This window comes from Lactuca virosa, chromosome 3 (assembly GCF_052849685.1).
Source record: "Lactuca virosa cultivar CGN04683 chromosome 3, Lactuca_virosa_CGN04683_v6, whole genome shotgun sequence".
Taxonomy (NCBI): domain Eukaryota; kingdom Viridiplantae; phylum Streptophyta; class Magnoliopsida; order Asterales; family Asteraceae; genus Lactuca; species Lactuca virosa.
In genome coordinates, this window is record NC_136428.1 from 116,598,024 (window position 1) to 116,670,112 (window position 72,089).

At 39.4% G+C, this 72,089-nt stretch overlaps 2 long non-coding RNA genes across 2 annotated transcripts; both read right to left on the bottom strand.

Annotated features, from left to right (window-relative positions):
- Positions 1-25,251: 25,251 nt before the first annotated feature.
- LOC145162561 (uncharacterized) lies at positions 25,252-26,247 on the bottom strand. The gene is made up of 5 exons (XR_013739177.1): positions 26,138-26,247; positions 25,993-26,057; positions 25,751-25,871; positions 25,503-25,577; positions 25,252-25,355 (listed from the first exon to the last, which is right to left on the bottom strand). It is a non-coding gene; the product is annotated as an uncharacterized LOC145162561 (long non-coding RNA).
- A 310-nt stretch (positions 26,248-26,557) lies between these two features.
- LOC145162562 (uncharacterized) lies at positions 26,558-27,469 on the bottom strand. The gene is made up of 3 exons (XR_013739178.1): positions 26,938-27,469; positions 26,731-26,812; positions 26,558-26,633 (listed from the first exon to the last, which is right to left on the bottom strand). It is a non-coding gene; the product is annotated as an uncharacterized LOC145162562 (long non-coding RNA).
- Positions 27,470-72,089: the final 44,620 nt, after the last annotated feature.

A 72,089-nucleotide genomic window follows, 5' to 3' on the forward strand; every position in this document is an offset into this window, starting at 1 on the left:
AAGCCATATGATTCGAAGTTTATCCATTTCTTTTACCTTCGGGATAAAAGCGATACCTGTGGGCCCCTCAATGATTTAAAGATGATACATGTGAGTGCTTGGCCAAGCCAGGACTGATTTGATTTGTTCAATCAGTCAGTCATCATGAATCGGAAATCGGGAAACAACAAATGGACAGAGAGAATGATTGATAATCCATGTCTCAGTCCATATGATATCTACCATATAAAAGAATCCCATGGCTCAAGAAATCGTGCACTAATGTGTGAGTGTGAGGGCTAGACGATTTCAAGGAGTGTTCAAGTTTCTCTCAAGTTATTCCAAGTGTATTTGGTGTTGTGTGAACCATTTGAGGTGTCACACTTGGGGCACTAGGCACTCAAGCTTCATGAAGACATTCTACATCAAAGAGGTATGTATTCTATCTTGTTATATTTATTATTTTGTATGCTAGATTAGGATAATACCTTGGATGTTCATAATTGTATGTATAATAGAGAAAACATAGATCCAAGGTATTTAGGGTTGCATGTACACTTAGGAGTGTTAGAATGCTCATAACCCAACAAATAGGACTAAGGATCTAGGAATGATGCCTTATGTGCCTGCTTTATGTGCTTCAGCTTATGAGAATTGCATGCTAGTATTGAGTAGATAGTAATAGGATAGCCTGTTTAGGTTATGCCTGGTAGTATGAGCTCAGCATTGTATGCTAGTAAAGTTTCCTGTTCTGAGGATATGATTGCTTGAGATCGATCCCTTTGGTCTGAATGCTGCTTGCTTTGTGCTTCGTGGGACTTTGAGTGATGGGAGTTAGCTGTTAGGTGAATACATTAAGTCACATGTGATAAGGATTGGATAATCTTAGAGGATTGGATTTGACCCTATTGCGCAGCTCTTGTTTGAGTCTAACCGTTGTAGGGACGAGTCTTTTACTCGAAAGATTATCTGAGCCTCGTTACATGTGATGGTATTCAGGTAATGGCTAATTGGCATTACAAGGAGGCCTTCAGCAGCTGAGGACCGGTTTGGGTGGCGTCAGAGATTTTCCCTATGGTAAGCCTAGGATGAGAGTAGTAGAGATCAGTAACAGTAGTAGTGACTTTGTGGAGTCGAGGCGGTTCTTGAGGAAAGTACAGATAGATGTGGAAGGTAGTATGGGCCCGTACTACTGAAAGCAGAGGATCCGTACTTGAATCGAGAAAGGCTGAGGCAAGACCAAGGAGCTCGTGATGGAGGTGATCCCTCTAGATGTAACAGTATCACTGACGGTTGTCATTATGTATTGTAGAATGGTGGTACTACGTCCGAGGCCAGCAGTTGGCAGTTCAGGGGAGGGATCGGTTTCGGGCTCAGGTTCCGAACCAGTGGATGAGAGGCTACACGAGTTTATCGCGTCCGAGATCACTAGAGGCATCCTTGATGCGACCCCGGTCATCTTTGGGTCGATCAAGGAAGGGATTTTCGAGCTGGTGGAGGATCGCCTCCGGGCGTTCAGGAGCGACATGGCGACCAGCCAGTCGGGATCACGGACACTGTCCTTTAAGGACTTCAGGGGCAGTGGTGCGCCGGATTTCCATGGGGCGAAGGACCCCATTGTGGCCAGACGGTGGATTGCAGACATTGAGTCTGCGCAGTTGACCAGCTTCTGCTCTGAGGGGTAGAAGGTGAGATATGCAGCAGGATGCTTGAGAAATAGGGCCAGGGATTGGTGGGAGTCGGTTGGTGACTCTCTGGGAGCCCCGGCGGTTGAGGCTATGACATGGCCGGACTTTGTGACTCGGTTCAGAGCGGAGTTTGCACCTGCAGTGGAGCTCCAGCAGTTGGCGAGGGAGTTCTTAGATATGAGACAGACTACGGAGACTGTGGCGGAGATCACCGCCAAGTTCCGGGAGAAGGCGTTACTAGTGCCCCAGTATGTGGGAGATGAGGACATGAGGAGGACCCGCTACCACGACATGCTACGAGCTGACATTCGGGAGCATGTTAGTTTTTCAGCTTGCCCTACCCTGGATTCCATGATTGCCAGGGCCAGGGAGAGGGAGATTGATCTGGAGCATATCCGGAAGAGGAAGGTCGAGGAGGGACAGGTGGCTGGGGCTTCGGGGAAGAAGCCCAAGGGATCAGACGCTGGGCCAAAAGGCCAGCAGGGCCGAGGCCGCTGCAGGAAATGTGGCAAGTCACATGAGGGAGTATGCCGGTTGGGATCGTCGGGCTGCTACAAGTGCGGCAAGACGGGGCATTTCAGCAGGGATTGTACCGCCCCTGCACCCACTATTCAGACATCTGAGTTGCTGTGTTTCCACTGCAACCAGAGGGGCCACAAGAAAGCCAATTTCCCCCAGTTGACAGCAGCAGCGCCAGTGAAGGCGCCAGCTCCAGCGACCCTGCGGATTACCGATGGCCGGGAGGGCAAGGCAGAGGCTCCAGTGGTGAGGATCCGGGCTTTCCAGTTGACTACCGAGGAGGCACGCGCCGCACCCGATGTGGTGACGGGTATGATTCTTTCCCTCTGATTTATTTATATGATGTTTATGATATTGATATGTGCTCTGTTTAGGATCGTTCCATGTGAACGGTATCCCAGTTCAGGTATTGTTTGATTCGGGTGCTACCCGATCGTTTGTTTCTCTTGCGCTCAGCAAGAGGTTTCCCGAGTCTTCAGGCGTGTTGGATTGCCCTTTAGAGGTAGAGATTGCCGATGATCGATCGGTGCGAGCATCAGCGGTATTCCGAGATTGTGTGTTGAGATTATTCGAGGAGCGCTACCTCGTAGACTTGGTTCTCATACCTTTGCGGGGGACCAAGGTTATTATCGACATGGATTGGCTAAGCCCCAATGGGGCGGTGATCGACTGCGCGCAGCAGTTGGTGCGGATCAGGACCCCAAGTGGGGGAGAGCTGGTGATTCAGGGCGAGAGGCCACAGCGATGACCGGTTTTATGTTCGGCAGCAAGGGCTAGACGTTACCTTCAGCAGGGTTGCGCATGATATGTCGCCTATGTCATGGATACCCGGGAGGCGGGAAAGGCGACGGTGAGTGACGTTCCGGTGGTGCGAGACTACACAGATGTGTTCCCAGAGGAGCTTCCTGGGATACCTCCAGAGCGACAGGTGGAGTTCAGGATCGACCTAGTCCCTGGTGCGGCTCCGATAACCAAGGCACCGTATCGGTTGGCTCCTCCTGAGATGCAGGAGTTGTCTACACAGCTGCAGGAGCTGTTAGACAAGGCATTTTGGCATAATATGTTTAATTTCTTATAATTTCATTCTTCTAGAATTTATTGTTTATATCACAAGATTTATTGGTTCAGGAAATTTGTTTCTCACATGTATTTTTTTTATTTCATTCTTAAAGAATCTATCACATTTTTGTAGAATATGCTTAATTTCTTATATAATTTTTTCACACTCTTCTCGATTGTGGATATAATATAGTTTCAAAAGTTTTTTTTTTCATGTAGAAGATTGGAACGCTGGATAAAGTTCTTCAAATGAATGCATAACAATGGAATGAAATTGAAACTGATTCTTGAAGAATAAAAAGTTAAACCGAAAGGAATTCTTGAAGCATGAAACATAGAATTAAAGTTGGTTTTCGAAGAACGAAACACAGAAGATCAAATTGTTTATTTGGATTTGAAATGTTAATTTTCAAAAATGTTAATTTGTAACTTTGTATTGTTAAAATTTAATTTGAAATTTCCAGAATTTTAGGTATGTACTTAATATTTGCATTTCCTTAATTTGTTACCAAACGAGATGTCATTGGTTGTTTTAATATATATATATATATATATATATATATATATATATATATATATATATATATATATAAGAAATAATTTTTTTCCAATTAATTACTATAATGCCATTGTTATCCTAACCACTCATTTTTTTAATCCAATGGACCAAAACTAGTCATACATTCATACAATAGTTGTAATTCACATTTAATCCTAGCCCTATATATATATATATATATATATATATATATATATATATATATATATACACTAGGCGAATCCCCGCGCGTTGCGCGAGAATAGAATTATATAGTTAAAATAATAACTTTTACCAAATTATTATTTAATATTTCTACTTTGAAATAAATTGTTAGTAGTAAAGCAAACATATAGTTAACATATTAGTTTTATTAAACATTATAGTTTAATTTTTAAGTCATTGTGATATATACAATTATTTGATAATTTTATAAACCGTTTAAAATTATGTAAATTATATATCAAATGAATGATAATATAACGGGTAACAAAACATATGAACAAAAATATAAACTGCAACTTTTAGTAACATAAAAATAGAAAAACATCTATTATAACATTTGTATTAATATATATATATATATATATATATATATATATATATATATATATATATATATATATATATATATATATATACACAACGAATAATAAAAAATATGAAAAATAAACACTATAACTTTTAATAACATAAAAACACTAAAACATCTATTATAACATTTATATTAACTCTTCATATTTAAATCACAAATCTCTTCAAATACATTAATGTTTTTAATGAGCAAAACTTTACAACCTTATAAAAGAGAGGAAAATAAAAAGTTATTAGTGATTACTAATTAATAATCATAAGTTAAAAACTCTTGAGTTGTAACTAATAAATATACATAAATTAGAAAACTCTTGAGTTGTAGTGTGAGTTTCAAATGAATGCGGTACTTGGAAATTTATTATTATTATTATTATTATTATTATTATTATTATTATTATTATTATTATATTCGTCTAAATAATTGGTTTTGATTCATCAGTTTAATCCCTTCAATTATTAAACATAAAAATAGTTAATTATAAATTTAACATACATAGGTGCATATACATGTTAAACAAATCACATATATATTTTCATAAATGTCATATGTAATTCTTGTCGTAGTAATATGGATAAATTACTTTCATATGAAGAACATATCATGATAAGTCTATCATAATTACATATCAAATGTTCAAAATTATGTTATCTTTTAAATATTGTCTTTTAAATATGTTGTGTAGGATAACCCAACAAAAAAATAATAGAAAATAAACATAATTAAAATAGAAAAACTACAATCAAATAAATAAGAGCATTGGGTAGTTGAATGTATAAATAAAGAGGTTACATAAACATACATTTAAATCAAAAGAAAAAACTAACATTCGTCAACTTTGTTCAAACAAAAAAACATATATCCATTTTATGAATCTTCTTTCTTCATTTAACATCATTCAACCATAAAAACTTGATGACAATTCTTCACTAACCTGCAATTAAAATATTTTTCTTGAAAAAGAAGAATCGGAAAGATATTCCAAGCAAAACATTGATGTTTGGTGAGTCACATTCAAGATTGAGTAATACACACAAATCACATATAAAGATTAAATGAGAAACTGAATATAAAGAAAGAATAGAAAAGTTTCATTTGTTTTGGTTGAAAGAAAAAATCATATTACAATTACCATCGATGCGACATAACTCATTTCTTCAAATCATCGTATTTGGATCGTGAATGCTTCAACTATATGAAACATTTTGAATCACAATATCTTCAAATCCTTCTTACATGTAAGATTTTATATAACACAAAAGACACAAAAGATTGGCCTTTTTATAGTAAACTTTTCAATAAATGCTAATTAAACATAATATAAGTTTTAAAACTTTTGAGTGTTAAATCATAATTAAGAAAACTTTTGAGTTGCATTAGTTAAAAAAGGGGGTTTCAAATGAATGTGGTTTGAGGAAGTTAAAAAAGGAGGTTTCAAATACATGAGATTCAAGAAAAAATGCTAGCTTTATAAGTATGTATGATATATATATATATATATATATATATATATATATATATATATATATATATATATATATATATATATATATATATATATATATATATATATATATAGAGGTAGGTTCCGTTGAGATTAAAAATAAAATAAAGATCTTGAGATTCAACCTCAGCCACGTATTTCACATCTGTCGCTCTAACCCTCCGGCGTACCGGCACGGTAAGCCTGGTATAATCATAAATGATTATACAGTGCCGCCCGTTCCTTTCTCCTCCGCCACCATCCCCACCGTCATAACCGCCACCGCCACCACGACTACCACCACCTCTGACACTAGTCGACCCCTTCACATTCACCTCCGTTACTTATACCACCACCACCTATTCTGCCACCAACTGTCATAATCATTTACGAATACTCAATCTGTGAACAAACATATATGTATAATCATTTATGATTAGGCATATACGTATAAATATATATAATCCTATATGATTATACTTCTGTGCCATATAACAATTTATGATTAGGCATACGCTGTTGCTGTCGGTACGCTGGAACATTAGAGCGGCAAATGAGAAATATGTGGCTGATGTTTAATCTCAAGATCTCTATTTTTTTTTTAATCTCAAGTGAACCCTCCCCTATATATATATATATATATATATATATATATATATATATATATATATATATATATATATATATATATATATATATATATATATATATATATATATATATAGGTTTAGGTTCTATGGAAAACAAAAAACCTAAAAAAAACCCTAAAAATCATAAAAATGCATAAAAAAATACTTAGAGATCACAAAACTTTTTTTTGAATTTTTTCATAAAAAATCGCAGTTTTTTATTAAAATTCGCTGAAAAAAAAATAAAAAATCAGTTTTTTTTTTCAAATTTTTTTTCAGCGAATTTCTTTAAAAACCTGCGATTTTTTCATAAAAAATGACAAAAAAAAGTTTTGTGATCTCTAGGTATTTTTTTTATGCATTTTTATGATTTTTAGGGTTTTTTTAGGGTTTTTTTGTTTTCCAAGTAACCCTTCCCTATATATATATATATATATATATATATATATATATATATATATATATATATATATATATATATATATATTCGGAATATTTTCATAAGCTTGTGGAACTATTCTAAATAACTTCTCCAAAACCAGCTTATTGACAAATCAAAAGATTTCAAAAAATAAGTTAATTCTTATAAAACTAAACAATATGAAATATATTTGTATCGATACTAAAAAAATGACTTAGGTAGATAATTAAATACCCACCCTTGAATCCTTGACGATTAGGATTTAGGTCGTCAAGAGTGACGCTAATGAATAGGGAGACGGAGGGTCAAGGGAATGATGCCGGAACCTGGAAGGAGGTTCGCCGGAGAAAACCACTTGAGGAAAAACATATCACCTCCTTCTACGTATCGAATATACAATACGGCACCACTACAACCATGTTAAGCAAGGCGTTTCGGAAATTTGGGAAGATAGTCGACATCTATATTCCTGGGAGAAAAGACAAAGCGGGTTCATATTTCGCGTTCGTTAAATATGAAGGGATCAAAGATGTACAGGTGATGCTAAACTCACTGAACCAAATAAGATGTGGGCACTGTATCATGAAGATAAACATCGCCAAGTATGAGAAGAAGCGGAACCATAAGATTCATGGGCAAGCATTTCATCACGTTCGGCCACCACAGATCAATAAGGATGTTGGTGGATGGAAAAAGACAAGTGAGGGCAAATCCTTTGCAGATGTTGTTACCGGTAAAACGAATACGTCCAAGACTCCATTGGTAAATCTCAAACGTGTTCCTGTAATGGAAAGTGACTGGCTACTCTTGGGCGAGGTCTCGAACTTTCAACACCTCAGTAACCTCCCCAAGCTTCTCAATGTCGATGGGGAAGTACCATGTCATGTGTTCTATGCTGGTGGCCTGAAAGTGTTATTGAGATTCTCTTCACAGGATGCGGCTACTAGATATTTAAAGAATGAAAATACATGGAATAGATGGTTCAGATGGCTCAAATCTGAGATTATCGATAATTTGCCATTTGAAAGAATGGCTTGGGTTAAGGTAATTGGTCTTCCCATTCATCTGAGGTCTGAAGAGAATGTCAGCTTGGTTGTTGGTAGACTTGGCAGGATTGTTGAAGTTGACGGTTGTCAAAATTGGCATAACATCGATCTTACGTCCTCACATGCTAGGATCCTAACAGGTGATAAACTACTAATAAACAAGGAGATCAACTGTTCCTTTAATGGTAAGAATTACACAGTGGGTGTGGTCGAATGTGAAGATATTTGGCAACCGTTTTCCAAATATTATGAATCTGACTCCGAAACCAGTACTAAGACTGTAGAAAATGATGATGAGATCGAGAAAAGTGATTCAGACGATGATGGCATATCAGAAACATGGGAAAATGTTAATCATATGGACGTGGAAGAAGGAGAAATTGTGATGGATGCTAAGGTGATTGACAATCCAGATGCAGTTGGTGGCGTTGTTGCATCTCCGTCACCGGCAATCTCCGATGGTGTGGCGTACATCGAAAATCAAAATTTTGCTTTAAATACGGAATCTGATAAGTCACCTAGGGATAATAATATCATTAATACGGAGAACTCAAAGGAGTTATCCAATACCGACAATATCAACGTAACGGATGGAAATTTGGATGATCAGATAACAAGGAATCATGGTAGGCGGCCCACCTCACCTGTTGGGCATGCTACAAATTCAATAGCCCAATCCCCATCTGGCCCATTTACTCCTAATCCGGTTCAAGGCGTCGATTTTCCCTCCTGTAATTTTGGGGGTTCCCTCTCCAAAAAGAGAAAGTTGGACAAAATTGAGAGAAACGATCATTCTTGCTCTCTCCCTGTTCGAAGATTACTGCCTGATTTTCTTGATCTCCCTCTCCCCCCGCCTAGATCGCAGCCCATACCTCCAATCATTCACGCTCCCTCCTTCGACCTAAATGTTTCAGTCAATAACATTACCCCATCAGAAACTAATGAGTGCTCCTCCTCTAACGAGATCATCAGCCTCATCCACATTGCAAATGAAGTGGGATTTCAGATTTCAGAGGATTGTGTTGGTATGTTTGATGAAAACACTTCCAAAGCAGTCATGGGTGATGGTGTCTCAAACGGTGATCAATGAATGCTCTAAGCTTAAATATCAGGGGTGTGGGTGAATCCCACAAGGTTGATTGGATTAGAAGGCTTAAACAAGTACATATGATTGACTTCATTGGTATACAAGAGTCTAGAGTCACGGATTATAATCGAATTGATTTCGTTGGATGTTGGGGGTCGTCCGACTTTGACTTTGCAGCTGTAAACCCTACTGGCAGATCGGGTGGTCTTTTCTGTATCTGGGATCCTACTATTTTCTCTAAAATTAACATTATGTCATCAAGAAACTACCTTGCAATCTCTGGGTACTGGAAGGGTGTTCCAGGAATAACCACATTTGTAAATGTTTATGGTCCCCAATCTACCACTGATAAGAGGGCATTATGGTCTGAACTCATTACATTAAAAAACGGACTCTCGGGTACCTGGGTCTTTCTTGGTGACTTCAATGCAGTGAGATTCGAGCATGAAAGGTTCAACTCTGTGTTCTGTAAAGCAACTGCTGTAGACTTCAATCGCTTCATTACTGAAGCTGACTTACACGAATTCAATATGGGTGGATCGAAATTCACATATTTGCGGGATGATGGCTTTAAACTCAGTAAAATTGACCGATTTCTGGTATGCTCGAATTTTATTAGTATTCAACCACTCTCATCTGTTACTGCTCTTGTTAGGGATCACTCTGATCACTCTCCACTTATCTTGAAACCTTCCAATTCCAATTTTGGCCCTATTCCATTCCGATTCTTCAATTCTTGGTTACTAAAGGATGACTTCAATGTGATGTTCAAAAATACATGGGAATCCTTTCGTGGATTTGGCGCTCCTGATAGATTCCTCGCTGCTAAACTAAAATTTGTAAAGAATGCCATTCGAGACTGGACCAAGGTGAAATCAAACACAGAGCATTCAATATTAGTACAACTCAAAACGAAGGTGGAAAAATTGGAATCGATTTCAGAATCTAGGATACTCACGGAAGTTGAACGAATATCTTGGAGGGACGATAAGAAAAAAATAATGGAGCTTGAACGACTCAAGAAGTTAGATATGCAGCAAATGGCCAAAATAAAATGGGCCACAGATGGCGATGAAAATTCCCGTTTCTTTCATGGCACCCTCAAACAAAAGAGCAGGAAAAACAGAATTCACGGTCTTAACATCAATGGAGAGTGGATCTCAGATCCCATGGCAATAAAATCGGAAGTTTATAATTTTTTTGCGGACAAATTTCATGAACATTGGACTCACAGACCCAAGTTCATCAATCACAACTTCAAGCAACTCTCCAATGATCAATCCTCGTTTCTTGAGTCAGAATTCTCAGACCAAGAAATTAAGAATGTTGTTTGGTGTTGTGGAGGGGAAAAGGCGCCCGGACCTGATGGGTATACCTTCAAGATTTTAAAAGCAAACTGGGATGTGATCAGTGGAGATATAATTCGATTTGTAAAATACTTTGAATCCACTGGTTCTATTGCCCCAGGCTGCAATTCCTCTAGTATCACTCTCATCCCAAAAGTGAATGACCCGCTATCTCTAGGGGATTACCGCCCTATTAGCCTTATAGGGTGCATGTATAAGGTGGTGGCCAAGCTACTGGCAAATAGATTGAAGCAGGTGATTGATTCAGTGGTTGATAAAGTGCAATCTGCATACATCCAAAACAAATTCATACTCGATGGCCCCCTGATAATAAATGAATTATTATCTTGGGAAAAACAACAAAAAAAGAAAATCTTTCTTTTCAAAATCGATTTTGAAAAAGCGTTCGATTCAATAAATTGGGGCTACTTGGATTCAGTTATGGATCAAATGAATTTCAGCTGCAAATGGAGGAGGTGGATCATGTGTTGCTTATCTTCTTCCAAGGCATCTGTTTTGGTTAACGGGGCTCCAACGGCTGAATTTCCAATTTCCAAAGGGGTCCGTCAAGGAGATCCATTATCTCCATTTCTCTTCATATTGGCCATGGAAGGGCTAAATATTGCCATTAGAAGCGCCTCTGAAAAAGCACTATTCCATGGGGTCAAATTACCTAGAGATGGCCCCTCGGTCTCACATTTATTCTATGCTGATGACACGATATTTTTTGGGGAATGGAACATTGATAGCATCAAAAACTTATCCAGAATTCTAAAAAGCTTTCATATATCATCAGAGTTAAAAGTAAACTTTTTTTAAATCTCGTATTTTTGGTGTGGGGGTCTCAAAGACAGAACTGTCAAAAACAGCCCAGGTGCTTGGTTGTCTACAAGGTGATTTTCCATTCACATACTTGGGAGTCCCAGTTGGGGCTAACATGGCGTTAAAGAAGAACTAGAAACCAATTCTGGATAAATTTTCCTCCAAATTATCGAGCTGGAAAGCCAAATCCTTATCGTTTGGAGGTCGTCTCACCCTCATAAAATCAGTTCTTGACTGCCTCCCCACATACTACATGTCCCTCTTCAAGGCTCCTCAAGGAATCATTGATCATCTTGACAAAATCAGGCGTAGATTCTTATGGGGAGGTGGAGAACTCAAAAAGAAAATACATTGGGTTGATTGGAAAACAGTCATTGCACCAAAATCAGAAGGAGGTCTCGGTGTTGGCTCCATACTTGCTCAAAATATTGCCCTATTGATCAAATGGTGGTGGAGGTTCATGAACGACAATGGCAGTTTCTGGAAAGAAGTCGTCATGAGCATATATAACTTATACAACAAACCGGCAATATATATTGCAAGGAAAACAACAAATGGGGTTTGGTGCAATATTTCGAAGGCGGTGAAATCCATTGAAAAGCTACATATCGACTGTAAGGATATTTTTGCTCTCATTCCTGGTTTGCAAAGTAACATTCTGTTTTGGAAAGACATTTGGTGCAGTAATATTCCATTTCATCTCAAATTTCCTCACCTGTTCGCGCTAGAAACGGTTAAAAACTGTCGATTGGAGGATAGATTTTCTGGTAACGGGTTTTCATGGATGTGGAGACACGAACCAACAGGTGGTATTGAACTGAAGGAACTGCTGGAATTATATTTGGATATTGGTAATATGACCATTGAGAAAAATTCCAAATATGGCTTCAGATTCATCCTCAACCCCACGGGTGAATATATTGTGAAAATAATGAGAAAACTATTGGAATCAAAATTGATTCCGTTCAAAGGGCCGACAATTTGGTGGTCCAAGCTAATTCCTTTGAAAGTAAGTGGATTCATATGGAGAGCTGTGTTGGGAAGGATTCCGGTGGCAGATACTTTGGCAACTAGGGGAATTATCATCCCCAATAATCTTTGTCCTCTGTGTAATAAGGAGACAGAAACAGTGGATCATATACTTGTTACATGTGAGTATTCTAGGGAGGTACAATATTGGATACTTAAATGGTGTGGAATTGAAGTGAGTAGGTTCAAAAATGTGAAGGAATTCACAGATTACGCGGCTACTTGGGGAAATTGTCCTAGGAAGAAGTTAATACTGAACATGGTGTTTCACTGCCTCATCTGGAATTTATGGCTAACCAGGAATAATAAGTTATTCAAAGGAATTGGTGTGCATCCGGCGAAAATTACAGACAATATTATCTCTCTCTCGTATGTTTGGTGCAAGCACAGAGGTGGACTTGGTTGTGGGAATTGGATTGAATGGAGTGTATCGCCTTTCACTCATCTCTCAACTTAATTATGTCTTTTTTTTTCTTCCCCTAGCTTTGTTTTTCTTTCTCTTGCGCTATTTGTTCGTTTTGTTGACTTTTGGCTTGTTGTAGCTTCTTGCTATTTGCCTCCTTTAATGATATTTGCCTTTTCTAAAAAAAAAGTAGATAATTAAATGTCATTTATGTTTATATTTAATCACTTTATTCTTGTACATGACTAATTCAAAAAATATAATTATTACTGGTTTAAAGGTTTCTCCGACGATCAATAAACTTACGAGGATAATGAAGTTTTGTGATTGTACATTGAGTTATTTTTTTAACACGTTTGATAAATAAACTTAGATTGATATCAAAGTCAACAAACTATTTTTTTAAACATCTTTTATTATACTACTTTTTACACTTGTTCACCAATACTCTCTTACATGTTTGTTCATGTTTTTAAGTGATTTTTTGTTTTAACCAATTAATTTTTTTATATAAATTTGTTTTTTACAAATCCGTTTTCTAACCTTTTTACTTATTCATTGTCATGACTCATGCATGTTGTAATTTTTTTTACATATTTGTTTTTTTAAGTTATAAAAAACTTAGTTGTCAAAAAATTGTCTCAAACATAATTTTATTGAATACAAATTTACAATTAGATTGTTAGAAATGTAATTTTATTGAAAATATAAGAAAAATTATAAAGAAATTGTCAAAAACGTAATTTTATATATATATATATATATATATAAAAAAAAAAGCACAACCTTCAATTCTCTGAGAGAAAAAAGATTGTTAAACTTAACTCGTGAATCTAGATAGATCTCCGATGGCTCGGTTATCGTTTTTCTGAATTGCAAAGAATAGGGAATAATAGACCAATATTTATTTTACATATTTCAGTATTAAGTTCTTAAACACTAGAATGTTGAGAAAGAGGAAATGATTCAAATTTAAGAGAAAAAAAAATCAAATTGGAAGTCAAGGAATGAGGCTAGCCCCCGCAAATGCTTCGCTCCTAGGTTACTATGGTTCAAAACTTTTCTTTAATAATCAGGTAAGCTTGCAAGTCTATTGATTTATTTTTTACAAATTTTTAAAAACGAAAAAGTAAAAAAAAAAAAAAGAAAAAAGAAAAAAGAGTTATACAATCTGAATTGCATGAAAATGAATAAGTAAAAATAAAAAATAGAAAACGGATTTTTGAAAACATAATTTTTCTAAATCTATTTCTAATTTTTTACTTAATCGTTTTAATACATAGGTAAACAAGTGTAAAAAAAATAAATAAAAATGTAAAAAAAAATTATATAAAAAAATAGGTTGTTGATTAAATTTGTTCTTAATTTAAGGTTATGAGTCAAATGTTTTAAAAAATGATTAATGCGCACAATTGCAAAACTTCATTACTCTCACAAGTTTATTATTCATCAGAAACTAGAAAAACTTTTAATCACCGGTAATAACAGTATTTTTGAACACTTTAAATAAATTTATTGGTCAAACATTTAAAATAACAACTAAATATAAAAAAAATGACAATTAGTCAGTGGCGGACGCAGAACGTTTTAGTAGGGTTGACATTAAAAAAAAATTCCCGAAAAAATCTAAATTAGTAGTGGCGTTCGTATTTTAAGCCGGTGCACCTAATAGAAAAAACATAAAAAAACATAATTTTTTTTACACTACGTGCCGGAATCGGAGGAGTGGACCGGGACCCCCGGGCTCCACTAAGGTCCGCCACTGCAATTAGTTATCCGATAAGTCACTTTTTCCATTCATATTTTTATTATTAATCAAATATATATGTTTTTGCAAAGTACGCTGTTTTTTTTAATATTTTGAAAAAAAAAGAATTATAGATTACAAACAAAAATAAACTAAGATCGTATTATATGCTAACAAATACTACAAGTGTATATGGTTCTAAATTTGTGTATACAAAGCAAGTTTTTATTGAAATCACTGCCAATTTTTATTTTAAACCCAACATGCTTAGATTTGTAGCTATTATAAGGCTATCGGCAATGGTCACACGTGGTTTGTGAATAAAGGTGATAACACATAGATATTTCACCATTCCACACCTAAACTACCGGGGCTGGGGGCGGTGTTCACCTGTGGTTAGGTAGTGAATGTGCAAAAAGAAAAGAAAGACAAAGAGAGAAAATGTGAGGGAACCAATCAAATACAGCGTCTTCGTCCGTATCCATGGTCACACCACACCCAAACCGTCGGGGCTGGGGGCGGTGTTCACGCGTCCTTAGCCCCTCCGGCTTAGCCCTTCACACGGGGAGAGCTATCCACTTCGGATAGCCTGACGAGTCACGTGCTAGTCACTTGGTACAACTGATGTATCTTTTCTTTCAATATTTGTAATTTGTAACTTGTTTTTGTGCTAGCTTCTTGCTAATTTAATGCATTCGCCGTTAAAAAAAACAAAAAAAAAAAAAAAAACCTTGCCGTTTCCAAAATCTAAGACTATGTTTATTAGATGATATGTCCGACCGATCATTTGTATTTTCAGCATAATTAAATTAAAAAAAGTAAAATACATCGATCATTAATGACAACCGGTTGAAGAAATGAGTCCTCAGCCAACCTATATTCACGATCTTGATTGTCCACAAGTTTCACTTTTTTTTTTCCCCACATTTATATCAATTTATTGGATAATATATTTTTTGAAAAATTATAAATAATACATCAAAATTCATAATTTTTAATTCTCTACAAATTAAATATTCGATTTATTTTTGTATATATTGAAACTTTCAAATAAAATATATTTTTGATTGTTGATTATAAATGATCAAAAAAATGTTAACGTTGATAAGTTGGTAGTGTATATGGATAATTAAAATAATATATTTTATTATAAGGTTGGATTGTGAAGGATTGTTGATAAACATAGTCTAATAGCATGACACCGGTTGAAAGTTTTTTTGCGACAATATTTTACTTTTTAGCAATTTATGATACTAGATTAATTTCATGTTACTAATTTATACAAGCGCCACGTATTGTGACCACATTATAAGCCATTAGATATTATTTCTTTTGGTCTTAACTAACCGGAAATGTTGTTGCAGATTTGAAAGAAACCGACTGTATTGCATAAAATAAAAAATATATAAAAAATATTGTTCCACAAATATATACATTTAATACGATTAATAAAATGGTGTAAAAGTCATGATGTACTTTGGAAAACGATGCTCATGCATGATGTACTTAGTCAAATTTCGCCAAAAATTAGGTTTAAGGAGATGAAATTTATGTCATTATCTAATATCTATATCAATGGCCATAAACCTTAATTGAAAAAAAAAAATTGCCACCACAATCGGAAAATATGGCCATGAAGTCAAATATCTCATATTCTTATTTAATATGTCCAATAAAGTATCATGTTACGTCATTATATAAAAATTTAAGTATCTTAAATATAACTTTCCAACTCTTAATTGGAACACATATTATAACTACGAATAATTAACAATCCTTTTCCATTAAAAGGCTAAAATACAGAAAAAGTTATCTACGCTTTCAACAAAAAAGACATTACCATTTTTACCCCCATCCTTTTTCTTGATTGCCATTTTTGCCCCTATACGAACGCCGTCTCCTCACAGCATCCAGCTCATCGACAAATAATACATTATGTCTAGAAAGAAGAAGAAGCTTGCAGATTCATGCATGGTACCTAACTTCACAATAAAAACAACCGAAACACTAGAATATGGATCATAAAAATCACAACCGTTGACCCTCTTGGCAGATCCGCCGACGATGATTTATTAGGGTTACGAGGCGGATCCTTGTAGTAATAAGGGAACCATGGAACTATAGGGTCTGGAGGTGGTGGTGCGCCACCGTAAAAGGTAGGAGTTGGAGGGTTATAAGGGTAAACAGTCGAGGGTGGCGTGTAAATAGCTGCTGGAGGAGGGTAATTCCCTGTTTGAGGAACCGGCGGGGTGTTGGTGTTGCCGCCAGTACCGGTTGGTGGTGGGTAGCATGGGTAGGGGCACTGAGCCACCGTGGCAGGTGGAGAGTTTAGGGTTAGGTGGAGGAGGAGGAGGAGGAGGGCGGAGAGAAGTTGTCTTGAGGCCATTTTTTTTGTTGAATAAATTGATGACTTTGATGAAATGAAAGAGTGGAAAGAAAGGGTTTAGATGTCATTTTCTTTACGGTGGTTGGATTAAATTTTGTTTGTTTTTTGGTGATGAAGAGGACAGACATATCGATCAATCATGTATTGAGTGAGTCATGCTAATATTGGCAACGAACTCAGGTTGTAACTCGTTACTCAGTCAAACTCAGGGTGCTCATATATATTTTCTATGTAATTTATATGTAAGTTGTAAGTGAAAAAAACGTACTTTAACTAGTTTTTAATCTGGACGCTTAATTATAGATTGTTGATTTTGGAGATAGAATTTTAAGTAGAAATTAATTTAAAAATACTTTTTTTTATGTACAATTTGACCTTTAAGGCTTTAAGCCTACCCCAAACTTAGCATAATTTCATGAGATATATAATAATTATCAGGTCAGGAATTAATTATCCTGAAAGGCCTAACCAGAAAAAAAAAATGGCCTTATTTTAAGTTTTTATTTTTAAATAAAATTATATAATAAAAAAATTAGATCCTGTGCAGCTGTCTATTTTGCACCGCACATGATAATTATACATTTAATATCTAAAATTATAACTAAGATTATAGTTATTAATTTTTTATATTAAAACGTATAATAATAGGATATTCTTTTTACATATATATTCTACCAAAAATCTGGTGATTCTCTTTTAATATAAGTTTTGCGAAATTATGTTGAGCATGAGGCATGATGGAAATGAAACCTACACGTAGCTTCTCACAAGATTAGTGTAACCCAATTATTGTCCCCTCAATTAAATAAAAATAAAAAGTAAGTAATGTAAAAAAGAACATTAATATTAATGGAGATGATGATAAAATAGACAAATCAAGTATGTTAGATAATATATTGAAATAGATTTTTTATACGACTAAGGCTAAGTTCACAATATGACAATAAACACATTTTGTTTGATTTTATTAATTTTAATAGGTAGTTTTCAATGTAATTACAAATCTGTGTTAGTGCAATACTACAATAATAAGTTATAATATAAGGCTTTAGAATGTAGCACACATTAAAACTTGTTGAGTGGAATTCTCATTCATTGGTAAATGCGGAAATGTACAAACAAAGGCCAAGTGCCGGCTATAGGGCTAAGTAACATGGCTAATATTATGGGCTAACAATACAACATTACATCTAGTCTAACACTCCCTCTCCCCTGCAATTTTATTGCGAGGGAACTTTCGAACATTTAAATAGAACTTGAAGTCGTGAAACAATGTAGATGGTAAACCCTTCGTAAAAATATCGACATACTTAGAGGAGGACGAAACATGAAGAATTCAGACTGATAATGATGCAACTTGATCTTGAATGAAGTGAATGTCTAATTTGAAAATATTGGTCTTTTGAAATGTTTGGTTTTATAAGAACGTTGCTTAAGTGAAGGGTTCGATATGGGTTTTTAAAGGAATGTAAGTGTGTCCGGTCATAGCTAAATGAATTTTGGACTTGTCACCAACATACATAAAACGAGGTTCATGATTATTTAAGATGGTTTTTAGGACACTTTCATCTGTGTGGACATGGTCTGTAGCCTCGATATCCATGGTCCATCCACCATTTCCACGATCATTAAATGAGTGTGTGTTGAACACATAAGGAAAGGAGATAGGCTATCAAATTGTGTACACCATACCGAAATGAGTTGTCCAGTTGGCAAGTTAGTGACCCCAACAACAAGGTGGTATTGTGGGCCATCTAGCATAAAATTATGTTGTAGGCATGGGTCAAGAAGTATAACGTTGGTGGGCCTGCACCGGGCTTGTTGCGACATCACCTAATAAAAATAGGGAATCATGGGAGGGACTCTAGGAGGTGGAAGACGACAGAGTGTGAGGTGGAAATAGGATAAACACCTAGTGTAATAGGGTGGTGATTGGTTAGTCTGGAAGTGATATTTTGGCTACTGTCAACGATCATTCTACTTTCCTGACCATAATGGAAGCCTCTTCCTTAAGAGTTGTTAATGTAGGCATGTAGAATGATTGGCGAGGATGTGTGATTGGTATGTCCAACGATGAAGTGCAAAGATTTTGAGCCATTCGTTGCTTTTTTAGAAGTAACATGGAACGTGTTTCAAGGAACGATGGGAGGGGAGATAAGTGAAAATGATGCTTTCAACATATTCAAATTGGAAGACAAGTCGTTAATAATATAGATGAAAAGGTAATGTCTAGAATCGATGCACTAATATTCTCAAGAAGGTCCACCATAAATTTATCTTGGTGAAATCCTTGATAATCGAGAAGTCTCCTATAGTAACATTATGTAGTTAGTTGTCTAGTTTCATAGACTTCACATCTTCTTGATGCAGAATATGTTTTCAAGATCGATCAAAACATTACGAACCGACAAGTACTTTTTAGCACCATTTGAAGAAGAGACCGAGAGATGGTGCCGAATATCCAATGCTTGACAATTGAGTCAAACTCTTAGGAGGCGTCGTCAATATGGTTGACGACATCAACCCTTATACAATGTGTGGAGAAGAGTTCTCTTCATGCATCATAGTTAATGCCGTCTAGATCAAGGATAAGATGAATGTGATATTTGATGTTTGTGATCCCAAAGACTTTGTTAGGTTGTGGTTGATTTTCAATCATGGATATCGTGAAGAGCAAGGAAGCAAAGGAGTCGATGATGTGCTTGGAAGGAAGGAAATCGACTGAGAATAGAAAAGAGGATTTTTAGGAAAGAAAGAATGAAAAGAGAATTAGATAATTTGTGATGCTATGTTAAGTGAATTTTCATTCATTGGTGAATACCACATTGTTGGAATGTGATAGTTTTACAAACACGCAACGAAAGCAAATTAAAAAAACTATACCATCACATAACATCAAGGATCTTATTCTATGAAGTAATAGCAACATAAAAATGACAACAAGAAGTCTAGTGATGTACCTATGTTGATCGATTCTTGTAGCTTTCTCATGGATGATTCGAGAATCGAAATGTAACATCCTAAATACCGATTAATTTTTTTGATTTTTAAACCATCAAATTCATACATCATTTGTTTCAAAACCAAACATAATAAAAGTGTATCTCAAATATCAGAGTATATGTAACGCCCCGATTCTCAAAGTATTAATTTATGGTTTTAATTTTCATGATTTCAAGGTCTACTCGACGAGTTGGTTGCCCTGACTCGTCGAGTAGGAGCGGGTTGGTCCACATGTTTAACTGACCTACTCGCCGAGTGCAAAAAGGGACTCGACGAGTAGGAGCTGGAGGATGAAACCCTAATTTTCGGGGTTTTGCACCCTATTTAAAGGATCATAAGCCTCCTTCAGCCCCCTTACAGCCTCTTGAGAGTTCAGGAAACCCTAATCCGTGTGTGTGCTTCATCCTTGTGTGTTTCAATCTTTGGGAGGTGGATCTTTGTAAGAAGAACTTGGAGAGCAAGTGGCTAGGAGCAAAGAACGTGTGGGGATCTGATATCTACCTCAGTTGGCATCTCTTGGAAGGTATCAAGCCGTTACCTTGATCTCATTTCCTTTTAGATCTCATTTGATTAAAGATTAGGGCTTTTTTAGCATAATAAGAAGCTATTCTTGGGTCTGAGCTAAGATATGAGGTTGTAACTTCAGATCTGAACTCTCTTTGGGCTCTAAGTCCATAAAGCTATCAACTTTGGCAAGTATGAACCCCTCCTTAAGTGTAAAACTCCATTTCAAGCTTGGATTTGTCATTTAGAGTCTTTAGAGCCTTGCATGCACGTAAAGTTTGCAACTTTACGTGATGAACATGCCTTGGGGAATTGGATCTGCAATATGGAACCTTATCATGGCTTAAAAAGCATCTGGATGGACGAAGGACTGAAGGGACTCGACAAGTTGTATGGTCAACTCGGTGAGTCCGAAGAAGATTGTCGTGGACTCGGCGAGTTAGTAGGGTGACTCGGCGAGTCAGTTAGGGTTTTCCCGGATTTTGGCACGCATGAACTCGGCGAGTTGCAGAGAAACTCGACGGGTTGGACAAGAAGTTTACGGCCGCAAACATTAGGAACTCGATGAGTCACTCATGTGACTCGACGAGTTGGCGAGTTATGCAAGGAACTCGACGAGTGGCTGGTTGTACTCGACGAGTTGAGGTCGACATGGACTGTTGACCTTGACCTTTGACTTAGACATTGACCAAGGGTAGACTATTTGACTTCTGGGAGCATTTTAGGAAAATTGGAAATTATGAGTATGGTTCTATGGTGATTATAGGTGGTGGAGTCTGTGACAGTGATCCGAGAGTGGAGCTTATCACTTCAGCGTGTCAGTTGCGATGTGAGTTATCCTCACTATACTCAAGGGTCTAAGGCACCAAGGCCGGCCCTTTATTTTGTTATTGGGATTATTACTGTTGTGATATGTTAGTTCGGTATCCTGGTAGATAGGATGGTTATATGCTAGTATGATCTGTTAGATCGGTATCCTGGTAGATCGGATGTGGTTATGCTTAGTGACCTATAGTTGGTCTGATTGTCTGCATGCTAGTAGTTATGCCAGTTAGGTGGATCTGTATGACAACCTGTAGTATTATGTGATTATATGTATGTGCATTAGTTGTGTTATATTTCGACATATTTTGTGGGATGGGTTGAGGTGAAACTGCTCCATGCGGTAACCGACAAACCCGGGAGCATCCCAGATACGAGCTGAGGGAGACTCGTACTGTTGGCTCGATGGCAATCCAGATGTAAGCTGTGGGCCCGGAAGGCAATCCAGACTCACACTGTGGGCCAGGGGTAATCCAGTCTGTAAATTTGTGGACCCAGTACATGCTGTTAATTGTATATGTGTTATGTGAAGTGTATTGGTATGTTGGCATTCCAACTCAATGGTTGAGGGCCTGGGGTATTCCATCCCGATGGATGATTGGACCCATAGTATGATGTATGTTATTGTATGTGTATTATGGTGTGTATAGGTATCTTGGGGGTAACTCACTAAGCCTTCGAGCTTACAGTTTCAGTTTATTGTTTCAGGTTCAGCGGATGACCGCGGAAAGGCGAAGGCGTGACCGTACACTTCCTCGATTGATGATTATGATTTCTGGGAAATCCGATGTTTAAACTATTTTGGAAACAAATTGTAATAATAGAATGCTTTTAAATGATTTAAAAAGTTTTAAATTGGCTCGGATTTTATGGATGTTACAGTATAACAAAAGTCATCAATGCGGAAAGTTATAGGGGGAACGTTGTGCAGTCAAGTCGGGCCCTTCCTTTCGAACTGGAAGTACCTGAAAATGTTAAACCACGAAACTATAAGCACAAAGCTTAGTGAGTTCCACAAAATACCACATACCAAACATAACATCGGGCTCTGCCCACATAACGGGCCCCACCCATCATACATGTGGGCCCCACCCAACTACTGCTAGCATCTTACACAATATAGTGAGAAGACTTACATCAATCTGCAGACAAACAAATCTCACCTTGGAGCTGTCGATACTGGGACTCCCCACACTAATCAATACATAATAAGACTCTAATTAGAAACTAGGTAAGAATTTACACTCAAGGGCCTTAGCTCATAATCACTCTATGTCTATGGGTTAAAAGATAATTTTACCCTTCCAAGACTAGACCCTACTCCACTTGAGCAATAATCCAGTTTGTCCAAAAATTCAGGCTATGCTAAGCGTAGCCCAGATGACGCCCCGCGTAATCACGTTATTTGCCAACTTCACATTAATCTCTTAATACTCAAGGACTAAACATCTAATTTTCAGATTTGGACATAATGAACGTCCTAAGTGATAAAGTCTCTGACTTTACACCTTTACATCGCTTAAAAGAGCATAAGACCAAACCTTAAGTCCAAAACACACTCTAATGCTCAATAACTCATGCATGGATGGATGAGAGTGACCAAGCTCCCCATTTTATGACTCAATAAGCTCAAAAACGACTGAAAATGATACTCCTAAGGTCTGGAGTAGCTCATACTCATTAAGACCAAGGGTAAGGGACAAAAGCATAAAAAACCATGAACTAAATAGATCTAACAAAAGGAACATCAAGATGCAAGTTGTATACTTTTTGGAGAAGGTTGATGAAGTGTAAAGTTTGGATCTACGAGCTTGGAGCCCACAAATGCTTCTCCAATGGATTTTTTTCTTCAAGAATGCACGCTAAAAACACACTAATGCTTCAAAACTCTCAGAAGTTGGCTAGGGGTTTGAGGTCACTAATTAAGAGGGTGGAGGCTGAGCATGGGGAGGCCCTCAAAGAGTTAGAGACTTTAAATAGGGCTCACAACCCCATAATTTTATGGGTTTATTAGGTTACAACAAAATGCTCAATGCAAAAAAAACACTTAACAATTAAGAAGAGGACACATGCAACCTAAAAAGATCTATGTCTTTCACTTTGAAGGCAACATACTTTAAATAACAAAACTAACATAAACCCTAGCAATTTTGAAATTAAGAAATCAAGGTTTAGAGTTTACATACCTTTGATTTGTTGTAGCAAACAAATCACTTCAATCATTCCTTTGAAAAGCTTGGAAAGCTAGCACCAAAATGATGATGGCTCTAATGGCTCACACCCAAACCCTAGAACTAGAAGACACTTGAGGAGAGAGGAGGAAAGTATATTTTCGCTCACCACCTTTAAGGGAAGTGTATGCCCAAATTTAAGGACCCGATGGGTCATATTTATAGTTAAGGATCACAAGGATTAACCCTGATTTGAATAATAAAACCCTAAAAACCCGCACAAAACCGTTCACCCTATAGAACCCTCTATAATTGTCTTTCCTTGCTCAACTATGAACAATCACAATTCACCCCTTTCACCTTTAGTTAATTCTAATTAATCCCAAATTAATTCCAGATTAATCCTGATTAATAATTAATCAATTCTAATTGATTTCACATTAATTTATTAATCATATAAATTAACAAATCAATTATTTAACAATTTATCTCATATTAATTTATTAATCGCATAATAAATTAACAAACCAACTATCTATTTTCAATTGATATATTAATCATATAATATATTAACACATTATTTCCCCATAATTTTCAATTAGTTTATTAATCATATAATAATCTAATAAATCATCGTCTCTCTCCAAATGTCATTCTAATCAAGTTCTAGTTATGAGGACAAACCCAAAAGGACTTTGCTTGTAATTACAAGTGTATATCAATTTAGTTATGAGCTTAGACACCTTAATCCAACACAATTAGGGTTTAAGTCTTGTGTTCCTATGCCCAATGTAGCCATCTCCACACCCAACGTAGGGTATTAAGTCCCTCGATGGAATCTTTCACTTAGACCCAACGTATGAGGCCATCCTATGCCCAGCGTAGTGAACCAAAAATGAACACTTGCCAAAAATAAATATTAAGAGCATACCTGAGGACACATATGTTACACGAAATAAGAGTTCCTCTCTAGTGAAGCACCCCAAGAAAATGACCAATCAATAGATTTCAAGCCATTTTCTTTATTATGGTCAAAAACGAAACTTAGAGAGGGTATTTATGAAAGTCGAGAGCAAGAGGGAAGAGGAGAGGGATAGGGTTGGTTGTGTGTGAAATTCAGCTAGGGTTTAAGGCTTTTAAAACCTTATCTTTTGATTAGTATAATTATCCCTTAAAGTATGGGACAATTAATATTAATTCAAATTAATGACAATTTACACTTTGACCCCTTAATTTTTTTAATTTCTAATATACTTATCATAATATGATAAGTTCAGAAAATAATCCACCTAAATTCCTCTTGTCATCTTAATAACCTAAAAAAATTTTGCTATGAATAAAAACTAGGGGAGGGATCCATGCTTTGCATGGGTTAGAGATTTTTTTTGCAAGTTAATTTGTATTTATCAAAACCCTTAATTGGTCCAATAGAGCATGAACATCAGGATCAACAATTTGACACTTCATATTAACTTCAATACATAATACACACTACTACAAAAACATCCTTTAATCACACGCATTGCGTGTCATAAAAGCCACAGATAACACGCAAATGCGTGTCAAGGAAGGCCCTGTCATAAAGGAAGACGACACACATTTGCATTTCGTAAGCTTACGACGCGCATTTACGACACGCTCTTCCGACACACAGTGTGTGTCAAGGAAGGCCCTGCCATAAAGAAGACGACACGCATTTGCGTGTGGTAACCTTATGACGCACATTTACGATTTGCATTGCGTATCATTAAAACCCCTGTCATAAAGAAAGACAACATACATTTTTGCGTGTCATAATTTTAAATGTTTTAAAAAGTATATATTTTGATAGATTTAGTAATTTTTAAATTAAATAACACATTATAAGTCTCATAATACAAAATAAAATACAATAAATAAGAAAGATAATTCATTGCACTAATATGTCAAATACAAATAATCATTCCAATAGTAAGTAAATGTAATACATTGCTAAAATTACATAATATTTATTATAGAAAAACAAGACATGTACAACCGGTTGGATCCCTTTAAATGCTTGATTTGCCATCAATTCCTCCTAATTATCCGCCCCACTACCCCTGCAGTTCAATCAAGACACCTAATCAATCAAAAACTTCAACAATTAATTTCTTTCCTTGTTAAAGTTAGTTATTTTACAACTATATTTTTAGAAATACAAAGAAAAAAAAGTTAAAGGAGAATAAGGAAATACTGAATGGTAGAACCTTAGTTTCAAAATGATCCAAGTGGGTAACGTTAGCAAGAATAGAAAACAAAATTGAGCAGTCCAAACACAAACCCTGTTCTCATTCAGATTACGTAACTTAAATTAATATATATATATATATATATATATATATATATATATATATATATATATATATATATATATATATATATATAAGTTAAGATGATAAGGGCATTTATGTCTTTTTACACAAACAAGAGATCAAGAACAAGTTAATGGTCCTACCTTCTTGGGTTAGACAAAAACTTGCAATTTTTGTCACACTGACATCGGTCCCAAAATAGTTCTTCATGGGATTAAATGTTGATGCGAACACCAAAATGTCTCCTTCAGCTTGCTCTATAGCCTGTTCTTCACTTAGTCCCACAACAGAAAGAGGTGGAATGTTGACATGGCAAAATATAATTATATAAATTATTTTTATATTATATTTATGAAAAAAAAAGTTAAGTTCAAGATTGTTATACCAGAAAACGGTGTAAGGTATGTTGCTGTAGTCTGGCTTGCTAGGTTGGTTACAAAATACGGTTTTCTGTGTTCCATGAAAAAAATGGAAAATTACGTATTTTCCCTTTAATAATAATTAGTTATAAGGGTTTGAAAAATACATACAACAAATAAAGTCCCTTCCATCAGGGCAACAGGAGTGAGATTCATTCGATTTGTGACATCACCTATGGCCCAAATGCTAGAGACATTGGTGCGAGAAAACTCATCAACCTGTATTAAATATGGGAGATTTAAAATACTGAAAAAACGGAATTGGAATTGGTGATTCCATTCCATGATGGGGGCATTATAGTCTTTTAATGAATAAAGAAAAATGAATTAAATTCCTTCAACTGAACCCTAGGAGTGGTGAAAGTTATCAACATGGAATATGATGATATTGAATTCCATCCATTTGGCAACCAAACATACCATGGAATGGAATCTTGAATTCCAATTCCATCGGAATCCATGAATCCAGTTCCTCATATTCCAATTCTGTAGGGTATTAAGTAAAAGGCCTAAAGTGTTTTATAAGAATAGACCTTCACTGCTCTTGTTTTGTCAACTTCAACCCATACACTTTGCAAATTTAACCTTTTGGTATTAGGTACCCTTCCTGCAACAAAAAAAAGAAAAATGTATAAAACTTTAAATTTGAAATTAAATAAACAAGCAATTATTTCCCACTGTATAAAACAGATATACAAAATTACCAGTGGCAAAAAGACCAACATCTGCCATTAATTCTTCACCATGATCTGTAATAACTTTTATTCCATCTTCCGTTTTCTCCAACTGAAAAGTATGCATCCATTTTTTTAAATGAAATTAAAGAAAAATAAGGCAAATTGCACTGTACTTTCAGTCTTGTTTGATTTGTTTTTTAGTTGAAATTTATGGTGGATGAAACTTTTCCTTACCTGTAAAATATGATTACAAGTCGGCTGAACAACATCTGTAGAATCAAGTCTTAAGAGAATTAGAAACCCTCGTTGGAGTCAAATGCTGCCGACTCTCTTTATGGCATCCCCAATGAAAGATTTTTCAAAAACTTAACTGAAAATCCTCTTTGCAGTTTGCATTGGGGTTAGCATGACATCGAATAAAAAAACCCATCCTTTGGGAAAATTGTTTTTTCATAACAAAAAAAAAAAGAATTCTTTACTGGTTTTTCATTTTTACCACCTGCCTTGTTTAATTTTGAGTTTGAAGCTTGATTACACTTTAACCACTTCACAGACACTAATTAAGGCTACTTTAATTCTCATTAGCTGGATTGAAATGGTGTAATATTTATTGCTTTTTATCATATTAGATAATCACATAAATGATGGAAAAGCTTTGGAAATTTGTTTCTGTGATGGTTCTTGATTATATATGCAGTTTTGGTATAGATCTGGGGGAGGGGAATTTAGGTTAGTTTCTCCTATTTTTTGCTTATAAGTACTATGACGCATTTATTATTTTATAATAATTCATTCAGATAAACCATTTAGTTTTTTTTTCAATAAAAAACAAACATTGAACGGAAAATTTGGTATGTGGCTACATAAGTATAAAGTACTACCTTCAGATTATAGATTCTTTTATTATGATAGATAGATAAGTATTTGTTATTTGTTTAGCAAGTAATTAATGGTATGTTGATAGATTGTAAACTGATTACTCAATTGTAATACAAAACAATATTAAGGTGATCGGTCACTCGAGTAGTTTATAACATAGTGACAAGTATTGAAGAAGATTAAATTCTGTTAGGCTTAGAGTTTACCTGTAAAATATGATCTGTAGATTAATTCTTTCAGGCTTGTTTGATTTGTTTTTTAGTTGAAATTTATGGTGGATGAAACTTTTCCTTACCGGTAAAATATGATCTGTAGGGGTTTCTGTACCGTTGCCTTTTGAAAAGAAACCAGAAGATCATAGTGTAAATACCTGATCATGCCATCATTGACAGTTCCACGAACCAATCCTGCATATTTTGTGACTTTAGGACAATCTTGGGAAGCCACTACCTACATTGGGAGTAGAAGGTTTTAAGTGTTGTTTCGTTTTGTTTTTAATTAAAAAACATTATTTTTCTATTCAGCATCGCTTTAGACAGAGGGTAAAATGGCCTTTTTTTTTCTTTGTTCAATTTTCATACAGAACTTACTCGAGACAAACATCATTTATTTACTCCATGATGAAAAAGAGAAACATGGCCTTAACATATTGGGTGTTTCTTTTTTCACTTAATACCAAAAGAAGAACTTAATAGAGGAAGCCCGAGAAAGAAGTCTTTCCCCATTAAGTCCTTAACCTGTTACAAGTTTGCCCTCTTTTCGTTTTTCCTTATGTTTCCCCACATACGTCTCAATTTTTTTCTTTTTTTAAAAATCTATCCAGACGACAATTGATGGAAAAAAACAGAGTGTAATATGTGGTGCTGAAGACTCAAGAGAGAAGGTTTATGAATTGTACAACAGGTATTAAGGGACTCCATTCTTCTCCATTTTTTTTGGGTGGGTGACATCTATTCCATATATAATTATCGATGTGTCACTCACTAATGGTATTTTGCAACTAATATCATCCAAAAGAACTGTGTTTCTACCACGCATCTGCATCACAATTTACTATTAGTTAGATAGATACTTCTACAAAAATGGTTATTGAATACACATTAAGGTGCTGTTTGTTTCTTTTCTACTTAAAACCATACTGGATGTTCATTCACTTCATTGATTCTTTCAAATCTCCCTTGCACATCAAAGAATCAATGAACATCAATGATGATACTTCCTCCAGATGGAGCCTAATCATAACTTGGATCAAAGTTGATTTCCCACCACATGTTCTACCAACAACACCGATATTTTGCCCCCCTTGGATCTAAGTAATCCCCTTGAGCACGAGAGGCATGTTTGGGAGATATCTAACCTGTCCACAAGTAAACATTCAAGTTCAAGTTAACAAATATGAATTGGAAATGTTGAATCATGATGATAAAATATGTTGGTTACCTACAAGCAAGTCTCTGAGCTCCAAATTGCCATAAGTGGGCCAATTTGGAGGAGGTGGGCCATCTTTCTTCATCCATTCTGCTTCTGATGGTATGTTAGTGAACTGATTTATCCTTCCAACTGAAACCATCCCATTTTCAATGAAGCAACTCATATATAAAGACCAAAATAGTAGACCATGGAGCGACAATCCATATGAGAGTAACAATCCAACGCCCTCTATGTTCAACTCATATAGGTGAGAATGTACATGGTTGAATGACGTTACTAGGTAAGATGCAATGAAAACAGTGGACACACAAAGAAATAAGCTTCCCACAAACTCCATACAGACCCTGACCATCGATTTGACCAATTGTGGAAATTCATTCTTAGAGAAAAACCCTAGAGAACTAAAATACACGGGAGAAGAGAAAAGAGATAACAATGAAAACTTACAATGATAAAAAATAGTTTTTTTGGATTATCGACATGTTTGTGAATGTCCTGCGAAGGATGGGGGTTCTTAGTTCTCAAGGAATATCCAAATCACACACATAAACACAAATCGTCGCAGTCGTCGGCGAGGAAAGGTGCGACTGAGATTGTCGGCTGAAGAGTTAAGGTGGGCGGAGGTCGCCGATCACGTTGCAGAGCAGTCGTCGTGAGGACTTGAGAGTCTTGATAGCTATAAGATTATGAGTGGCAGCAAATTCTTGAAAAAATCCCTAGCTCTGGTCACGATTTTGTTACAGGCTTAAGAACGAGCAATTTTGTTATAGGCTAAGAACGCGCGTTTGAAAAATTATAAAGCTACATCTCCACACGACACCCGTTTTAAAATAGGTGCCTTCCGTGTTTTTAATTTTTTTGTTGGACACTAATTTTAGGGCACGCACAAATACGTGTCCTCTATCCTTCAAAATTTGGAAAACTGACATTATTTTTAGGAAACGCAAAAAATGCGTATCATAAATCAGTGCGTGTCATTGTTTACGTGTCATTAAATGGTTGTTTTCTAGTAGTGACATCAGATTCCTTCAATATTCCTAAGGGAGGGTGGAAGGATTCCAATTCAGTTCCATTCTTTATTTTTCAAAATACCAAAATACCCTCATATTCCAAATTCTCTAATAGTTGTTTCAACACCTTATTTTCCATGTCCAGAATAAGACTTTGTTGATATAGAAATTCCATCTGAACAGATAGCTCAGAACATTGTATATTCTTGTAGGCAACCTATAAATTACCGAAAGTAAAAAAGGGTTGGTGTGTTGATACATTAGGTTAGGTTCTTTTGGCTTAATCCATTAAGTAAAAAAGAAACAACCATCAACCATGTATAGTTGCCTAAATGTAATGCTTAACCAATGGAGCCTATTAAGTGTATTAATGTGGGACAGGGGTATTATTGTAGTTTTATACCTGAGAAGCTACAAAAGCACACTCCATAATGCCAACATCGCCTCATAAGCCACGAAGAAAACTATATGGAAGTTTAACCGTTACATATGCATGTAAAATTAATAAATTCTCTATCTGGATAAAGTGTTGTATAAACAAAATCTATTTTTTTCTAGACCAAAAAAACCATTTGAATGACAGTAAATGAACGTTTACCCTTACATTCCAAATAACAAATTTTCCAAAATACATCAATTTAATCCTTATACGGATTACCATTGATGAGTGTTATTGGATGAAGTTTCAGTCCGTTGCATATACAATTCCTCCTGTTGCTATCTGAAATATGTGTTTTTTTGTAAAGGAAACCAAATTACCCAACTTGGTTTTTTCATATAAATTATTAAATATGTAACATAAAACTAAAATCAACTTCCCCAAAATTATATAAAAAATAGTCCAATGTTGAGTATGAGATTCAAATTCTTATATATATATATATATATATATATATATATATATATATATATATATATATATATATAATTTGTGTGATTTATTTAGCAAGTCCATGACATTAAGGTCTAAAAATGAATGGAATAGCAACATACTTTCAGTTATTCGTGTATTAGCATTCTACTTTCATTTCTCTATATTCCAGCTTTATACTTTCAAACTTTTTGCAATACTCATGTCAATTGTTGTACCCTAAGTTCTAATAATTCACTTTTAAAAAAGTTAAATTCAGATTATAAAAAACTTTTGAAATTACTTTATTAAAAGAAGACAAATGGTTTTACCATAGTTCCTGCAGCCCGTGAAAACATGTCGCCTAAGGTATAGTTGATCTAGTTCCTTGAAAGCTTCACACTCTTAGATGGAACATGAGAAATACAAAATATCTTTTATCTTCATCTTTTATGTCCCATAACAAAGGCAAGATGAATGTTTTGTCATGGCCCTGATTTTTCAAGGCCATAGTCATGTTTAATATTTACTTTAGACACAATGTTTTTCTAGAAACTCCACATCAATCGTCAATCATCTTCAAGAAACATGAAAATTTTCAACATCCATTTGAGAATAAATGATAAACTCAACATCAATCATATTAAAGAAAACAGGAAAGAAGAGTATCATATCTAGCATAATCATACAATTTAAAAACACAGTAAGCCATGAAGTTTTTTTTTTTTTTTCAGATTCACCTTGTTTTTAGGAAAATAGACATTGTTGATGGTCGTTTACTCGGTTTTCCCACTGAAGGTGCTTGCAATCAATCGAAAGTTGCCATGATCAAATGGTTGAAACCGAAGAAAGAGAAATGTTTTGTGCCAATACATGTGTCGCCATATGATTTAGAAGAAAAGAAAGAACGATTAAACAAACAAACTTTGTAACGTCCCAAAAATAAGACACACAAATTTCATTTTTAATGTAAATAAAAAGTTAGTTCAAAACATTGTCTTATAACCCAAATAGACCAAAGTATGTCTCTACATCATATCATATCAGAGTAAATCTCAAAATGCGAAAAAAGGTGGTGTGTGCTTAGCAATCATTCCGGGCTCTACCCTTTCGATCCTAAAGTACCTGAAACATAAACTAAAAACCGTAAGCCAAAGCTTAGTGAGTTCCTCAAAATACCACATACCATACATAAATAAACACATACTGGGCCCCCACCCCACATTGGGCCTCGCTCAACCTCGAGTCCCACCCGGTCTCGAGCCTCACCCGACATCGACCCCCACTCGGATTACAGATCTTTCAATCATTAGGCCCCTCCAGACAGCAGGACCCGCCCAGTATACATAATAAACATATAAACATATAATCATGCTAACACATGCGATAATCACAAAAACAATAGCATACAATACAGTCATCAGTCCTCGCCCGACATCGAGCCTCGCTCGGTATACATACCAGCACATAACACATGCAAGAGTCAAGAATACATCTAGCATCCGATCATAATAATCATGGACCGAAATTAGTGCCTTCAACCCGCTAAACACAGTGAGGAAACTCACCTCAAACTGCCGAATCTCACAGATAAATCTCTGACTGTTGGCCCGCTAAAATCCCCGCGCTATAATCACAAAATAACATCCAATTAATAATTGGATCCCGACTCACACTAAGAGTCCAAACAAGGGTAAAAGACCTTTTTACCCTTTCCCTAACTTAACCCAAGGACAATGCCTAAACCAACTATCCAAGAGGCCCAAAATCCAAATAAATCACCCAAAACCCAAATATGGCCCAATTTTCCAAATTGGGCCCAAATCCCTTCATGGGCCTTTAACCACAGGAGTCCAATGAAATGGCATCAGCCTAAAAAATAGATCTGTGATGGCCCAACAAGGCCCAAGACTACTAAGGTCCAACATGGGTCCAATACCAAGAAGCCCTCTATTCCGAAGCCCAGTGCTGAGTACGCAGGGCGTACTCGCTTTGGGGATTCTACGCGCAGCGTACCAGCTTGTACGCCCAGCGTACTCTCCAACTTGGCCAACTTCCATCATTAAGCTCTTATTCGGTTAAGACTTCCACCCAATACTCAGACCTGATTTCCTTAAGGTGGTTTATTGTAACGTCCGCAGATTCGGGCTAGTCAATTTAGAGACAATAAGCGTCAAAAATGACTTTTTGATAGAAGATTATTTAGAATAAATAATCTTAACTAACTTATAGTATATGTCACAAGGGTTCCGTACATATAAATTGTTGGATTAGATGTCTAAGCCCATAACTATTATTGGTATGTATTCGACCCGAGAGTAGCATGGTCCATTTGGGTTGCATGGCATCTGCACAATTGGATAGACAAATGAGAAAAGGTTATTTATGATTTATATTAATATATTATAAGTTCTAATATATTAATATTAAATCGTATTATTTAATTAGTATTGATCAAGAATTAATTTGGAATTAATTTTGTGATCAAAAGAGACTAGTTAAATATATGGGGATTGATTATGTAAATCATTCATTCTTATATATGTGGGCTTGTGATCCATTTTCCTTCATGTTAGGCTTAACCCATGGATACTCCATGGAGGTTAAAACCAATGGATCATGAAGGAAATGGAAAGTCATGGGTTTACATGGTGTAACCCTAATGAGCCACACTATATAAAGGACCCCATGGTTCATGAAATGGTGGCTAGTGCATACACAAAAGAGGGCAGCCGAATTTCATAAAGGGTGAACCAAATAAACTTCTCTTAAGTTATTCTAATTGTTGGTGGTCTTGTGTGAACCATTTTGTGACATCCCCAAAATCACGGCCAGAAAAGACCGGTTTCATTTATGCTTTTAAATAAAATCAGAGTAATCCTTTGATTAAAAGAGTTGCGGAATTTGTTATCAAAACAAAATATGATAAGAATTTATCAAAGCATTTCATAAAGAAATGTATTTTTCATTATATAACAAAACCTCGGGATTTCATGTTCCGATACAGATCAAAAGCATAAACAATACAAAATAGACCTTACAACAGTTGCATATAACTACTGGTCTATAATCCAAAAATATCTTGACAATGTTATCCAACTTATGCTCTCGTGCCACTACCTGTAATACAAAGAAAAACTGAGTGGGTCAGGCTTGGGAGCCTGGTGAGCATATAGGGTTTTCAACCCACAATAAATAATTATATTTAATTTCACCAACCAACAATAACCCGATTACCCATTCACGTTATCCTCACTTTACGTCCCTATGACAACAACTATTACAAGGGACCTAATCTAGGATTTTCATCGGGACAGACATTACTGCAAAGGGGTTTTCTTGACAATAGATGTCCTAAAGGCAACCATGAGGGGGATAGAGTACACCGGTGAACACATCGTTCACAACACCTACAGGTTATGAGCCTGCTAGCGTTCCACTGGACTGTCTAGAAAGAATCCGTGGTCGTCATCCATACTCCACTAGATGACTAGATCAACAACAACATCGAGGCCTCTCATCATTTTATTTCATCACACACCAACTGTCTACCCATGTTTTACCCAACATATTAGTAGATAAAATATATACATTTATATACAGCTTAAAACCTGTACAAAACATCCATTCAACAACTTGTTCACATAAACAAATAATATATAAGCACATAACACGTATTTTATAAAGAATAATTCATATCTATGTGTTAGAAGAAAACGAATATACACTCACTTGATCAGAAGATAATCGGACAGCACTACGGCTCTAAATGTAGTATTCTTCGGTGAAACCGGGATGCTTTCTTGAAAACCGGGCTTCTTGCGGACAGAGCTTCGGCTCGGAAACTCTTTTCTTCTCGGGATCTTCGGGGCTTCGGGACTCGCTTCGGGTCTCGGTATGATACCGGGGCTTCGGGGGTATAAAATAGGGCTTAGAGAGAGTATCGGGAGTGGGAGAATAAGGGAGGAGCAACCAAAATCGGCTGACCCTTGATTTCTATTTATAGGGTGAAATTTCTACACTCACGTCGTGAGTTTCTAATGCTCACGTCGTGACCTCAGTAGGTCACTGCATGCGTCACTCGTCTACTTACTCTGTAAGGCGTCAGGTCTGTGCTCACGTCGTGACCACTATGCTCACGTCGTGAGTTCTGACACAGCCTCGATTTTTGTGTTCCGAACTTCAGAAATTCATATCTTTCGCATACGAGCTCCGTTTTCGACGTTCTTTATATGTACGCGTAGGTGCGATTATGCTCTACAACTCTCGTTTAGACTCCGTTGTCTAATTTTGACTTTATTTTTATTATATTATTTTAGTAGGCCGGGACAGGAAAACTCTGTTAGAAATTCATAACTTCTTCATCCGACGTCCGTTTTCGTCTGTCTTTTTACCGTTGCACTACTATTGACGAGATCTTCGATTCTCGTTTAGATTGTTTCGGCTAGAAATCACTCGATCTCAATTTCGAGATTTGGGCTGCATAATGCTAAGTCGAAACTTCGAAAAATCATAACTTCCTCATACGAAGTCAGATTTAGACTTTCTTTTTATGCACGCTCTCGGGTTAACTTATTCTACGAATTTCGTTTAGATCACTAAGGCTAGATATCGCTCTATCTTAAATTCATATTTTACGTCACTCAGCGTTGTGCCGCTTCTGTCGCGAAACTTCGACAGGTCTGAACTTCTTCGTTATAACTCAGATTTCGGCATTCTTTATATATTCGGAAACCTCGTCACGACCACTACCACATCCTTCATAGATATCGGTTTTATCTAACATTTCATTTTGACGCTTATTTTTATCCTTAATTCATTTAAGTCATACAATTAAGCACAAAACACATAATACTCAAATAATACATTTTTATTATTTCAAGACGGGTTACAAAGGTTAACCTAGACTATTACATCAACATTAATGCCTAGCCTAGAAACACGGGCGTTACAATTCTCTCTACCTTAGAATGATTCCGTCCCCGAAATCACACATCAACAAACAAATGCGGATAGCGACTCATCATGTCACTCTCCGTTTCCCAGGTGAGATTTGGCCCATTCGTATGTTTCCAACGGACAAGCACCAATTCGACCATCTTGCGTCGTAATTTCTTAGTCTTTCGGTCAACTATTGCCTCGGGTTCTTCAATCAACCTCTTGTTCTCATCCAATCTTAACTCAGAAATTGGAATTATGTCGGGAACTTCTCCCGTGAACTTCCTCAAATAACACACATGAAAAGTGTTATAAATACCATTCAGTTCTTCTGGTAGTTCTAGCTTGTAAGCTTGGTTCCCAATCCTCTGAAGAACTTTAAACGGTCCAATAAACCTTGGACTTAACTTTCCCCTTTTTCCAAATCTTATAAGTCCCTTCCACGGCGAGACTTTAAGCAAAACCGAATCTCCAACTTCAAAAGTCATCGGTCTTCGCTTGTTGTCAGCATAGCTCTTTTGACGATCCTGAGCTGCTAACATTCTCTCCCTAATCACTTTCAACTTTTCAGCAGTTTGATGGACTATCTCTGGTCCCATAAACTGCTTTTCCCCAGCCTCAAGCCAACAAGACGGCGTACGACACTTCTGTCCGTACAAAGCTTGATAAGGTGCCATCTTTATGCTTGAGTGGAAACTATTATTGTAGGAAAATTCTACCAAAGGTAAATGTTCATCCCAGTTACCTTGGAATTCCAGGGTACATGCTCTCAGCATATCTTCAAGCGTTTGTATCGTCTGTTCGCTATGACCATCAGTGTGTGGATGGTAAGCTGTACTCAAACACAACTTGGTACCCAATTCCTCTTGTAGACTTTTCCAAAATCGCGAGGTGAAACGGCTGTCACGATCTGACACAATCGTTAATGGAACACCGTGAAGCCTCATAATTTCCTTCACTTAAGAATTCGCAAGCTTATCCATATACTATTTCTCATTGGCTGGTATGAAGTGCGCACTCTTAGTGAAGCGATCAACGACCACCCAAATCATGTCGTGGCCATTCTTTGTTCTGGGCAGTTTAGTGACAAGATCCATAGCAATGTCTTCCCATTTACCCATAGGCACAGGTAAAGGTTCTAAACTCCCGTATGGTTTCTGATGTTGTGCCTTGACCCGCGCACATGTCACACACTCCGCCACGTACTTTGCAATATCAAGCTTCATCGTCGGCCACCAGTAATAGGGTTTCAGGTCCCTATACATTTTAGTGCTGCCAGGATGAATTGAGTACATGGTTTTGTGAGCTTCTTCCATCAGAAGATCTCTTATTCCTCCTAACTTAGGTACCCAAATACGGTCTTGGAATACCTTCGGTCCATGACCGTTTGTACCAAACACTAACGTTTTGCCCAAACGTTCTTCCTTTCGGTCATTCTTCTCAGAAGCTTCTTCTTGAGCTTTCTTTATACTCTCCACAATTGTCGAGACAACTTCTATTCTCAACGCTCTTGGCCTTTTTCTTTCAAGATTGACTTTCCGACTGAGAGCATCAGCGATAACATTTGCTTTACCAGGGTGGTAAAGTATCTCACAGTCGTAGTCCTTAAGTAACTCTAGCCAGCGTCGTTGCCTCATATTCAATTCTTTCTGATTAAAGAGATATTGGAGACTCTTATGATCAGTGAAAAGTTTGCACTTCGAGCCATAGAGGTAATGCCTCCATATCTTTAGAGAAAATACTACTGCTGCCAACTCCAAATCATGAGTGGGGTAGTTCTTTTCATGCTCTTTCAGCTATCGAGACGCACATGCCATCACCTTTTCTCTTTGGGTCAAAACACAACCCAACCCAACACCAGACGCTTTGTTATAGATAGCGAAGTCTTCAACTCCATCGGGTAGAGAAAGAATCGGTGCTTCACATAGCTTCTTCTTTAGCAACTCGAATGCTTCTTTGTGTTTATCACTCCAAGCATAAGTAGCTCTCTTGTGGGTCAAAGCTGTTAGTGGAGTAGCGATCGAAGAAAAGCCTTGGATAAACCTTCGGTAATATCCGGCTAATCCTAAAAATCTTCGGATCTCTGTGGGACTTTTTGGTTGTTCCCACTTCATCACAGCTTCGATCTTTGCTGGATCAACCATTATCCCTTCTTGGTTGACCACGTGACCCAAGAATTGGACTTCTCGAATCCAAAAATCACATTTGGAGAACTTCGCATACAACTTCTCTTTCTTCAAGACTTCTAACACTTCGCGCAAGTGTATGTCATGCTCCTCTTGGCTTTTTGAGTAAATCAGAATGTCATCTATGAACACTATCACAGATTTATCAAGGAACGGTTTACAAACCCCGTTCATTAAATCCATGAATGTTGCTGGAGCATTGGTTAGTCCAAACGACATAACCAAAAACTCGTAGTGTCCATATCGTGTTCTGAATGCAGTCTTCTCGATATCCTGCTCTCTCACCTTCAGCTGATGATATCCTGACCTTAGGTCGATCTTTGAAAAATAACTTGAACCTTGAAGTTGATCGAACAGGTCATCAATCCTTGGCAACGGATATCTATTCTTTATCGTTGCCTTATTCAGCTCTATGTAATCAATGCACATTCTCATACTCACGTCTTTCTTTTTCACGAATAACACCGGAGCTCCCCAGGGTGATGAACTAGGTCTTATGAAACCTTTGTCCAATAACTCCTGAAGTTGCATCATCAGCTCTTTCATCTCCGTTGTTGCTAATCGGTAAGGTGCTTTTGCTATTGGCGTCGTCCCTGGTAACAAGTCTATTCTGAACTCCACTTGTCTATCAGGCGGTAATCCGGGAAGATCTTCAGGAATATTTCCGGATAATCACACACGATAGGAATGCTCTGCATCTCCTTTTTCTCCTTCTTAGCATCGATCACGAATGCCAAATACGATGTACATCCTTTGGCCAAACACTTTCTGGCTTTCATTAGAGAAATGATTCCAGAATTTACTCTGCGTTTGTCCCCATACACCATAAATGACTCTTTCCCTGGCGGGTTTACTTTTACTATCTTCTTCTTGCATAATATATCAGCATCATTGGCGCTAATCCAATCCATTCCCAGCACGATGTCGAAACCGTTTAGTTTGATAGGCAATAATTCCTCGTGGAACTTATTCCCATTCAAGTCAATTAAGATGTTTTTCATACGATGGCTAACAGGTATAAACTTGCCACTAGCAACTTCGACTAATAAAGCATTATCTAGTCTATCGACAGGCAAAGCTAGTTTTCTACCAAATTCATGCAAACTAAAGGAGTAGTTGGCTCCAGAATCAAATAAAATTTGGGCAGGCAATTCGTTTACGAGAAAGGCACCTGAAGCGACATCAGCTTCTTCTTTAGCAGCTTCCAGTGTCATCTGAAAGGCTCTCGCCTTCGGCTTTGGTGGAATATTGGGTTTTGCTGCCTCCTTCTTTTTCGGACAATCCCTCAAGATGTGCCCCTCCTCACCACAACCATAGCAAACTTTCGTGGTAAGGGTGCATTCGTTGGCATAGTGCCCTGGCTTTCCACATTTGAAGCATGTGGTTTCCCCGCCACATTTCCCAAGATGCTTTTTCTTGCATTTATCGCACCATTTCGCCTCGCCTCCTCCTCCTCCTCTCAAACCAGATTTCGAGAATTTATTTTTCTTGTTGGACCCTGAAGGCCCATCAAACTTCCTCTTCTCACCAACCTCTGATCTCTCCAGACCCTTCTCCCTGATCTGAGTCTCAACATTCTTAGCAGCCCAGATGGCGACTTTCAATTTGGTTGCTTGCTTAACCATTGGACCATAGTCCGCTGGTAATCCGAGGGCAAACTTATTGACCTTTGAGAGTTCTGTTGGAACTAGGTATGGGATAAGCTTCATCTTTTCTGTGAAACTTGCAGCGTATTCAATAACGCTCATTTTTCCCTTCTTCAAATTCTGAAACTCATTATTGATTTCCAGAAGGTCCTGCTCAGAGCAGTATTGCAGTTTCAGTTGTTCCACAAGGTCTTCCCAAGACATTGTGCTCGCTTCTCCCTTGGGCATAGAGTCAGCTAACGGCTTCCACCAACTCAACACGCCAGATTTCAACAAAGGGATCGCAAGAGCGGTCTTCTGCCGGTTGCTGCATTCGCAACTTTCAAACAATGTCTCCATTTCGGAGATCCAGTCCATAACTTGCACCGGCGTCGGGCTTCCGGATAGACATGGTGGTTTAGATGCCATAAAATCCTTGTATTTACATCCTCTTCCATCATTTCCTCCATCACGATTGTTTTGTCTAACAATCGGTGGGTTGGCCTGACCAACAATCCCACTGAAGTTACCTCCTTCCGACTGCCCTTCACTTAATTCGGGCTGCACAATCGGCATCGAAGGTTCTTCACGATTCTGTTGAAGCAGACGTCTAGTTTCTTCCATCTGACGATCCAACATCGTCTGAATCATCAATTGTACACCAGCCATTGTCATCGGCTAAGGTGCTGCTGCTACAACGGGTATTTGCTCAATCACTGGTGGTTGAGGCCGTTGATTCCTATTTCCGTCTGCGCTTCCAACGCCACTTCTTGTTCTTGCCGTCGTTGATCTATACACCGAATAGGGTGAATTTAGATCCTTATTCACGATAGATAATCAAATCATCCTTATCTCTCCGAAACGTTCACATGTTAGTTCTAATACCGTCGTCATACGCTTAGAATCCTAAACACATAAGGTCTCCAGATCCGGTTGGCAACAAACCATAGATCCGAACAAATAATATCATAGATGGCAACCATATAACATTTAGCACATAAAAGCATTTTAGGCAACTTTCCTAAAATAAACTAGTGCTCGTGGCTAAAATATAACAGACACTATCTCAAAATCTTCACTTAGCATTCTAAGTTTAAGTCTAGAAATCCTACAAATTCCTAGTTCGCTTAAATTATTGCTTTGATACCAACTGTGACATCCCCAAAATCACGGCCAGAAAAGACCGGTTTCATTTATGCTTTTAAATAAAATCAGAGTAATCATTTGATTAAAAGAGTTGCAGTATTTTGTTCCCAAAACAAAATATGATAAGAATTTATCAAAGCATTTCATAAAGAAATGTATTTTTCATTATATAACAAAACCTCGGGATGTCATGTTCCGATACAGACCAAAAGCATAAACAATACAAAATAGACCTTACAACAGTTACATATAACTACTGGTCTATAATCCAAAAATATCTTGACAATGTCATCCAACTTATGCTCTCGTGCCACTACCTGTAATACAAAGAAAAACTGAGTGGGTCAGGCTTGGGAGCCTGGTAAGCATATAGGGTTTTCAACCCACAATAAATAATTATATTTAATTTCACCAACCAACAATAACCCGATTACCCATTCCCGTTATCCTCACTTTACGTCCCTATGACAACAACTATTACAAGGGACCTAATCTAGGATTTTCATCGGGACAGACATTACTGCAAAGGGGTTTTCTTGACAATAGATGTCCTAAAGGCAACCATGAGGGGGATAGAGTACACCGGTGAACACATCGTTCATAACACCTACAGGTTATGAGCCTGCTACCGTTCCACTGGACTGTCTAGAAAGAGTCTGTGGTCGTCATCCATACTCCGCTAGATGACTTGATCAACAACAACATCGAGGCCTCTCATCATTTTATTTTATCACACACCAACTGTCTACCCATGTTCTACCCAACATATTAGTAGATAAAATATATACATTTATATACAGCTTAAAACCTGTAGAAAACATCCATTCAACAACTAGTTCACATAAACAAATAATATATAAACACATAGCACGTATTTTATAAAGAATACTTCATATCTATGTGTTAGAAGAAAACGAATATACACTCACTTGATCAGAAGATAATCGGACAGCATTACGGCTCTAAATGTAGTATTCTTCGGTGAAACCGGGATGCTTTCTTGAAAACCGGGCTTCTTGCGGACAGAGCTTCGGCTCGGAAACTCTTTTCTTCTCGGGATCTTCGGGGCTTCGGGACTCGCTTTGGGTCTCGGTATGATACCGGGGCTTCGGGGGTATAAAATAGGGCTTAGAGAGAGTATCGGGAGTGGGAGAGTAAGGGAGGAGCAACCAAAATCGACTGACCCTTGATTTCTATTTATAGGGTGAAATTTCTACACTCACGTCGTGAGTTTCTAATGCTCACGTCGTGACCTCAGTAGGTCACTGCATGCGTCACTCGTCTACTTACTCTGGAAGGCGTCAGGTCTGTGCTCACGTCGTGACCACTATGCTCACGTCGTGAGTTCTGACACAGCCTCGATTTTTGTGTTCCGAACTTCAAAAATTCATATCTTTCGCATACGAGCTCCGTTTTCGACATTCTTTATATGTACGCGTAGGTGCGATTATGCTCTACAACTCTTGTTTAGACTCCGTTGTCTAATTTTGACTTTATTTTTATTATATTATTTTAGTAGGCCGGGACAGGAAAACTCTGTTAGAAATTCATAACTTCTTCATCCGACGTCCGTTTTCGTCTGTCTTTTTACCGTTGCACTACTATTGACGAGATATTCGATTCTCGATTAGATTGTTTCGGCTAGAAGTCACTCGATCTCAATTACGAGATTTGGGCGGCATACTGCTAAGTCGAAACTTCGAAAAATCATAACTTCCTCATACGAAGTCAGATTTAGACGTTCTTTTGATGCACGCTCTCGGTTTAACTTATTCTACGACTTTCGTTTAGATCACTAAGGCTAGATATCGCTCTATCTTAAATTCATATTTTACGTCACTCAGCGTCGTGCCGGTTTTGTCGCGAAACTTCGACAGGTCATAACTTCTTCGTTATAACTCGGATTTCGGCATTCTTTATATATTCGGAAACCTCGTCACGACCACTAACACATCATTCATAGATATCAGGTTTATCTAACATTTAATTTTGATGCTTATTTTTATCCTTAATCATTTAAGTCATACAATTAAGCACACAACACATAATACTCAAATAATGCATCTTTATTATTTCAAGACGGGTTACAAAGGTTAACCTAGACTATTACATCAACATTAATGCCTAGCTTAGAAACACGGACGTTACACATTTGAGGTGAAAAACTTGGGGCACTAAGCTCTTAAAGGTTCAAGACTTCAAGCTCCATCAAAAGGTATGTCATCTAACTAGACTTTTGTAGTATAGTTGCTTCATAATATGCTGGTTAGGATGATGCTTTGGAATTTTGAAAGTATGCTTGTATAATAGAGAAAACATAGATCCAAAGCACATAGGGTTGCATGTACACCATAGGAGTGTTAGAATGCTCAAAACCCAACATAAATAACGCTGAAATCCGAGTTATAACGAAGAAGTTATGACCCGTCGAAGTTTTAGGGCTAAACCGGCACGGTACCGCGTAACGTAAAAAATGAGTTTTTGATAAGTTACCTTTTAGCCTTCGGAATCTAAATTAAAGTTGTAGTATATGTTAAACCGAGAACGTACATAAAACGAACGTCCAAATCTGACTTCATATGAGGAAGTTATGATTTTTCTAAGATTTAGCACAGCGGTGCACAACCCGAAAATCGAATTTTAGATCGGTCGATTTTTAGCCGACAAAACTTAAATGAGAATTTAAGATATCATTAATAGGAGCTTAACAATAAAGACAGTCGAAAACGGACGTCGGATGACAAAGTTATGATTTTTTAACGGACTTTAACTGTCTAAGCCTGTTAAAATATAACTTTAAAAATAAAGTAAAATTTGTTGGGTTTTGGTATAATACAACATCCTATGGTGCACATACAACCATAAATACCTTGGATCTATGTTTTCACTAATTATACATGAAAATGGTTTCCAAGGTATTGAACCTATAGCTAGCATGCAATTGTCATACAAACTACATAAAATACTAGATAGAGTAACATACCTTTTTGTGTGGCTGGAAGTCTTGATGTATTTGGACTTAAGAGCTTAGCCCCAATAGTGTGGAAGCCTAAAATGAAGTCACAACACATCAAGGACAAAGGTAGGACTTGAGAGAGAATCTCCACGCACTCTAAAACCTTCATGAACTCCAAGAACATGCACACACACTAGTGGTTAAGTTTTTAGGTCATAACATATGTATTTATATGTGTTGAATTCTAAGAGTCATGGGTATAACCCAAACCCATACCCATGGGTTTTATGATCCATGGTTCATGTGGCCCAACTCTTTATGTATCCATACATAAACTTGGTTCAACATGGATCATAAGCCCAACACATATAAATATAACTAATTACCATAATCAGTCCCCATAGTTTTAAATAGTCTCTTTTGATCACTAAATTAATTCCAAATTAATTCTTGACCAATACTAATTAAAACATATGATTTCATATCAATATATTAGAACTTATAATATATTAATAAATCATATATATACTCTTCTCTCAAAAGTCCATCCTAACAAATTGTCCTGATGATATGCAACCCAAATGGACCATGCTACTCTCGGGTCGAATACATACCAATAATAGTTATGGGCTTAGACACCTAATCCAACATTCTCCCACTTGGATAAGTCTAAAACTATTAATGCGTATGACTCCAAAACCCGACTAGCAATCGTAGCTCTTAAAGCCCATAGATAAGGGATCATATATTCCTCCATTCTAGATATCATATGGACTGAGACATGGATTATAATCATTCTGTCTGTCCATCTGTTGTTTCCCGATTTCCGATTTATGACGACAGACTAATTTAACAAATCAAATCAGTCCAGGCCCGGCCGAGCACTTACGTTTGTCATCACTAAATCATCGAGGGGCCTACAGATATCATTTTTATCCCTCCAAGGGTAAAAGAAATGGATAAACTTCGACTCATATGCTTGTTCTACTACTTGTTGAATCATACACAAAGGCATGTTTTATAACATTGAGTTACCAATGCGTTTTCGTACAATCAGTGTATAACCAACTCATAGTTAACAACTCATATCTCTAGGTTTGAAGAATATAAGATATCATCGTCTCACGATCACTCGAGATAAAATCCATGAAGTGATACAAGTGAGCGTGGGTTGAATCTAATACTCGAATCTCATTACAGGAGCACTCATGAATGTTACAGCAACTTTTGCTATGTCCAACACCTTAGACATCTACAAACCCAATTCATGACAATCTTGCCTTAATACCTACTTCCAACGTATTACCGACTGTGGATGGTTTGAATAACTTAGTCATTCGGGAAGAATAACCTAGCTATTCTGGAAGTCAAAACATGCAAAGTGAAACACAAGAATAATACTAATCACTCTGTGGTCCTAAGCACCTTTGAGAGTAAATAAAACACCTTTTATTTAAACACCATATTGATTACTCATTATTCATTGTATAATATTTCAAATAATCAACTTTATACTTGAATAAAAACAATAGTCATGCCATGATCCAAGCATGCACACTATGTTTGTTTATGATCCTTACTGTGTGAAATAGACCAAATGAACATGATTCCAATGATGCTCGTTTCGCAATCCTAAATCCTTATTGTAAATGTAAGAATTCCAAATTCCTGCCACTTACCGAAATCTGTTAGATTCTAAACTTATATGCATTGATCCTCTTGTAATGACTATGCACAAAGTCACAAAGACTTGCCAACAGACATCACAGAGTATTCCAATGGAGAGCAATTCCATGGAAACGAAGTCTCAAATTTAAAGTACATTGCTTTGAATATCCTTCTTGCAGTAAGTTTTCTAATCTTCCACAGATTTAATGAATAACTTCCACCTATGGAAACATTTCCATATTCCCATTTTGACTATCACTTCTGAACAAGAGTTGCCTCTTTTCAGAATATGTCAATATGGTCCTTCCAAAATTTACACTATACTTCCAACTGTCCATGAGCAACCAATCTTTGGTAAACCTTAGATTGTCCTCGATAATTGCTTAATCATTTTAGTCATATCCAATTCTAGATCTTTTCCCCTCGTAATGCCTTAGGCATTCGGAAGATTTAGAAAGGATAAATATTATAGCACATGTAATCGATCCTATATCCGAAGCATATGGGACACGATTCATGATGTCTCACATAAAGAAGTGATCATAGACTAGTCTTTTGCTACAATATTTTTATTTGCCATGTTTTCAAAATTTGACTATGAAGAGGGATGCCGTAATCATAATCGAATTTTGAGAACGCAATATATATAGAATTTCCTTATGTTGAACCATTCCAACATAAAATTCATATATATATCCTTGACTAAAGATGATCAAAATCTCAAACTAAGCTTTTAGAATTGAAATGAAGTATAATTTCCTCTCCCTTAATTATAGCAAAACAACTTTTCCCAATTGAAACATTTTTGTTTTTCTATAATTAACACTTAACATAATAATCATGCTCCCACTTACATGATAATTATTAGCATAACACTTATGCTCCCACTAGCTTTGACATGTATCCAGAAATCAGCTGGACTTCTAGAAATCAATACTTTATTGACTTTCTTACCAAAGTTCAGATTTCTGATACAAGATGCTTTGATAAAACTTTATCAAAATCATACACCTTTCCTTAGATAGCACACATGTGTGTCTAAACAATTTCAGAACTATGAAAAGGGATGTCGTAATCATAGTCTTAATTGTTTAGACCTTTTCCATTTATCACAAGTCCATGTTAGTGTGCCGGTTAACCACACGCGCTCCACTAACGACTTTGAGAATGCAAATATCACAATTGCTATCTACTTAAAATCTACTTAGTAGAAGCATTTCCTCACCATCATTTTCATGAATCGAAGAGAAACCTTATGACACTTAGATTTTATGGTGTATGTGTTCCTATCCACGTGAATTTGTCAAACCATAATCACAAGACAAGGTTAGTGACAAATCCAAACTCATATGGACCGAACTTGTGTAATCTTAACTTCTTGCCACTTGGCAGCACAAGGGCCTACCATGTCTTCCAAGTTATTATGCAACCAATGCAAAATCAACTTTAACAGGAATGGGCACAGAAATAGGAATATGTCAACACGATAGGTTATAAACCTCAAGTCGTGTGCTAGTGATAAACTACAAGTTTTATTCTTGATTAGATCTTGAAACTTTTTCAGGATCTTTTAGACTCCCACTGTCCTCTTGACATATAAGACTCTCTTTCCAAGAACCATTCCTTGACAAACAAATATTCAAGGGATAGTGCGGATTCTTATCAAGACAAACACTTCACACAATTGGCCTTAGTTGGTCTTTGTTTTATCCAAAACATCACAACTTGCCAATTTCAAATGTACAAGAGTAGGACACCTTTTACTCTTACATTTGACTAGTATTAATAAACCTTCTTTAAGATGTGTCACTCAAGTTACAATCTTGGACTATGACTCTAAGACTTGTTTAGGAATGAAGTATGACTCATCTTCTTGATTTAACCATTTCAACAATTCATGATTCCTCTCCTTAGCCATAGGAATGCACTAAGATGTCCTTAGAGGACCAATTGTGATATGGTTTCTTAATCATTAAGATGATCACAAAACATGATACTAAAGTACTCTCCCATCTTTTTAGATTGAGAAACTTTTATTTTTCTGCCTTATTTGATTCTTCTCATTTGTTCTGCCATACATTGAAACTTTTGCAATGTTTCAGAATTATACTTAAACTTGTAAGTATAACCATATTTACTAAACCTTAGTAAATCATGATGAATAGTCTTATCGATCTTTGTGGTGGACTTGACCAGTGCACAAGAATGTGTACTCGATCCCTTAGTCCTTCACTTGACTCACATATACATGTAAACAAGGAATTAGTCTTAATTTTTCCAAAGATGAAAATTCTCATTCATCATGCAACTTGCATGATTCCAAGTTTCTACCCAACTGAAACTTGGGTGATGAGAATATTTCCTTATTTGGTAAATTATGACACTATCCCAGTCGAAAGAATCAAATCCATTTTCCAATATTGCTATCAATGGAAACATATAAACAACAATTTCTCAGAAGTGCCACTGTAAGGATATTTTAAAATAAATAAAATCAAAACCTTTGCGGAAAAACTTATCCTTACAATGAAAATGCATGTGAAAAACTATGTTGTTATGTATTCCTAAGCAATCTATCACAACTCTTTAAGTAACAGCTCAAAATTTTGATCACCGAACCATGCGACCGAAATCCATCTTCGCAATCAGAATCATCATATTCTTCCTTTAAGCTTCCTCTTCACTTTGATTCTTAAAACATCAAAATGTGATCTAATCACATCATGTAATAAAAATCTCCAAATAAGAACTTAATAGAGTTAGATAGTGGACTTTACGTGAAGTAGAGTCAAAACGTTTGACTTTACCAACCTTCTGATCTTTCAGGCAGCTTCGCAACCAATGCCCCTTCCTTTGGCAACAGAAACATATGGATTCTTTGGGAATGGTACACGGGACTATCTCAGACTTAACCTTTCACTTTACCATTTGGTCAACCGAGTTGACTATGGCCGATCCCTTTCCATTGGGAAGAGAATGCTTTTCTGGATTTCCAATGTTACCATTATCAATGTCCTTGGAAGTTTGGGAAGTCGACCTTCCAATCAAATTTGCTTTACCAGCGCTCCAAATCATTGCTGATTCAGCAGCATCAAGCAAATAGGTAAGATCATTAAGGGTCATGTCATGGTCTGTCATATAGTTGCTCTAAAGGAACTCACTATGTGACTTAGAGAGTGATTGAAGAACCGAGTCAACAATCAACTTCCTTAAGACCTTGACACCCAACTCTCCCGACCTTTTAATATGTGACTTCATCTCCAAGATGTGAGCATACATAGACTTTGCTTGCCAATAGGGCTTGAGTGACCTTGAACTTGTGGGTTAGGAAAAATAATTGGAGGAGGTGGAGGAAACAGATTTGGGAAGATCATAGTTGTCTGAACCATACATCTAAAATGGGAGATATTCAAGTTAGTTGATTTAAGTCCTTAATATAACACCCAATATGAAATATTAAGGCTAGGACCCAACACAATAGTTTACAACTTGGAAGAGGGATGCCGTAATCCAAGCTATAAAATATTTGAAGGTAGGCGAATGACGATTCACCAATTTCCACCTTGAAAAACGAAATAATTTATTAGGTTTTTATTTGGTTTTGAAACTCCTAGATCTTTTGAGATTCATTGAACTTCTCAATGGCATGTTTCAATCTCGATTGTGCCCTCTCAAATTTTGTGACTGGGATGCCGAGGATCACAAAACAAGGTGTGAATAACCATGCAAATTCACTTGGTACCCTTAATATTATCACCTAATCGATGTGCCGGTTAACCACACACGCTCCACCGATCTATGATAAACATTAAGTTACCCTTCGCCACTCTTACTAGTCCATGTTAGTGTGCCGGTTAACCACACACGCTCTACTAACAACTTGGTAAGGTACAAAGTGTAAATTTCATGGGTTAGCACCAAATTCACATTTTCCTAAGTAACTAAGATTGGAAATTTATAAGTGTTTAGTTACTTAGTATTTATCATTAATACTTTTAATGAAGGGAGAATTATAGTCCTGTCAAACCCGTTCGGCTAACGACCCTCCACCAGTCAAGGAAGCGGTGGGTGAGAGTGGACACCCATTAAAGTGCCATTTTATAGGCAATAACCTTATACCTCCCATATAGACCGACTTCGTGAATGAGGCCTACTAACGGTAAGACTGACTTTGTTCTTATACATATATATATATATATATATATATATATATATATATATATATATATATATATATATATATATATATATATATATATATAACTATTAACTATTAATATTATAATAGTATAAGGGTTGAATTTTAACTTTTAAAACTCTAAGGGCTTAACTTGGAATTAAAGTATTCATGGGGGGAAACTTTACAAATTCCAATACTTGAGGGCAAGTTTTGAAACTATTCAATTCCATAACTTATGTGTTTAAAGTAGTTTTAATTCAAAAACTCTTCAAGTTCCATAACTTGAGGACAAGTTATGGAAGACTTTAAACTATTAAAAGAATATGACTTTTCTTTATTCATAACCTATGGAAATATTTATGAGTTTTATGAATCTTAAATGTGACTTTTCATATAACTTGAGGACAAGTTACAAAAACACATTTTAGAACCAACTCTTAGACTAATTTGGATTGAAAACATCAATTTCACATAACTTTTCTATTAATCTAAGCAACTCATAAGAACAAGATAATTCAAGTCAAACAATTTTCATGTAATTAGCCTAACCACTAAACTAAGACGAACATGAATCTATTGACAATTATCTTTTGAATTAGATTAGCATGAACATTACCACATAAAAAACAGGTTTATAAGATCAAAAACAGCTTAGGGTAATGTTTCTAGTCCAATTCCTGCCTTAAAAGTCGAAAATATGCTGTCATGGGGTGCAACTCGTCGAGTGCATGAACCAACTCGACGAGTTGGATGAATTTATTTATGGACTCGGCGAGTCCATCAGTGGACTGGGCGAGTCCAGTGCCCAGAAAACCAAAATTTTTGATTTTTCAGCCATTTCAGTAAGTACAACATGAAAACAAGCCTTGGCTCTGATACCACTGTTGGGTTTTGGTATAATACAACATCCTATGGTGCACATACAACCCTAAATACCTTGGATTTTTGTTTTCACTAATTATACATGCAAATGGTTTCCAAGGTATTGAACCTATAGCTAGCATGCAATTGTCATACAAACTACATAAAATACTAGATAGAGTAACATACCTTTTTGTGTGGCTGGAAGTCTTGATGTATTTGGCCTTAAGAGCTTAGCCCCAATAGTGTGGAAGCCTCAAATGAAGTCACAACACATCAAGGACAAAGGTAGGACTTGAGAGAGAATCTCCATGCACTCTAAAACCTTCATGAACTCTAAGAACATGCATACACACTAGTGGTTCAGTTTTTAGGTCATAACATATGTATTTATATGTGTTGAATTCTAAGAGTCATGGGTATAACCTAAACCCATACCCAAGGGTTTTATGATCCATGGTTCATGTGGCCCAACTCTTTATGTATCCATACATAAACTTGGTCCAACATAGATCATAAGCCCAACACATATAAATATAACTAATTACCATAATCAGTCCCCATAGTTTTAAATAGTCTCTTTTGATCACTAAATTAATTCCAAATTAATTCTTGACCAATACTAATTAAAACATATGATTTCATATTAATATATTAGAACTTATAATATATTAATAAATCATATATATACTCTTCTCTCAAAAGTCCATCCTAACAAATTGTCCTGATGATATGCAACCCAAATAGACCATGCTACTCTCGGGTCGAATACATACCAATAATAGTTATGGGCTTAGACACCTAATCCAACAAAATTAGCCAATATAGTCTAAATGAAAGTTGTAGATCATGTTGCCACCTACACGTGGATATAAAGAACGTCAAAAACGGAGATCGTATGCGAAAGTTACGTAATTTAGAAGTTGGGATGGGCTGATGCGAAGTGGGTGACGTGGCGCGATCTGAGCCATTGTTTCCTCCCCACGCCTTGCCACCAGATGGTGACACCTAGCACCCAAATCGACGAGTTGGAGGCTCATAACTCGCCGAGTTGAGCCATTTTTCAGCCTATAAATACCATGCGTGGCTCACTCATTTTCTTCACACCTTAACCCTTCTCTCTCTCTCTAACTTCTCTCTAAACCCCTCCCAAGCCTTAGTACTTCCCAAGTGCTAAGAGGCGAGTCCTAGAGCGCCAGACGGCTCCGAGAATAAGATCTTTCGTATCGGACGTTCTGCCCCCGCAGAGCCCGGTTCCTCGCTAAAACCCCCTTGTAAGTAAATTATGCTTACCTTACTTTAAGTATAACTTATGTTTAAGTTCATTATCGTTATTATGAACTTATAAACAATATATATATATATATATATATATATATATATATGTATATATATATATATGTATATATATATATAATAAAATATAATATACAAAGTATTATTATAATATCTTTTAACTACTTGCGGTACGGGGAATCTGGTTTGAAGGACCGCATAGGGTTGTTGGATTTCAGAAGTGCTATAATGCCAAAATGGTATTGCCCTCCGGTGTTTCATGTATGGCCCATGTCTGTACATAGTAGTTGAAAAGTAATGTTTAACAATTATAAAACAATATAGCTCATAGAGCTAATAATTAGTCGCAATAAATATCAGACTAAAATCTAGCGGTAATGATACTAGGTTTCGTCGAAGGAAAATAGAATTGTTAGAAGCGAAACGATGCCCGAGTTTGGAATCACTTTAACAAGTGAGTGCATAGTTACTTTCATCTTACACATAGATATGAAGTATTTAATATAAATTACGTGCTATGTGTGCATATTATATGTGTTCTTGATATCTATGCTGAATGAACCGAATATACATTTTTTTTTATTTAAACTAAATATGTATTTTATACCTATAAAAATATTGGGTAAAGATGGGTAGATGAATGATGAAAGATGTAAGATGATATAGATGAACATTGGCAACTATGGACTTAGTTCCCTATAGATGAACATAGGAAGCTGCGCGACAACCTGTAGATGTTTTGAATTACGATGTACTCTAAACATCCTAGCAATTGCGCCTAAAGGATAATATCGGCAGTTGCGCCTAATAGAGAACATCATAATCCTGGCAGCTGCGCCTAGAGGATAATATAGGCAGTTGCGCCTAATAGAGAACATCATAATCCCGACAGCTATGCCTAAAGGATAATATTGGCAGCTGTGCCTAATAGATAACACTGGCAGCTGTGCCATTGACAGCAATGTACTTCGTGCCTATTCCTCAAGACAATCCTTAGGAATGAATGACTGATAGGGTTGATCCTTAAAAAATAAAGAAGATAATGAGGATGGGTAATTGGGATAATTGTTTGATGATGAAACATAATAACTTTATTATTGTGGGTTGAAATCCCTATGTACTCACCAGGTTTCCCAACCTGATCCACTCAGTTTATTTGTATCACATGTGTCGATACGAAGCTACATTACACTGAGAGATTAAAGGAGATATAGATCACTAGTGTAAATGAATGTAAGATCTGTTTATGCTTATGTTTCTGTATTGACGATGACATCCCAAAGTTTTAATATAAACAAATTACATTTCTTCGGAAATGCTTTGATAATATATTTATCATGTTTTCTGGGAACAAATTCCGCAATATTATCTTTTAAAATGAATACTCTGATTTTCAAATAAGCATAAATAATTTTTTTTAAAACGACTGTGAATTTGGGGATGTCATATTTATCACGTAAAGTTGGCAACTTTATGTGCATGCATGGCTTAATGGGGTTCTGTAGCTTAAAAGAACTTAACAAAGGGTCTTAACACATGCATGAGTCCATAAAAACCTCAAAGCTTGCATTTTTATAGACAAAAGGACCAAAAGAACCCTAGATCTACCATTAATCACTTATGGAGTGAATCAAGAGGCTCAACAATCATTCCATGGACTCGAAAAGCACAAAATGGCACCAGAACTAGATCTAACATCATAGATTAGCAAGATGGGAGCTTTTTACCTCACAAGGATAGGAAATGATGAACTAATCCCAGATCCTTAAGCTCCAAGCACAACTCCAAATGGTTCACTTCTTCTTCTCCTTCACAAAGCACCAACAATCACACTTTATGGCTCAAATTTCTCAAGAACTCACTAAGGTTTTGATTTCTGGACAAGAGGGGATGGAGGCTGTCTAAACATGACCAAATGAGGCTATCATATGGCTTAAATTGGGTGCAATACCCTAAAAATTAGGGTTTCATTAACCATACGTACGGCATGCGTACACAATATATGCCCAACGTACGTCGACCAAAGGCGCGATCACTCCGGGCTAGAATGCTAAGCGTACCACCCTGTACGCCACGCGTACTAGCTTAAAGGCCAAAAAGAAAAGGAGTTCACACTTAGCATTAAGAAGAGACATACCCGAAAATGAATGTTACAATTCTCCCCCACTTGAATCAGACTTCGTCCTCGAAGTCCGCTTCTCCAAATAAATCCAGGTAGTTTGCCCTCATCTCATCTTCTGGCTCCCACGTCCATTTTGAACCCTTGCGATGTTGCCACTGGACCATCACCAACTCAACAACCTTGTTCCTCAAGGTTTTCGTCTTCCGATCACGAATCATCACCGGTCTCTCAATATAATTCAGGTTGTCATCCACATGAATATCCTCCAGCGATACCACTGCTGAATCATCCACTAAGCACTTCCGCAGCTGAGAGACATGGAACGTGCTATGAATCTGACTGAGCTTGTCTAGAAGATCCAAGAGATAAGGAACCCGGCCCACTTGGGCCAAAACCCTGAAAGGACCGATATACTTGGGGCCCAGCTTGCCCCTCTTCCTGAATCGGATGGCACCTTTCCAAGGTAACACCTTCAGGAGAACCATATCCCCCAGCTGGAACTCTAGATCTGATCGGCGTCTGTTGGCTGTAACATCCATAAAAATCATGAAAAATTTAAACTTTTAAAACCAACCAAAAATCATAATTGTTTACAATATAGTTTTTCAAAACATGTTTAATATCAGAGTATTCCCAAAATCATAAGTCAAAAACACGAGGAGCTGCACGATCACACATTTTCCTTCCCGCGATCATCTGAGGTACCTGAAACATAACCCAAAACTGTAAACCCAATGCTTAGTGAGTTCCCCCAAAATACCGACACAAAAAATAACACATATACAATATCAACATGCAACGAGTCCACATCTAACAGACTGGATTACCCTTGAGCCTAAAACATAAGTCTGGCTTGCCCTCGGGCCCACAACTTATGTTTGGCTTGCTCCCCGACCAGATCAGACCCTGGACTGAATACCAATGAGCCCTCAGTACGAGTCCAGATTGCCCTACCTGGCCCTCAACTTGTATCTAGAATGCACATGAGCCCTCAATATAAGTCTGACATGCCCTACCCGGCCCTCAACTCATATTTGGATTGATCCAGGGTTTGTTGGCTACCGAACGAAGCAGTACAACCTCAACCCAATCCACACAATAATAGATAATATCTTATAAAGATAATCATACAAACAATATCACAGGTAGTCCTACAGATCTACCAACTAGCATATCAGAACTAGCATGCATATCTATCCATACTCAGCATACCAACGAATATCAGGTTATCAAACCAATGGGCCGGCCTTGGTGCCTTCGACTCGTAAGTACAGTGAGCAAAACTCACCTCGCAGCTGAACAGAACTGATGAGGCCCGACTCTAAATCTCAGCTCTCTACACAATACCTATATCCACCAAGTGACCAATTCCATCAAAATCCCAAAATACCCAAAATGCCCTCAAAGTCAAACTTGGTCAAAGTCGAAGTCAACTGGTCAAACCCACTAAACCAACTGAGTCAAACCAACCGAGTTAACTCAACGAGGGATGACTCATGCGAGTACGCGGGGCGTAACTCAGAGGTACGCTTAGCGTACACAAAGCCTCACATTAACCAACTTACGGGGTGGATGACCGAGTACGCAGGGCATACTCCCACCTACGTAGGGCGTAACCTCCCAACCCCAAAACTTCATTAAGTGCTTAATGGCTTAAGCACTCAAGCCCATACTTCCGATCTACGGTCCAAATGCACCCTAGAGTCATACAGTTTCCAACTTTATGACTTTACACGTCCATAAAGTCCTTAACACAAGGTCTTAATCCATTAAGACCTTCTACAAGATGCATGAGATAATTCTAGCCATTGTGACCTCATTTTTATGCCTTAAGACCCTTCCTAGGGTCTGGAAGGACAGCTCAAAACGACAATAACGAAACATGCACAAAATGGGACCTTTGGGACAAGAAAAGCAACATAAAACACCCAATTCCCGAACATCCTCGGCATGAGCCTCCCTAATCAATCTCAAAAGCGGGGAATCCACTGATATCCTCACACACGACACCCCATCTGAAGACCCAGTCGACTTGCGACTCAAGACATCCGCCATAAAATTCGCTTTACCCAGATGGTAAAGGATCTCGCAGTCATAATTCTTGACTACGTCCAGCCACCTACGCTGCCTCATGTTCAAGTTCGGCTGATCCATAATATGCCTCATACTCTTGTGATCTGTGTAGATAGTACAACAGACCCCATATAGATAGTACCTCCAAATCTTGAGGGAAAAAACAACTGCCCCCAACTCTAGATGTAACGACCCAATTTTCAAAAAAAAAATTCATTTTCAAATAGCCAAAAAGACTTTCCATGAACCATAAAATCTCAATACATTTGTTTCCAAATTCTTAACAATAACAATATTATTTCAAATCATCAGAGTGTCCCATAAAAACGTCTATGAGAGAGCACATGTCGCGCCATCAAGCCTTGCCCTTGCCCTTGGGATCAGATGTACTTGAAACAATTCCACAAATTGTAAGCTAATGCTTAGTGAGCCCCCCAGAGCATACTCCACACAATCCACATAATCACATAATCATATTAGCTATAAAATCTATATAAACCACATAAGCCATTCATACAAACATATAAGGAAGCCATGGAAACCATCCAGGGTCTTACACCTAGTGCCACTGGAACCCCCACATGGTCTTAACTACGTGTCATGGGAACCCCCCACATGGTCTTCTCTAACTACCATGGGAACCCCCACATGGTCTTCTCTAACTGCCATGGGAACCCTCACATGGTCTTCACTACCAAGCAAATATCATACAAATTAAACATGAAAATATACTAGGATGCCATGGAAACCCTCCAAGGTCTTACACCCAATGCCACGGGAACCCCCACGTGGTCTCAGTCTACTGCCATGGGAACCCCCCAGGGTCTTCAATGCAAATGTCATACTAACATAACGCATAATCAATCAAAAATCCACATATCATAAAATGGGCCGGCCTTGGTGCCTTAGACCTATTGGTATGGTGAGAAGACTCACATATCGAATGCTGAACTGACACGCTAAGATCAGATAAATCACACGCACTGCTGCAACTCAACTTCCTATAATCATCATGTGATTAACTTGTCACAATCTCGAAATACCATAATCATCCTCTAAGTCAACCCTGGTCAAAGTCTAGGTCAATAGTCAAGGTCAACAGTCCATGTTGACCTCAACTTGTCGAGTGGATCCAGCAACTCGTCGAGTTCCTCCCGAGTCCATTCCACTGAATCCCGAGTCAACTCGCCGAGTCACCTAAGTGACTCGTCGAGTTCATCAAATGTCCAGAAAACCAAAAGTTCATGCAGATCAAAACTCTAATCCTTCATTACACTCATTCAGAATCTCGAAAACAGGTAAACCCTACCCAACTCGTCGAGTCGACTAAGGGACTCAACGAGTTCCTTCAGCCCTTTTTGTGTTCAGTCCTTTCCAGTGAGATCCAAGGTCCCAAACTTCATATCCAACTTCTCCTGGTGTATTTACTGCATAAAGTTGCAAACCTTACGTGCATGCAAGGCCTCACAAGGCTAAAACACCAAAACTAAGGTTCCTACAAGGTTTTAATGCATGGAAAGGGCCTAAGCTGGATAAAGTGAGCAACTTTATGTCATTGAGGACCTAGAGATTTCCAGATCTGGAACCATATCCTTGTGATAAGTTCAAATCCGAGTATGACACCTTTTTTGGCACCAAAAGTGACCATTTACTTCCAAGAAAAGAGATCTAAGCATCTAAAGATCAAGATAGAGACTTTATACCTCAAGATGGTTGCCAAAACAGAGTAGATGTCAGATCTACTGCTTCTCTCCTTGATCCTTCTTCTTTAAGCTCCAAAATCCTTCACAACCACACCAAAATCACTCTTAAAAGTTCTCTCTCTCACTCAAGAAGGTGCAAGGCTCAAACTAGGATTTCTCTGGCTGTAGGAACGATGGAAGAGGCTGCAAATGAGCCATAAGTTCTTTAAATAGGGTACAAACCCCTAAAAATTAGGGTTTCTCTTTACAGTGCCTACTCGTTGAGTCGGGCCTTCTGACTCGTCGAGTAGATCTGAAGCCCCGCGTCCTCATAATAATCTCTACTCGACGAGTAGGAGCTCCCCAACTCGCCGAGTCCATGCACAAAACCCTAAAAATTAGATAAATTAAATAATACCTGGAATAGGTGTTACCAATCTCCCCCACTTGAACTAGACTTCGTCCTCGAAGTCTGCTGACCCAAATAAGTCCAGGTAGTGATCCCGCATCTCTTCTTCCGGCTCCCATGTCTATTCAGAGCCCCTTCGGTGCTGCCATTGCACCTTTACTAACTTCACCTCCTTGTTGCGAAGAACCTTGGTCTTCCTATCTAGGATCGCAACAGGCCTCTCAATGTAGTTCAGACTCTCGTCCACCTGAAAGTCGTCAAGAGAAACGACCGCGCCCTCGTCGGCGACACACTTCCGAAGCTGTGACACATGGAAGGTTTTGTGAATCTGGCTAAGCTCCTTCGGCAGATCCAAGTGATAGGCCACCTTGCCCACCCGGGCTGTAATCCTAAACGATCCAATATAGCGGGGCCCCAACTTGCCTCTCTTCCGAAACCTGATGACTCCCTTCCAAGGTGACACTTTTAGTAACACAAAGTCCCCCACCTGGAACTCAAGGTCCGATCGCCGTTGGTCAGCATAACTTTTCTGACGGCTCTGTGTGACTCGCAGCCGGTCGCGCAGCTGCTGAATCAGCCTGGTAGTCTTGAGCACCACTTCGGTGCTTCCCATGACCCGGTGCCCTACCTCACCCCAACAAACATGGGTCCTACACCTCCGTCCATACAACATCTCGGTGGTCGGTCAATACTAGCATGATAACTATTATTGTATGAAAACTCTGCTAGCAGGAGGTATGTATCCCAACTCCCTCCAAAATCCAATACGCATGCCCGAAGCATATCCTCAAGTATCTAGATCGTCCTCTCACTCTGGCCTTCTGTCTGGGGTGGTACGCCGTGCTAAAATGCAACTAAGTGCCCAGTTCTTCGTGGAACTTCTTCCAGAATCTAGATGTAAATCGAACATCTCTATTAGAGACTACCGACACTAGTACCCCGTGTCTAGCCACCACCTCTCACACATAAATATCCGCCAATTTCTCTGCGGATACACTCTTAGAGATCGGAATAAAGAGGGCACTCTTCGTCAACCTGTCCACAATCACCCATATGGCGTCCACACCCCTCGCTGTCCTCGGTAACTTCGTGATGAAGTCCATAGTGATCTCTTCCCACTTCCACATGGGAATGGGTAGCGGCTGAACCTTTCCATGCGGCCGCTGATGTTCGGCCTTGACCTTCCTGCAGGTCAAGCACCGCTCCACGAACCAAGTGATCTCCCGCTTCATGCAGGGCCAACAATAACCCAGTCTTAGATCTCTACACATTTTTGTAGCCCCCGGATGTATAGAGAACTTGGACTTGTGTGCCTCCTCCAATATCTTCTGCCTCACCCCTCTAGTCACTGGTACCCACACCCGTCCACACTGTGTCAGAAGACTTCAGCTATCCCTAAAAAACAATGTATACTGTCCTCGAATCCGCTCTATCTTCCAATTCTCTTTCTTCACACCCTCGACCTGAGCCTCCTTGATCATATCCAACAATGGAGAGATCACTGTCATCCTCAAACAAACGTTCCCAATCGGGGAACCCGCCATCTTGCGGCTCAAATCATCGGCCACCACGTTGGCCTTCCCTGGGTGCTATAAGATTTCACAATCATAATCTTTCAGCGCGTCCAACCACCTCCTCTGTCGCATGTTGAGGTTCTGCTGATCCATCAAATACTTTAAACTCTTATGATCAGTATAAATAGTGCACCGTACTCCATATAAGTAGTGCCTCCAAATCTTGTGGGCAAACACCAGTGCCCCCAATTCCAGGTCGTGAGTGGGGTAATTTGCCTCATGAGGCTTCAACTGCCTCCAGGCGTAAGTGATCACATGCCCCCTCTGCATCAGTACCGCGCCTAACCCTGAGATCGATGCACCACAGTACACTACCAAGTCACCCAACCCTTCAGGTAGTACTAGAATCGGAGCCTCACATAACTTCTGTCTCAGGGTATCAAAAGCCAACCGCTGATCTGTGCCCCATCGAAATGTCACATTCTTCTTGGTCAAGCGGGTCAAAGGCACAACAATCTTGGAGAAATGTTAGATGAATCTCCTATAATATCCCACTAAACCCAAGAAGCTACGGATATCGGATGCATTCTTCGGTACTTCCCAACGCATCACTGCGTCAACCTTGGATGGATCAACCGAAATGCCTTCCTGGTTGATGATGTGCCCCAAAAACTGCACCTCACGCAGCCAGAAATCACACTTTGAGAACTTGGCATACAACCTTTCCGTTCTCAATGTCTCCAATACCTCCCTCAGATGTTGATCATGCTGCTCCTTGGTCTTAGAATAGACCAGGATATCATCAATAAAAACGATCACCAACCGATCCAACATCGGTCTACACACTCTGTTCATGAGATCCATGAACGCTGCTGGGCATTGGTGAGCCCAAATGGCATCACCACAAACTCATAGTGCCCATACCGAGTCTTGAAAGTTGTCTTCGGTATATCCTTATCCCGAATCCTCATCTGATGGTACCCCGACTGAAGATCAATCTTGGAAAACCAAGACGCACCCTGCAACTGATCGAACAAATCATCGATCCTCGTTAGTGGATAACGGTTTTTCACCGTTAGTTTGTTCAGCTCTCGATAATCAATGCACATCCTATGGGACCCGTCCTTCTTTTTCACGAACAGGATCGGAGCTCCCCACGGGGAACTGCTCGGACGGATAAACCCTCGGTCTAGCAGCTCCTGAAGCTGCATAGATAACTCCTGCATCTCGGGCGGATCTAGCCGGTATGGTGCCTTTGCTATCGGAGCGCCACCCGACACTAAATCGATGCGAAACTCCACCTGCCTCTCTGGAGGCACTCCAAGTAACTCCTCGGGAAAGACATACTGAAACTCCTGTACCACTGGTACACTGCCCAAATCCGTCGTGGTCTCAACCCTCGTATCCGAGATATATGCCAGAAATCCCGTACAAACCTGCTGCAGAAATCTCATAGCCCTCGCATCTGAACAGACGGTTGGCCCCTGCGAGACCCTCTCACTATGAATAACCAGTTCTCCCCCACTTGGGGTTCGAACCCTCACCAACCGACGCTCGTAATCGATCATGGCCCCATTGGCCCCCAACCAGTCTATCCCGACAATCAGCTGCAGCCCTCGCAACGGTATTGGGACTAGATCAACACGAAACCTCTCCCCAAGCAAATTCAGGACACAGTCCCGATACACCCTCGCAATACTCACAGTGCGGTCATCCGCAATATCAACCTGAAGCGGGGAATCAAAGTCCCCGGCGCATCCCATAACTTCTTGCTAAGAGCAAGAGATACAAATGATCGGGTAGCTCCAAAATCGAACAAAACGTGAGCAGACATACCATTGACCAAAAAGGTCCCTATACATAAGCACAATATACACATAAGCAATGCAATAAATCTAGAACAGGGAGATAAAATACGTACCAGCCACAACATCTGGAGCTGCCCGAGCCTCCTCGGTGGTCAACTGAAATGTGCGGCTCTTCACCGCTGGAGCATCCGCCTTAGCAGGGCGGCCATCAGTAATCCTCATCGTGGCGGGCACAGGCGCCGCTACTACTCCTCCCTCTCCCTGCAACCTCGGATAGTCGGCCTTTTTATGGCCAGTCTAGTTGCAGTGGAAACAAATCAAGCCCTTCTTGGGGCAATCCCTGCTCACGTGGCCCGGCTGACCACACGTATAACACACTGGGCCCGTCCCCCAACAAACCCCACCATGAGATCTCCCACACTTGGCACACTGTCCACGGTCCTACTGGCCCCTACGGTATGAATCCGAGGTCTTAGGCTTTTTAGCCTGACCTACTGCTGTCTATGCCTGCTCAGGCTTCCACTTGGTGCGAAAGTCCAACTCTATCTCCCGCTCACGGGCCTACTCCACCATCTCATTCAGGTTTTTGCACCCACTGAAGCTCACAAACTCCCGGATATCATTCCTCAACATGGAATGATACCTCATCCTCCTAATTTCCTCATCTGTAGCATACTGTAGGATCAACAATGCTCGTTCCCAAAACTTGGCGGTAATCTCCGCCACAGTCTCGGTGGTCTGCTAGAGCTCCTGAAACTCCGTCACCAATCGCTACACCTCAATAGCTGTTGCAAACTCCAGGTCAAATCGTCTGAAAAACTCGGTCCATGTCATCTCAGCCACACCGGCTGCTCCCACCTGGCTAGTCACCTCTCCACACCAGTCTCGGGTTCTATCTCTCAGCATACATGAAGCAAAACACACCTTTGCCGCGTCAGGGAAAGAACTCGTGCGTTGGGTGTTCTCTATGTACGCCACCCAGCTTTGGCTAACAATGGGGTCCCTAACCCCGAAAAACTTCGGCGCCCCGCACACCTTAAACTCCCGGAACGAGGGAGTTCGGTCCCCAACCTGGCCCGCATCAATCTCGGCTCTGAATGCCCTGAGCCTCTCCTCCATGATCTCCATCATACCCTCCTTGGCCGTCCCAAAGATAACTGGGGTAGCGTCAAGGATGCCCCTCGTAACCTCGGTTGTGATGAGCTCACACAGCCTCTCGTCAATGGGCTCAGTGCAATCGCCCGACCCAGATCCAGATCCCGATCCTGATCCCCCAGCTCCATGTCGTGTCACCACCATACTGTACTACAATACCATAAAACATAATGATCAGGATATCCATAGAGGGGATCCTCCCACACCGGCCCTCCTTAGAGCTTCCAGGTCTAACATTGGTTCGGGTACATGTCTTGTGCTTTCAGTAGTACGGGCCCAATACTACCTTCCACACCTACCTGTACCTTCCCCAAGGCTCTACCTGATAACTCCAATTCGTCCCATAAAACAACATATCCCACCAGCTATAATCGTCACTCAAATCCTAGGTTAACCTAAGATTTCCTCCATCCATATCAAAACAGAACTCAGTCATACTAGGTTGCCTTTATGCATGCAAATTATACACAGAAAAGGATCAGATAGACTTTCGATAATAGATTCTACCCTAGGACCACAACCAGCCAAGGAACATGAAATAAGGCCAAATCAATGATTCTAAGGCTATAAGCTCCTAACTGTATACAATTTTAAAAGCATACACATAGCAAGATCCATACGATTATCATAACACAAATATCAGTATAACATGGCTAACATATTGGGGAACTACTTACTTGGCTTGGCCGATCACGCGCATTACACTCTCCTCTTCTCTATTCTTAAAAAGTTTTTAACTTTTATTTTTGAAACCAAATTTACCATTTCCTTAGTCTGAATCCTGACACACCCGAGAGTGTGTCTGAATCCCTCAAACCAAGGCTCTAATACCAACTTGTAACGACCCAAGTTTCAAAAGAAATTTTTCATTTTCAAATAGTCAAAAACACTTTCCATGAACCATAAAATCTCAATACATTTGTTTCCAAATTCTTAATAATAACAATATTATTTCAAATCATCAGAGTGTCCCATAAAAACGCCTGTGAGAGAGTGCATGCCCCGCCATCAAGCCTTGCCCTTGCCCTTGGGCTCAGATGTACCTGAAACAATTCCACAAACTGTAAGCTAATGCTTAGTGAGTCCCCAGAGCATACTCCACACAATCCACATAGTCACATAATCATATTAGCTATAAAAGCTACATAAACCACATAAGCCATGCATACAAACATATAAGGAAGCCATGGAAACCCTCCAGGGTCTTACACCCAGTGCCACTGGAACCCCCACGTGGTCTTAACTACCTGCCATGGGAACCCCCACATGGTCTTCTCTAACTACCATGCGAACCCCCACATGGTCTTCTCTAACTGCCACGGGAACCCCCACATGGCCTTCACTACCAAGCAAATATCATACAAACTAAACATGCAAATATACTAGGATGCCATGGAAACCCTCCAAGGTCTTACACAAAATGCCACGGGAACCCCCACGTGGTCTCAGTCTACTGCCACAGGAACCCCCTGGGGTCTTCCCTGCAAATGTCATACTAACATAACCCATAATCAATCGACAGTCCACATATTATAAAATGGGCCGGCCTTGGTGCCTTAGACCTATTGGTATGGTGAGAAGACTCACCTCTCGAATGCTGAACTGACACGCTAAGATCAGATAAAGCCTACACACTACTCCAACTCAACTGCCTATAATCATCATGTGATTAACTTTTCACAATCCCGAAATACCATAATCATCCTCTAAGTCAACCCTGGTCAAAGTCAAGGTCAATAGTCAAGGTCAACAGTCCATGTTGACCTCAACTTGTCGAGTGCATCCAGCAACTCGTCGAGTTCCTCCCGAGTCCATTCCACTGAATCCCGAGTCAACTCGCCGAGTCACCTAAGTGACTCGTCGAGTTCATCAAATTTCCAAAAAACCAAAAGTTAATGCAGATCAAAACTCTAATCCTTCACTACACTCATTCAGAATCTCGAAAACAGGTAAACCCTACCCGGCTCGTCGAGTCGACTAAGGGACTCAACGAGTTCCTTCAGCCCTTTTTGTGTTCAGTCCTTTCCAGTGAGATCCAAGGTCCCAAACTTCATATCCAACTTCTCCTAGTGTATTTACTGCATAAAGTTGCAAACCTTACGTGCATGCAAGGCCTCACAAGGCTAAAACACCAAAACTAAGGTTCCTACAAGGTTTTAATGCATGGAAAGGGCCTAAGCTGGATAGAGTGAGCAACTTTATGTCATTGAGGACCTAGAGATTTCCAGATCTGGAACCATATCCTTGTGATAAGTTCAAATCCGAGTTGACCTCAACTCGTCGAGTGCATCCAGCAACTCGTCGAGTTCCTCCCGAGTCCATTCCACTGAATCCCGAGTCAACTCGCCGAGTCACCTAAGTGACTCGTCGAGTTCATCAAATGTCCAGAAAACCAAAAGTTCATGCATATCAAAACTCTAATATTTCATTGCACTCATTCAAAATCTCAAAAACGGGTAAACCCTACCCGGCTCGTCAAGTCGACTAAGGGACTCGACGAGTTCCTTCAGTCCTTTTTGTGTTCTGTCATTTCCAGTGAGATCCAAGGTCCCAAACTTCAGATCCAACTTCTCCTAGTGTATTTACCACGTAAAGTTGCAAACTTTACGTGCATGCAAGGCCTCGCAAGGCTAAAACACCAAAACTAACCTTCCTACAAGGTCTTAATGCATGGAAAGGGCCTAAGCTAGATAAAGTGAGCAACTTTATGTCATTGAGGACCTACTGATGTCCAGATCTGGAACCATATCCTTGTGATAAGTTCAAATCCGAGTATGACACCCTTTTTGGCACCAAAAGTGACCATTTACTTCCAAGAAACAGACATCTAAGAATCTAAAGACCAAGATAGAGACTTTATACCTCAAGATGGTTGCCAAAACAGAGTAGATGTCGGATCTACTGCTTCTCTCCTTGCTCCTTCTTCTTTAAGATCCAAAATCCTTCACAACCACACCAAAATCACTCTCAAAAGTTCTCTCTCTCACTCAAGAAGGTGCAAGGCTCAAAATAGGGTTTCTATGGCTGTAGGAACGATGGAAGAGGCTGAAAATGAGCCATATGTTCTAAAAATAAGGTACAAACCCCTGAAAATTAGGGTTTCTCTTCACAATGCCTACTCGTCGAGTCGGGCCTTCCGACTCGTCGAGTAGATCTGAAGTCCCGCGTCCTCATAATAATCTCTACTCGATGAGTTGGAGCTCCCCAACTCACCGAGTCCATGCACAAAACCCTAAAAATTAGATAAATTAAATAATACCTGGAACAGGTGTTACACCAGATCATGCGTGGGATATCGCGTCTCGTGCGGCTTCAGCTGCCGCGATGCATAAGTTATCACCCATCCTCTCTGCATGAGGACTAACCCCAAACCAGTGATGGATGCATCACAGAATACCACGAAATCCTCAATTCCCTCCGGGAGGGTGAATACCGGGGCCTCGCATAATCTCTGTCGAAGGGTCTTGTAACGACATAAAAATTCAAAACAATTTTTCATTTTTCAAACATAGCATTCCTCATTTAAATCATCTCAAAACACAAGTGTATCAATTGTTGTCACAGTAAAACTTATCCTAGAATCTCAAATACAAAATCCCTTGTCAGTGTGTACAAATCATGCAGGCGCCTTCCCGCGATCCTCGCTAGTACCTGAAACACATATCACATAACACGGTAAACATAAATGCTTAGTGAGTTCCCCAAAATACACATACAGCACATAAGCCACTCGAGGCTATAACCCAGTATGACCCTCCGGTCAATGTGTCTCAGCAGGACCCTCCAGTCCCGTAGCTCGTTGGACCTTCCGGTCCGGTCTAGCTCGTTGGACCCTTCGGTCCGGTCTGATCGAGGACCCTCTGGCCTCATGAGTCGTTGGACCCTCTGGTCCGGTCAATATAACACATATCATACATATAACACAATGCACATAAATCTCAAACATACACATACACATAAGACCCTCCGGTCTGCACATAGATACCATTCAAGGTAATGTATAGTGAGAAGACTCACCTTGGGTAATCTCGGAAAGTCTCGAACTCGAAATACTGATCTAGCCTCCGCCTAATCACATAAAGTAATTTACCTCTAATTAACAACGATTCTCCAAGGCTAGACTAATCCCTTCCTATACTCTCTCAGAAGGGGAAAAGACCATTTTACCCCTCCAATGGTCCAAATGTCCAATTGTTGACCAAACCCTAAAAGTCAACGAAAGTCAACAAAGGGCAGTACGCGGGGCGTACCAACTCTGTACGCGGGGCGTACCCCGGCTATCCAGAATCGGGGATCTCAACCCCTACGCGACGCGTTCTGAGATTTACGCCCAGTGTAAGTCTCAGTTTCATGCTCTTAATGTTTTTGGTCTGAATCGATTAAGATACAAGCTCATATTCCAGATCTAGTCCTTCTAATGCCTCTTAACCCATAAAGTCGAAGCCTTTAAGCCTTTGCATGGCTGTAAAGGTCACCAATCACTTCAACCACATATCCTCTTTCCCCATTAAGCCCTAATCTCATGCGTGGCTTAATCTTAACATCCAAGATTGGATTTTTATGGGTTTATAACACAAGATACACTGAAATGGGGTAGATCTAGCTCCATGGAGTTCCTTTGCTCAAAAAGTCTCCACTTTTGGGACTTAAACCCTAAAAATGCTCCTATATGATGTTCATAACAAAAGAGTGGTAAAGTTTGAAGCTTTTTACCTTTGTGAGAAGCTCCCCACTCAGAATAGCTCAGATCTGGAAGCTTGGACTCCAAACTTTCCTCTTCAAGGTCTTCTCTTCTTCTTTACAAGCACACAAGGGCACTTTCAAGCTCAAAAACACACACACAAGTTTAGAACGAAGGTTTAGCTCTTTTAGGGTTTCACTCTCTGGAAATGGTGGCAGGGATGGAGGCCATAGCATTCCTTTTATAGTGCTCATGTCTCATTTAGGGTTTTGAGTCTGGACCCATTACGCCCAGCGTAAGCTAAGGTACGCCCAGCGTACCTGGGTAGAGTCCGTGTCAAAATCACGCCCATGGGTACGTGCAGCGTACTCTTCAGTACGCCCAGCGTACCCACTTGTCACCATTTCCTATTTTGGGCTAATTTCGACAACTTGGAAAAGAAGAAGGATTAAAGAGTTATACCTGAATTTCGGGGTGTTACAATTCTCCCCCACTAGAATCAGACTTCTCCCTCGAAGTCTCCTGCCGTAAATAACTCCAGATGCTGCTCCCGCATCTCCGACTCCGGCTCCCAGGTCAGCTCGGACTCTCTCCGGTGTTGCCACTGGACCTGAACCAGGGGTACCTCCTTGTTCCTCAGAACCTTGATCATCCGATCCAAGATCGCAATCAGCTTCTCAATATAATTCAGGCTCGCATCCACCTGAATATCCTCTAGCGGCACTAATGTCGTCTCATCGGCTACACACTTCCTCAACTGGGATACGTGGAAAGTATCATGGATCTGGTTCAACTCCGCAGGTAGCTCTAAACGGTACGCTACCTTGCCCACTCCAGCGGTCACCCTGAAAGGACCAATGTATCGGGGCCCCAGCTTGCCCCTCTTCCTGAATCGGATCACTCCTTTCCAAGGAGATACCTTCAGGAGTACAAGGTCTCCAACCTGGAACTCGAGCTCGGATCGCCGCCTATCCGCATAACTTTTTTGGCGGCTCTGGGCTGTCAGCAACCTTTGTCTGACCTGCTGAATCTGATCAGTCGTCTTAAGCACTATCTCAGTGCTACCCATCACTCGCTTCCCTACCTCTCCCCAACATATGGGAGTTCGACATCTCCTCCCATATAAAAGCTCAAAGGGAGGCATCAACACCTCTCGCGGTCCTCGGCAATTTGGTGATAAAATCCATAGAAATATGTTCCCACTTCCAGTGGGGAACCTCTAATGGCTGCAATTTGCCATGCGGACGCTGGTGCTCGGCCTTAACCCGACGACAGGTCAAGCACCTCTCTACTACCCATGCAACATCCCTCTTCATACAGGGCCACCAGTAGTCTCTCTTCAGGTCCAAATACATCTTAGTGGCCCCGGGATGGATCGATAATCTCGATCTATGCGCCTCCTCCATCAATGTGCTACGTGCCCCTCCCGTATACGGCACCCAAATCCGACCATGAAAGGTCATAAGCCCTCGGCTATCCGTCACAAACTCGGATACCTGTCCAACCACCCGCTCTCTCTTGTGGTTCTCCGGTCTCACAACCTCTACCTGGGCCTCTCGGATGGCATCCAATACCGGAGTCATCACCGTCATCCTCATGCATATATCTCGAATCGGGGCACTCTCCGTCCTGCGGCTCAGGGCATCGGCTACCACATTAGCCTTGCCCGGGTGGTACAGGATCTCACAGTCGTAATCCTTTACCACATCCAACCACCTCCTCTGGCGCATGTTCAAGTTGGGCTGATCCATCAGGTACTTCAAATTCTTGTGGGTCGTGTATATGGTACACCGAACCCCATACAAATAATGGAGCCATATTTTGAGGGCGAACACCATTGCCCCCAACTCCAAATCGTGGGTGGGATACCTCGTCTCATGAGGCTTCAGCTGCCTCGATGCGTATGCTATCACGTGCCCTCTCTGCATAAGCACCGCACCCAACCCCGATATAGACGCATCACAATACACCACGAAATCCTCCATTCCCTCCGGAAGGGCTAACACCGGGGCTTCGCATAATCTCTGGCGAAGAGTCTCAAACGAGGTCTGCTGCTCGGGACCCCAAGAAAAAGCAACGCCCTTCCGGGTCAATCTGGTGAGGGGAACGACAATCTTGGAGGAATCTCTCATAAATCTCCGATAGTAGCCGGCCAACCCCAGAAAACTCCTGATCCCGGTGGGGGATCTCGGCACCTCCCAACTCATGAGAGCCTCAATCTTGGCCGGATCGACCAATATCCCACTCTGATTAATGAGATGTCCCAAGAACTGGACCTCTCGTAACCAGAAATCACACTTGGAGAATTTGGCATAAAGCCTCTCCGAGCTCAGCACTCCAAGGATCTCCCTCAGATGCTCCTCATGCTGCTCTCTGGATCTCGAATACACTAGAATATCGTCGATGAACACAATCACCGATCGATCCAACATCGGCCTGCATACCCGGTTCATGAGATCCATGAACGATGCTGGTACATTGGTGAGCCCAAAAGGCATCACCACGAACTCGTAATGCCCATAACGAGTCCTGAATGCCGTCTTCTGGATATCCTCATCATACACCCTCATCTGGTGATATCCAGACCTCAAGTCTATCTTGGAAAACCATGACGCTCCCTGCAACTGATCGAACAGATCGTCGATCCTCGGTAGTGGATAACGGTTCTTGACCGTCAACTTGTTCAACTCCCGGTAATCAATGCACATTCGGTGTGAACCATCCTTTTTCTTGATGAAAAGGATCGACGCTCCCCACGATGAGCTACTCGGTCGGATGAATCCCTTCCCCAACAGCTCCTGAAGCTGTGAGGATAACTCATGCATCTCCGGTGGCGCAAGGCGATAGGGTGCCTTGGCAATAGGCGCTGCCCCCGGAACCAAATCGATGCGGAACTCCACCTGCCTCTCGGGAGTCACACCCGGCAACTCCTCGGGGAAAACATCCGGAAACTATCGCACTATCGGTACCTCACCGAAAGAACTCCTCTCAGCGGCAATTCGTGTATCCATCACATAGGCTACAAACCTTCTACAGCCCTGTTGTAGATTCTGTCTCGCTCTGGCAGCCGAGCAAAATGCTGACCCAGATCGGGTACCCTCGCCATACACCGTAAGTACTCCCCCACTAGGGTCTCGTATGGTCACCAACTGACGCTCGCAGTAGATAACAGCTTCGAATCGGCTCAACCAGTCCATGCCCACGATGACACAGACATCCCCCATCGCAATCGGTACCAAATCTATCGGGAACTCAACACCGACAATCTCGAGTACACATCCTCGAATCACATCAGTAGCATAAACCGCTCGCTCGTCAGCTATAGAAACTCGCAGAGGTCGACTCAACGCCTCTCGTCGGATACTGATGTGCTGACTAAACGCTAATGACATGAAAGATCGACTCGCACCTGAGTCAAACAACACCAAAGCAGGTACAGAACTCACAAGAAAAGTACCTATGCATACCACCATATAAGCACAAAATCTCAAACTCAGTATAAGTAAATAAAAGAATACATACCAGCCACGACATCGGGCGCTGCGCGGATCTCCTCCGCTGTCAACTGAAAGGCTCTCCCGCGAGCCTTAGGTGCCTCGGCCTTCGCTGCCCGGGCCTCGGTAGCTCTAGCAGCAGGTGTAGATCCCTGTGCTGATCCCTGAAGTAGTTGTGGGCACTCGGCCTTCCGATGGCCAGTCTGGTTGCAGTGAAAGCAAACTGCAAACCCCTTGGGGCAATCCCTTGCAAAATGCCCCTCCTTGCCACACTTGTAGCACACCCTGCCCTGCATACTCCCTCATGGCTCTTGCCGCACTTCCCACAAGTGCGGCCCCTCTGACCTCCGGATCTCGAATCGGCGGGGTTTGCTCGCTTGGCTGCCGGTTGAGACTGTACCGGCCGCCTATCCCTCCTTTGAGACTCGGCCTCCTCCCTGGCCTGAGTCTCTAGCTCAATCTCCCTCTTCCGGGCATTTGCCTGGAGCTCGGAAAATGTCCGGTATGTCGAGTTCGCCACGAACTCACGAATGTCTCTCCTCATTACGCTCAGATATCGGCTCATACGTGCCTGCTCGGTAGACACGTTCTCAGGGCAAAACAATGCCCTCTCATGAAACATCCGTGTAATCACAGTCACGGACTCCGTCCCGCGCTTGAGGGACAAGAACTCCTGCGCGAACCGTTCCCTCTCCACCGGGGGAACATACTCATCTCGGAACATGGTGGTGAACCTCTCCCAGGTCACCGCTGTAATCTCTGCAGGAGTGAAGTCTGCCGTCACAAACTTCCACCAGTCCTTCGCTCCCAAGCGAAGCTGGTTCAGTGCGAACCGTACCCTCAGATGCTCCGGACAAGAGCAGGTGTAGAAGCATCCCTCAATGTCAGAGATCCACCTCATCGCGGCTATCGGATCCAGAGTCCCATCAAACTCTGGTGGCTTCGTGTTGCTGAACTCTCGGTACAGCAACGAGTCACCCCCTGTGGCCTCGCGGCAGTGACAGCTACAGTGGCTGTAGCAGCTGCCGCCTCAGTAACAGCAGCATATCTCTCGTCAAATGTCTCAATCAGCGTGGTCTTGATAGACCCAAACATCTCCGGAATGGCCTCCCGGATCGCCGCGACCACCTCGTCATGAATCATTCGACGAATCTCCTCGTCGCTAACTCCGCTGCCCTCTGGTGTGTGGCGTGTCCCAACCATGATGTCTCTGAAACACAACACAAAAGAAATCAGAGACTCGCTCGAGTATACTCGCACTCGATACTCAACCCTACTTGTTCCTTAGTACCTTAAGGATTCTTACTTGGACTGCTCACTGATCCGGTGTTTCCAGTAGTACGGGCCCTATACTACCTTCCACACCGCATTAGTATTCACCCCAAGTTCTCCTCCTAGGATCCCAGATCATAAGTACACTAT